This window comes from Hakea prostrata, chromosome 2 (genome assembly GCF_041222555.1).
Source record: "Hakea prostrata isolate BN-2017 chromosome 2, UWA_Hpros_2, whole genome shotgun sequence".
Taxonomy (NCBI): Eukaryota; Viridiplantae; Streptophyta; class Magnoliopsida; order Proteales; family Proteaceae; genus Hakea; species Hakea prostrata.
Genome location: NC_142601.1, coordinates 47,861,889 through 47,931,552, shown reverse-complemented (window position 1 = coordinate 47,931,552; position 69,664 = coordinate 47,861,889). Strand labels below are relative to the sequence as shown.

General features: G+C 37.4%; 5 protein-coding genes across 8 annotated transcripts; 4 read left to right on the top strand and 1 right to left on the bottom strand.

The window, feature by feature from the left end:
* The first annotated feature begins 9,738 nt into the window (after window positions 1-9,738).
* On the top strand, window positions 9,739-14,734 carry LOC149024568 (putative galactinol--sucrose galactosyltransferase 1). Its single transcript, XM_089144804.1, has 13 exons — window positions 9,739-10,271; window positions 10,373-10,629; window positions 10,721-10,811; window positions 11,704-11,752; window positions 11,852-11,943; window positions 12,029-12,136; window positions 12,220-12,354; window positions 12,477-12,887; window positions 12,999-13,140; window positions 13,227-13,294; window positions 13,384-13,518; window positions 13,608-13,825; window positions 13,955-14,734. Exons 1-13 carry the CDS (start codon window positions 10,081-10,083, stop codon window positions 14,329-14,331), a joined length of 2,274 nt encoding a protein of 757 aa, XP_089000930.1. The 5' UTR covers window positions 9,739-10,080; the 3' UTR covers window positions 14,332-14,734.
* Window positions 14,735-16,683: 1,949 nt separating this feature from the next.
* On the top strand, window positions 16,684-37,879 carry LOC149024567 (Pentatricopeptide repeat (PPR) superfamily protein). 4 transcript variants are annotated; one of them, XR_016171658.1, is made up of 14 exons: window positions 16,685-17,270; window positions 17,864-18,024; window positions 18,648-18,725; window positions 19,657-19,736; window positions 23,533-23,617; window positions 23,970-24,389; window positions 25,237-25,344; window positions 29,405-29,472; window positions 29,620-29,707; window positions 29,796-29,867; window positions 29,971-30,024; window positions 31,964-32,055; window positions 33,410-33,504; window positions 37,844-37,879. XR_016171658.1 is itself a non-coding variant. In XM_089144799.1 (13 exons), the coding sequence occupies exons 1-13, from the start codon at window positions 16,793-16,795 to the stop codon at window positions 32,606-32,608; spliced, it is 1,887 nt and encodes a 628-aa protein (XP_089000925.1). In that variant the 5' UTR covers window positions 16,684-16,792; the 3' UTR covers window positions 32,609-33,273. The 4 variants fall into 4 exon arrangements, 3 of the variants coding, with proteins under 3 accessions (XP_089000925.1, XP_089000926.1, XP_089000927.1); XM_089144799.1 differs by lacking the exons at window positions 33,410-33,504; window positions 37,844-37,879 and adding an exon at window positions 32,506-33,273 and having other exon boundaries at window positions 16,684-17,270; XM_089144800.1 differs by lacking the exons at window positions 33,410-33,504; window positions 37,844-37,879 and adding an exon at window positions 32,450-32,598.
* On the top strand, window positions 33,590-45,260 carry LOC149024566 (UDP-glucose 4-epimerase GEPI48-like). The gene is made up of 9 exons (XM_089144803.1): window positions 33,590-37,280; window positions 37,844-37,893; window positions 38,256-38,391; window positions 38,677-38,778; window positions 38,925-39,152; window positions 42,859-42,937; window positions 43,919-44,001; window positions 44,288-44,379; window positions 44,719-45,260. The coding sequence occupies exons 1-9, from the start codon at window positions 37,098-37,100 to the stop codon at window positions 44,810-44,812; spliced, it is 1,047 nt and encodes a 348-aa protein (XP_089000929.1). The 5' UTR covers window positions 33,590-37,097; the 3' UTR covers window positions 44,813-45,260.
* A 2,609-nt stretch (window positions 45,261-47,869) lies between these two features.
* On the top strand, window positions 47,870-55,782 carry COX15 (cytochrome c oxidase 15). The gene is made up of 7 exons (XM_089144802.1): window positions 47,870-48,300; window positions 49,392-49,690; window positions 52,662-52,887; window positions 52,968-53,213; window positions 53,313-53,423; window positions 55,003-55,134; window positions 55,292-55,782. Exons 1-7 carry the CDS (start codon window positions 48,112-48,114, stop codon window positions 55,460-55,462), a joined length of 1,374 nt encoding a protein of 457 aa, XP_089000928.1. The 5' UTR covers window positions 47,870-48,111; the 3' UTR covers window positions 55,463-55,782.
* A 3,684-nt stretch (window positions 55,783-59,466) lies between these two features.
* On the bottom strand, window positions 59,467-59,904 carry LOC149024564 (uncharacterized). The gene has a single exon (XM_089143494.1). It carries the CDS (start codon window positions 59,902-59,904, stop codon window positions 59,467-59,469), a length of 438 nt encoding a protein of 145 aa, XP_088999620.1.
* Between the last annotated feature and the right edge of the window lie 9,760 nt (window positions 59,905-69,664).

Below are 69,664 nucleotides of genomic sequence, written 5' to 3'. Positions count from 1 at the left end.
CCCATATAGAAATTTTCGCCCCTAATTTTTTGGTATTTTTACTCAATAATTTTGGTAATTTGATGCCTATCATAATCGTGCAAATATGTGGTAAATTTGAATTATTTCCTAAAAATTATTCCATTTAAATTATCTTACCTAGTCACATTTAATATGTTACCTTATGAGGCCTACAGGACATAATTGGAAGTTGGAACGATTATCAAATCACTCTGAAGATTCTTTTATAAGATCCATTAATAATTTAAATTGTTTCCATAAATTATTTCATGTATACACTCTTCCCTAATCACATTTGGCATGTTGACTTTGATAATTTAAATTATTTCTTAATAAATATTTCCATTTAAATCTTCTGCCTAGCCACATTTAATGTGTTTCCTTCTAAGGCCTAAGTCATTCGGACATAGTTTATACCAAAAAAAAAAAAAAAGTCATTCGGACATAGTTGAAAAGATTAACCGACGATTCTATTATAAAATATCTTCATAATGTAAATTGTTTCCATAAATTATTTCATGTATATATTCTCCCCTAACCACATTTGGCATGTTGATTTTGAGGACTAGATCACTAGAATATAGTTGGTAAGATTGCTCATTAATCTTGATGATTTTGCTATAAAAAGTTTTCCTATTTATAAGTTATTCTATGTAGATTTTCTTCTGAATTACATTTAACACATTAACTTTTGAGTCTTGAATCATTGTGATAAAATTGGTAAGATTGTGATACAATCGCGAGAGAAATCGCCTAAAAAGTGCAAGAAAAAATATAAAAATCACACACAAAACAAATTTAAAAAATAGAATTTTCCGAATTCTCGGCGATATCTGGTAAATATCGTTTCTCCCCCTGGTTTCGTTTCTCCAGGGGGCGAAACTAGCGTATTTCGCCGGAATTTCGTCACCGAAATTTCTTTCCATGCCTTGAAGGGCCCTTAACTTTTCCAAGAGGGTGTAGGATAGTTCTCTTATACACTATATAGGGTTATTGTAGGATAGTTCTCTTATACACTATATAGGGTTATTTTTTAGATTTATCTTTACACACACACACACACACATATATATATATATATATATATATATATATATATATTATATGTGACTCACACATACATATCTTTACACACACATATATATGTGACTCATTTTTTAGATTTACCTTTTCAGATCAGGAGTTTTTAATTAATGAAGTGCTACAAATCTAGGTTGAGAGCACTCGTTGGGATCTTACTTGGTCGGTTTTGAGTGAGATTTCTTCATATGTTAGTTTTTCTTATTCTCTCTGTTAGATTTGAGATCTTGGAGTTCCAACTTCCAATGGTTGTTCAAGATACCTGAACTTGTTGCAGGTATGGTTAATCTCCCGGCTTCCAGTTGTCCTCTGGGATTGAGAATTGAGTTGGGAAAAGTAGTAAAATTTTGCAAATTCATGCTACTACTGTATATGTCTCGATATCATCAGTGCCCGGTCTTACCCCCTCTCTCTCTCGATATCAAATTTGTAAATTTCTAAATCAGAAAAACCTAAAACCGAGCAAAATAAAATTAAAAAAATTAAAAAAATTAAAAAAAAAATTAAAGAAGAAAAAGTCACTTTTTTTGATCTTCGGATCGAACTAAAGTTCTTGGAGTACACACTGCAAACATTACATGACCTTGATGATTCCTTGCCAAGAAGGCCAGGCCCGCCTTGCTTTCCTCCTTGTGATATGCAATGTCACAGTTGAGCTTCACCATCCCTTGTGCTAGTAAGGCCCATTTAGCATATTGATGGGTAGCATATGACAAGTTTTTGGCTTGCTGGTTTGCATTGGGCCTTGTTGCCTCCTAGTTCTCTCTATGGGCTTGAGAAGCTCTTGAAGCTACTTCAATCAGTGAGAAGCTTTCCTTGTTAAAATATTCCCAATTTCTTACGATCCAGATGTGCCAACAGATAAAGAAACAATGAATCAGAAATTTACATGCTTCCATCTTCCCTTTGGGCACCACTTTAAGGAGGCTATCAATCCACTCATCTAGATGAAAGGGTCCAGTGTGAGATGGGCAGTAATTTAATCACTTGCAAACCAAACTGCTCAAGCAAATTGACATCCAAGTAGAAGGTGTCCTACATTTTGTCAGACTCCAATGTTGAATTGAGGGAACTCGGATCTGGTAAGGACGTAGGCTTAGAGAAACAGAGAGGAAGAGAGAGAGATGGAGAGAGAGAAGAGACTTAGAGAATAGATTAAACTTGTTCTCCTTTTCCCATTGCTTGGGTCCCATTATATTATGGTCTTCAGAGACCGTATTACAAAATTAGAGTCCTCCTGGATTACAAATTCTAGAGTCCCTTCTGGATACTCTTCATCACTATGTGATATAGTCGCTTACAAACTCTAGAGTCCCACCCTCTTCAACTATACTTACCTATATCCATGACATTGCCTACCCCTTATAAGAACCTTGTCCTCAAGGTTCAAATGCTGCACTTTATATGCCTTAGCCAACCTGCTCTCAAGATAGTAGCTTGTCTTGCTTCATGAGATAAAATATATGGTACCATTAACGGTGCTTGTCTGCGGCGGTTGTGGGTACCACGATTTAAATTCATGCCAAAAGCAAAGAATATGGAAAAATACTCTTTGGCTTGCAGGGCCCTTGTTTCCCAAAACCAAAAAACATTTTCTAGGCAGGTCGCAGGATTACTTCCCTCAAAAAACCCATGGGACAAATTCAACTCTTCAGCTCATAGTGCAAGCAACAAGACAGTTGGAGAATGGAATTAAATGGAATTACTAGGGCCCACTGTTGTGATTGCATCCTCTCGTTTTCAGCATAACCCCAAATTAAGCAAGCCTTCTTGAACTCGAGTTCGGCCAATGCCGTGCCCTTCCCCGTAACCCTCCGCCACAAGAGCCTTACTAGCCATTCCAAGAATGTTCTTACCCAGCAGTGTTGAGTCGGAGAGCAGTCATCCTAAGGTGAGAATGCAAGTAATTTTCCTGTGACTCAACTTCGTACAATTAGATAGGAAATGGCCCTTTTGATGGTGATCGATGACAAGACCAAGCAAAAAAAAAGGAAGGGCCCATTTAGCTATGACTTCCCCATTCAAGATGTTTCTGATTGTCCCATTTGAACTTTTCCACATCTGATTCAAGTTAAATTCCTTGACCTGAGCTTCATCTGGAGTTACAGTGCACGCTGGAATGCTACACTATACCTACGCGTGGCCGCAACGCTTTCAATTGTAGCCTCATCACTAGCCTCGCAGCTAAGCACTCCAAAGTCAAAATGCCTTAAATCTAACTTTAGAAAGAGAAAATTCCGCTTTTCCTTAATTGATTTCCACAATACTCGAGTCATCCCATCACCTGTACGCTCACATATGAAGAAGGAAGCTTGTAGCAGTACCAATCGGTGGTGTGACACAACTTCAGGCTCGATCTGATTCTCATGAACCATCGTGTCACTGAGCAACAACACTCGCAAGAGAACGATGTTGTGGCGTCGAGTGTAGTTTATATGTGGCGGAATGTTCTCTCCATGCGTTGCTGGTACACGGTGTGGCGCTAGCTTTGGGATAGACGGCTGATTACATGGTGCCTGAATTCCGGCATCATTTCGGTGATGACACGTGGTACTTTCCGCCGGCGACGAGAACAAAGTCCATACATCTGCCTCATGCACCTCTTGGAACAACGGCCTGGTCTTGAGACTGTAATAAGAAGATGAAAAGATGTAAGTCTTTTTACCGTAGTGTCCCTGCTCATAATACCTTTGCATCAAACATGTTAAGCCTAGGCCCATGAGACAATTTGAAGATTTTTCTATGCATTTGCAATGAATGGGCTTGACGTGGTCTGAGTGGGCCTCATTTGAATGTCTTAAAGCCCTATGCGGTGGTGCAATTCCTTGAGCCATCTGTCCAGTTCGGTCCCATCCAATAATAAACATCAACCCGAAACTGACCCGGTCCACCCCATGCCTCTTCCTTTCTTCTCCTGCGATCTGAAAATTTTCTGCTTTTTCTGGGGGAGTCCTAATCGCCATCGTCTCGCCTGAAGCGTTTCTTGATCTGATTGGCGATGCTATTGGAGCGTGGTGGAGCCTTTTATAGGTAAAGCATGCCTTGAAATCCCATCGCAGCTTCCTCCATTTGCGATGCTGCTTCCATCTTTCCCATCTCGCCTTCGCCCTTGGTCGCAGCCATGGAGGCTTCATGGAAGCTCTTGGCCTCCTCAACTTACGACGCCATGCCAGACGGTTGCCCTTGCCGTGGATCCTACTAAAACAAGCAATCGATCGGAATATCCGTTGGAAATCTAAATTGGCATACCCTTGATTGAAACTTCCTAGCATCGATCCCTTTACAGTGAAGCTGGCACAAGGATCATCTGCATTTCTTGACACAGGACTTCCGACGATGCCTCGATTTGGTTTATGATCATCCCAAACAAACCACCAAGCTTCCGATTTATTTATGTTAAATGTTGCGACTCTGTTCTTCAACACTTCAGATTGGGGATGCTTACCGTTATTAGGCGACACTGTTTGAATCTCCATTGTCAAACTGCTCCAACCACTATTCGAATCAACGCCAAATCCAGCTTCAGCTTTGCTTGAATCACTATTTTCTCCATCCGAATCGAAAGAAACCTTGTCAATTTGAGCTTTAGGTTGCTTAATTTCTTCCGTCAAGGAAACTGAGTTTATCTCAAGCGATGGTCGCTGGGTTGCGGTTGACAAAACCGAGGACATATCTTAATTAGCAGGGATTTTGAATGCTTGCATTACCTGTTCACTTAGTGCCTTCATCTGCGTTGCCAGTTGCGCCATCGTTTCTTTTAGTTGATCTATGTTTCCCTTTTGAACTTCCATTGAGGCTTGCAGGTTTGTGATAATCATTCCACGGTCAGAGTTGGTGAGGACGTAGGCTTCCATAGTGTTGAGTTGTTTCAGGTTTTCGTCCATTAAGTGCAAACGAGTTCCGTCAGCCATCCGGCAAGTCGGACCAATTGTCAGACTCCAATGTTGAATTGAGGGAACTCGGATCTGGTGAGGACGTAGGCTTAGAGAAACAGAGAGGAAGAGAGAGAAATGGAGAGAGAGAGAAGAGACTTAGAGAAGAAATTAAAATTGTTCTCCTTTTCCCATTGCTTGGGTCCCATTATATTATGGTCTTCAGAGACCGTATTACAAAGTTAGAGTCCTCCTGGATTACAAACTCTAGAGTCCCTTCTGGATACTCTTCATCACTATGTGATATAGTCGCTTACAAACTCTAGAGTCCCACCCTCTTCAACTATACTTACCTATATCCATGACACATTTTCTTCAACTACATAGCCCCTGATGCACAAAGAACTATCGGCACCTTCTTTTTCTTCAAACCTTCCCCTGTAGGTAAACCTTCAATGGTTGCACGCCATATAAAGTGTTTTATCTTGGGAACACAATGCGACTTCCAAATGGTTTTCCAAATTCTATCCTAAATTGAAGGCCATCTAGGGAAGTGGGAAGTTGAGGCATCCTGCTGGGAAGTGGATTCTTGATCATTGGAGAGAGCGTGATAAGCAGATTTAACTGTAAATTGCCCATTTTTGGACCCCTCCCCCAAATGAGCTTATCTTCTCCAAGGAATAAACTCAACAAGTTTCTTCTTATTTTTGTAGCAACTAAAGGACTGAAGTAAGTAGTAATTTTATCTTCCTTCCACTAACTTGCTACTTCATCGATCAAACTTGCTATCCAAATATCCTCGCATCCATCTGATTTTGGCTCATGTATCCATTCTCCCCTTTCATTCTTCAGCTAATTATCCTTTCATATATTAATTTTGTCAAATTTACCAATATGCCATGCCAGCTGCCTTTTCAATTTTTGTTTCCCTTCCATGATGCTTCTCCAAGTCCAACTGGGTTGGTGGCCAAGAGTAGCATCCAAAAAATCTAAATGGGGGAAATATATAGCTTTGGTGAAATGTGCCCAAAGAGAAGTAGAATTTTCCCAAAGCCTATGTGCTACCTTCATCAAAAGTGCTTGGTTTTGTCTTTGGGAGTCCCTAAAACCCAAACCCCTTTTTCCTTTGATAGGCACAATCTCTTCCTTCCCACCCAATGAATCTTTCTTTTTCCATCTTCTTCTCCCTAGAAAAAATTTCCTGACATCCTCTTCATTTCATCATGGATGGTTGAGAGGATTTTAAATGAGCACCTGCAAACTAGGAAAGTGCAAAGGCCACCGATTTTAGTAATACATCTTTGCCAGCATGTGACAATAACCTATACTTCTAACTTTCCAACTTGGCATAAGTCCAATCCTTAAGATATGAGAAAGACTTTATATTTGAGTTGCCAATTTTAGGGAGGAGGCCTAGATACTTTGTTGGCTTTTTCTTGTATGAAACCTTTAAGATATGGAGAACCACCTCTTGAACTTCTATGATGTGTTGGGGCTAAAGACAATACTAGATTTATCAAGTTTCACTAGTTGCCCAGCACTCTTGCAATAAACATCCAAAGTATGCTTAAAGTTATGGATGGCTTCAAGTTTTACCTCTTGAAATATAAGTATGTCATCAACAAATAAAAGATGAGATATTGTGGGAGCTCTATTCTTGACACTAATAACCCTAATTCTTCATGCTTCCTCTTCTCTTTTTATAATGGCAATCAGTCCTTATGCGCACAAAATAAAAATAGTTGAGGAGAGTGGATCTCCTTGGCAGATACCTATAGATGGATTGATATCCTTACTTACATTTCCATTCACAAGTAACTTGTAAGATACTGATGGAATGCAACTCATTATCACAGATGCCATTTTCTATCAAATCCAAGTTTAAGCAATACCTCCTTTATATAGGGCCATTTTAGTCTGTTATAGGCCTTCTTCATGTTTGATTCCAATCCCAATAGTTTTCCTTACCTTTCTTTGTTTTCTTGATGTAATGAAATATCTCATGTATCATAAAAATGTTGTCAAAGATGAGCCTTGATGGGATGAAACCAGATTGCATTGGGCTGATAATCTATGGCAATAAGTCTTGAAGCCGAGAAGCTATAATTTTAGAAGCAACTTTCACTGCAACGCCACCCAAACTAATGGGTCTATATACTTGTCAGCAAAATTAAGGTGGGGGATTTTGGGGATGAGACATAAGTAAGATACATTCAAAGTAGGATCCATATAGATGGCCTTAGTAAATTTTGCCCATAGCGACTGTGGTTCACTCCATAGTCGGTATGCTACTTTGGTGAGGAGAGCCTGATTTTGTCGCTGGCTATCCCTCATACCTAGACCTCCTGATTCTTTTGATAAACACATCCTCTTCCAGCTAATCCAATGTAATTTCTGATTTCCTTCATTTTTTCCCCAGTGGAAATTTGTTGAGTGTTGTTGCAGGGCTGTGTGAATATTCTTGGGAACCTTAAAGTGTGCAGCTGTAAATTGAGGGATTGCCGTCGCCACAGCTTTAAGGAGGACCTCTTTGCCTGCCAGGGGATAGGTATTTCATTTTCCAGCCTTCAAATTTGCGATGGATCTTTTCAGTGAGAAAACCGAAGGTAGATGCTTTGGAGTGGCCTATTTCCGGAGGTAGTCCAAGGTATTTTGTCGGTGCCTTCGTATATGAAATTTTGAGTATCCTGGAAAACCATCTTCTGAACTTCATTGGTGAATTTGGGCTGAAAATCAGGCTTGATTTGTTTGTATTGATGGCTAGGCCACTACCCTTGCAATATTGATGGCTAGGCCACTACCCTTGCAATAACTATGAAGAATAGATTTGAGATTTTGAACCATTTCGAGATTCAATTAAGAAAATATCAGAGTGTCATCTTGCAAATAGTAGATGAGATATAGGATGTGCTATGTTCTTAACTGAGATGCCACGTATTCTGCCTGCTTGTTCCTCTTGATAAATGAGTGCACTAAAGCCCTGAGCACACAAAATGAATAAAGCTGGGGAGAGTGGATCGCCCTGTCGTATGCTCTGGTTGGTATGATAGAATTACTAATATTGCCATTTATTACTAATTTATATGAGACAGAGATAACACAACTCATTACTAGCTTTATCCATGATGATTGGAAACCTAATTTCTTGAGAATTTCCTCCAGGTACAGCCATTCAACTCTATCGTAGGCCTTCTTCATATCTAGCTTCATTCCCAAAAATTTTGTCTTGCCCTTCTTTCTTTGTTTGATATAGTTGAATAATTCATGTGCCATGAAAATATTGTCTGAAATTTGTCTTGATGGAATAAAAGCTGATTGAAATGGGCTGATAATGTCTGGTAAGAACTCTTTCAATTTGTTCGCAACAATCTTTGATATGACTTTTGATACCATTCCACCAAGACTGATAGGCCTGAATTGTTCTGCTGCTTCTAGACTTGGCACTTTTGGTAAGAGACAAATATAGGAGACATTAAGATTTAGATCCATTGTACCTGTAGAGAAACACTCAAGAACACAGTTAGTCAAAGTTGGGCCAGTGGATTCCCATAAGTTTTGAAAGAAGATGGGAGGTAATCCATCGGGGCCAGGGGATTTCAGAGGGTGCATGGTAAACAAAGTTGACTTAATTTCTTCTGGAGAGGGTTGGCCACAAAGTTTAGAGTTCATATCATTTGTGACTGCTAGCTGAATGGCTTCAATAATTTTTGATATCTCCTCCAGGTCAATTGGTTCAGATGTGAAGCTATGGAAAAAATGGGATGTGAGAATGTTCTTAATTTCTGAGTTTGTTGTAGTCCATTCTCCAGATGAAGTTTTGAGTTTAAGAATCTTGTTCTTCTGTCTACTTTACAGGGTAGTAAGGTGAAAAAAAGCTGTATTACTGTCCCCTTCTCTTAACCATAAGATTCTAGATTTCTACAACTATAACTGTTCTTCTTTAGTCAATTCTTGGACTAATAATTCTGATATGACATTAACCTTGAATTGAGAGTAAGAAGCCGCAGGTAATTTTTGTTCATTTTTTAGATCTGCAGTGAGATTTTGGATGTTTTGTTGAATATTTTCAAAAACTTCCTTATTTCATTTGGTGAACTTCACTTGAGTGTCACTCATCTTTGTATCAATCTGGTAAATTAATCACTTCCTTGCTTTACCAAAAACAAAAATCGGTTCCTTGCATGATTTGGAGACGGCGTTTCTCATGCCATGGACGGCGGTCTTCGTATATTTAGTATCCCACGTGGCAGTAAGACAACGGTTCCCTTCAAACAGCGACTCAGTTCCACGTTGGATTTGAGCTGTAAATCCAATGATTCTGGTCAAATGACCCTACGTGTCGGCATCCACATCAGCCTAACGTGTTTCTGTGCCACGTCACACATACGTCTGATGGCGACTCTTCTCGAATTTCGTCCCCCCTGATAGCCTAGGCCGTCGTGCTCCAGATTAATGCACCACTTTTTTGGTAAAGTTCAGATGGAAAATTCACGGGCCAAACCAACCCAAGATATTTTTCGATCAGGAAAAGTCGTTCATATAAGACCGTATGTTTTAATTTCTCTGTTCCCTCACCAACAACGAATCCGAACCGCCCATCTGAAGGATAAAATCATAGGATTAGAAGTCAGGCAGTCCACAAGTCTTCAATCTCAATGGTTCGGATTCTTTTCGGTGCGATTGACTCGTAGTGAATGTCGTTAGTTAATGCATCAGTTGCTTCCCGCCAAGATTCCTTGTTAATGGCATTTAAAAAATTGATATTTTTTTCATATCTATGCTTCCCCGGTTTTCATGGGGTCCCGAGGATTCAAACCTGCAACTGTGCTCATGGGATTTCGTGCTTTTCGTCAAGTATATAAATTGTCTTCTTTCCACTTCAATTCCTTCACGGCTCCACCTTCCCCGTCGGTTGATCATTGCGATTTTAGTTTTGTTGTAGTACTGTAGTGTTGTATTTGCTGTTTCTTGAAACTCTTGGGTTTCGATTGATCTAAATTTAGTTACAAGAGGAGTTTATATTTATCTTCTCTGGTTCTTGGATTTTTCCTCACAATCCAGGTTGTTCTTCCTTAAAATTGTTTGCCTCCTGTAAATTGGAGTTGTTGCAGTAGTTTTGCCTTTGAAAATGACAGTTGGTGCTGGGATTTCTGTTGCCGATGGAAACTTGACGGTTCTTGGAAACCGAATTCTGACGGATGTGAAGGACAACATCATCTTAACGCCGGCCGATGGCAATGGTATGACAAATGGTGCTTTCATCGGTGTTATATCTGATAAGTGTGGTAGTCATCGCGTCTTTCCCGTGGGAAAGCTTTTGTAAGTGCAATTCTTCCTTGTATCTCCTGGTTGATTTGCACGGTTTATCCTTTTAGGTTTACAGAAAACTAAAATTTTACATTAATTCCAATAATTTACAGAGGATTGCGCTTCATGTGCGTTTTCCGTTTCAAGATGTGGTGGATGACACAGAGAATGGGTTCTTGGGGTAAAGATATCCCCTTCGAGACGCAGTTTTTGATTGTTGAAGGACAGGATGGATCCAATGTTGGTGAAACAGGAGAAGGTGGAGGTCAACCTGCTGTTTACACCGTTTTCTTGCCCATTCTTGAGGGAGCCTTCAGAGCAGTACTTCAAGGGAATGCAAACGATGAACTGGAGATCTGTTTGGAAAGTGGTAGGGGAAGATAACCTTTGGCTTTTAGTTGATACTATTCATGTGAGTTATCGTTGTCTGATGATGTTTTTTGGTTTATTCTTTACTGCAGGAGATCCTACTGTTGATGGATTCGAAGGGAGCCATTTGGTTTTCATAGCGGCCGGATCAGATCCGTTTGATGTTATCACAAATGCAGTAAAGTAAGAAATTTGATCCATCAACCTGCCCTAGTTGTGTGCGTGTGTGTGTTTCATTTTTTTTCCCCTTCTCCCTTGGCGTTTTGTTTGTTTCTCTGGGTTCAAGATTTCACCCTATGATGGGAAACGCATTCAGATTTCTAAAGAAACTGGTTTATTTGAACGCAAAATATTTTCAATTTTCATGTTCTTTCTGAAACTTCTTCAAGGAGTCTTTAAACTACTGGTTTTAAATATTGTTCTTCACCATGTACAACCCACTTGAGGAAACTATAGGCCAGATAAACGTAAAAGAAGGTTGATCTCCTCCTTGTCGGTTACACTGGGACTTAGATTTTGGGTTGTAGGATAATGGCTGTGCCTGACTGATGTAGCTTTGAGAACCAACTATTTCTGATCCTGCAAATCGGGTTAACATACAAGCATATTTCAAATGTTGTAATTGAAGATCCTGGTTGTTGGTAATTATAGATTGCAGCCGTTGATTCAGATTAATTGATGTCAGAGATGATTTTATTGTAACCCCTCTCTCCCCTGTATTGGTGAGCTACTGTTGCCCCTTCTATGCTATTCCATTGGAAGCATCCAGGTGCTATAATGGAATGGACTATAGATTGTTTTTGGGTGGCTAGCTTTGGGCTGTTATTGGTTGATCTAAACCATAGAAGAAATTTTGGTCAAAATTGTCGAAATTTCGATCGAAGTGCCTACACTTTTTAAAACCAAAATAAAATTCCAATTATTTCAGAAAAGTTACAGGTTTCGACCGAAAGTTTGGAGATTTCGACCATCTCGATCAAAATTGTGCCCATTTCAACATTTTTTCCTTGATCTAAGCAATGATTTCATGTTTCACCAACGGCCCTTGATTGATTTTGGTTCAACAATTCAACAGGACTGTTGAGAAGCACTTGCAGACTTTTTCACACCGTGAGAAGAAGAAGGTATTCATCTGACAATCCGATGGTTGATAGCTTAAAATCATTTCTGATGCATTGCTTATCAACATGGCTAAATTCCTTATGATGTTTTGCTTCGTTTAGTTGCCTGACATGCTCAACTGGTTTGGTTGGTGCACCTGGGATGCATTCTATACAGATGTCACTGCAGAGGGAGTGAAACAAGGATTACAAAGGTATCATTCTTCTCATATTGAATGCCTCTTGAAATTTACATGGTTCCAACAATAAAGAATAGTATTTAAGTGGCTATTCTTGCAGCTTGGAGAAAGGTGGAATTCCTCCAAGGTTTGTTATAATTGATGATGGTTGGCAATCGGTTGGCATGGATGCTACTGGGGTTTCATATTACAAACCAGATGCAGCAAAGTGAGCACTCAGACCAAACCCTTCTTTTCTCTGATTTGTAAGCTTTTTCCATTGCTAATTTCTGCGTTCCTGTTCTCTTTCAGCTTTGCCAACAGGTTAACTCATATAAAAGAAAACCACAAATTTCAGAAAAATGGTAAAGAAGGCCACAGAGAAGAGGATCCAGCAATGGGAATAGCCCATATCGTTACAGAGATCAAAGATTCACATGCTTTAAAGTAAGACTTTAGGGTTACTTCTTTACTCTCCCACTGTTATTTGAATCTATATGATTTCAGTGGCAACTAGTTTTCTAAAATCCTCCCCCCCCCTCTTTCCATAATTCCTTTCTCTTTCACAGATATGTTTATGTATGGCATGCGATAACGGGGTATTGGAGTGGTGTTAAGCCTGGTGCTGGGGAATTGGAACGCTATGAATCTAAGATGACATACCCAGTTGCGTCCCCAGGGGTTCGGTCCAATGAGCGTTGTGAGGTTGTGGATACCATTACAGTTAATGGTGTTGGCCTTGTGAACCCTGAGAAAGTTTACAACTTCTACAATGAACTCCACTCTTATCTTGCATCTGCTGGTATTGATGGGGTCAAAGTGGATGTTCAGAACATTCTTGAAATTCTAGGAGCTGGCCATGGTGGAAGAGTCAAACTTGCAAGAAAGTACCATCAGGCATTAGAGGCTTCAATTGCTAGAAACTTTCCGGATAATGGCATTATCTCTTGTATGAGTCACAACACAGATGGTTTGTACAGGTACTCTTTCAATCATGTTTTGTCTCTCTAGGTTTTGATTATCAAAACTCTATAAACAAAGTATAATCTAATTTCAACCTGAGAGCTAATCTTCTGTGTGTTGGAATTTAGCTCGAAGCGGGCAGCAGTTATACGAGCATCAGATGATTTCTGGCCCAGAGATCCAGCATCCCACACAATTCATATTGCATCTGTGGCTTACAATACTGTCTTTCTTGGAGAATTCATGCAGCCAGACTGGGATATGTTTCATGTAAGCTGCCAAAAATTCAATTTTTAGGTTTTTTCTTAGTCTAGCAAAAAATGGCAGATCCTAACCTACCCTGTATCATATTCCAGAGCCTTCATCCTATGGCAGAATACCATGGAGCAGCTCGTGCAGTAGGAGGGTGCGCAATTTATGTGAGGTGATAGTCTGTATGAGTGTTAATGTTAGGGTCATTGATGATTGACCATTATAGGATCATTTCTCATAATGGAAATCCATGATATGCAGTGACAAGCCTGGACAGCATGACTTCAACTTATTGAGGAAGCTTGTACTTCCAGATGGATCTATTTTGCGGGCAAGACTTCCAGGAAGGCCTACAAGGGATTGCTTGTTTTCAGATCCAGCCAGAGATGGAAATAGGTGAGACAAAAGTGCATTTTTCTTTCATGTCAGACATACATTGATAGTTGTTTTTATTGGTTTTACTAATTCATGTGTTGTTTCTTTAGTCTTCTGAAGATATGGAATCTCAACAATTTCTCTGGAGTCGTGGGGGTTTTCAACTGTCAGGGAGCAGGGTGGTGTAGGGTTGGAAAAACAAACATGATACATGATCAAAAACCAGCAACAATTACAGGGGTTGTCCGTTCAATGGATGTTGATTATCTTCCTAAGATTGCTGAGGAGGGATGGAATGGAGATACCATAATTTATTCTCATCTAGCTGGTATGTGCTTTCTGAACTTATAAAAGCCTCCATGAAACTTATTTTTCAGAGTGATGAACTACTATCTAGTCAAAGTAAGCCTTTTTCAGATCAATTGAAACAATGCAATTTGCTTTCTTTTAATTGCAGGAGTGCCAACTTTTCTCCCAAAGAGTGCATCTCTGCCGATCACACTGCATTCACGGGAATATGATGTCTTCACTGTGGTACCTGTCAAGAAGCTGTCTGGTGGAGCTTCTTTTGCTCCCATTGGCTTGGTTGAGATGTTTAATTCTGGAGGAGCCATTAAAGAGCTAAGATATGAATCTGAGAAAAGCTCAACGATTGATATGAAAGTTCGTGGTTGTGGCAAATTTGGTTCTTATTCATCAGCAAGGCCCAGGAGGATAACTGTTGACACAGAAGAAGTTGAATTCACATACGAGGAAACATCTGGTTTAGCAATCTTTGTTTTGAGAGTTCCAACTGAGGAACTATACCTGTGGAACATAACAATAGAACTATAACTAGCTAACACAATTCTTGTATGGAAAATCTGGGTTCCAGAGCACATGGCCGTGGTGTCTCTAAGGTGTCTCTAGGGAGTATAGCTGAGATGCAATGTAAACCTTGATTCTTGAGTCTTTGACTACCAGAATATGTAACATATACTGTGGGGTATGCCACAGTTATGAATGGATTCACTTTTACATTAGATTTTAATTAGAAAATCAACATGGACAGTGTTTGAGGGAAATGAAGAGGAAGAGGGTTTCTCCATAGTCGGGTATCAAAAGTAGTGGGAAAGTAAGGGTGTCAATTGGTACCCTTTTGGTATGGTATTAACTTTGAATACTGAAAATCAAAACTGTACCATACCGAATTTACATGGTATGGTACGGTACGGTTTTGATATGAAACCAGTGCGGGAAAACAGTTTAAACATGGTATATAGTGCGGTATAATTTCAATACCAAAGAACCCATGCCACCTTTATTATTGGTTTATTAAGATCTTATGCTCTAAAGAAAAGTCTTTATTGTCCAAAGTGACAATATATGTGCTTATGACCGTAGGATCATGAAAGATAATTCAATGTTTTTTACTTGTATCATCAAATATCTGATAAAAAAAAACATAATTCAAAATAAGATTTTTATTGGGTCACTGTAATCTTCAATACAATAGCTTGTAAGTCGAAGTGGAAGAGTGGTTTCACAGGTTTGGAGAATTGGAGTTTAGACACCAAGTACATCCAACATGTATTTTAAACGTCAAGGGACTAATTAGCTTACTTGACTTGAAACACTTATATGTAATTTGCATATTAACTTCAAAGTTGTAGATGATTTTCTTAGGGCTGTCTCATAGCATGAACTAGAGCTTTCAAATGGCCAAGTCCAGAATTCTAGACTGGCCAAGTCACGGCTTAGTCCAGGAAATTCTGAGGCTCTCTTCTAATTTGATGTATATAAGTTTTCGCTTTGTCCATAGATCTTGTAACTATCTTGCTGATTTCTTAGCCCGTGGCTCTAAGAAATTTCTGCTTAATCATATCTGGTGGCAGCCCCCACTTTGTTTTGTAAACACTAATTTCCTTTCCTCTGGCATTAGCCTAGAGAGTTTAATATAAGTTATTATTTGTTCAAAAAAAAAAAATTACTTGACTTGAAACACAAAGCAAATAATATTTATATAAACTTTAAATACTAGATGATTCTCTTATAGAGTAGTAAGGCAAAAACCAACTTTGCAAACAGCAACAATTCGATCAACTCAAATCTAACTTCTATTCATGCATGATGGGGTATACATTGGGGTTTAATTCAATCAACTCAAATTTAACTTCTATTCATGCATTATGGGATTAAGGCATTCTAATCTAAGTGTGAAATTACATATATATTACCTTTTTATATAGTACCATACCATTTTATGAAAATTTGGTACGATTTCTAGACATACCATGGTATGGTTCCATCAAACCGGTACCATACCAAATTTTGAGCGGTGCTATTTAAGACGGCGTAGATCTATACGGCTAAATGATTTCGGTACACAATTGACACCCTAAGGGGACAAAACATTAAAAAATAGTGCGGCTCTCGCACATTGATGCTAAGAAGCATGAAATCAATGCTATGCCCTCATAGAAGGCCAAAATTTATTGCTTGATGTTTCTGTGTACATTTATGTTTGTATTTGTCGACATAGGCATTGTCCCACTTTCTTATCAATAAATTTAGAGTAAATTGCACTGGCACCTCTAAGTGGAGGCTTTAAAGCAATGGCACCACTTTATGTTTAAAAAGCACAGAGACTCCAAAATTAGATTTTCGTTGGATATATTTGTCAAATTTATCATTGAAAACCATCATTGAAAACCTTTCAAACACTATTTATTATAGGAATATTTTTGAAAATAAATAATAATTTAATTATTTTCAGTGATAAATTTGACAAATATATCTAATCAAAATCTAATTTTGGGGTCTCTGTGATTTTTAACCATAAAATAGGGGTGCCATTGCTTTAAGGCCTCCATTTTGGGGTGCTAGGTGCAATTTGCTCATAAATTTAACCTTGATTGTGTCCTTTTATTGAAAAAAATATCCAAGAGCTAATCTGAAGTAACAGATGAAAATGTTGAGATTTAAAATTGGTTTTATCACTTAATAACAGCCATTCAATTTCACAAATGTTGAGATTTCCTCTTTTCTTTTTTCTTTTTTTATTTATTTATTTTTTATTCTGGGATTACAAATTTTAGATTCAATTTTTCAAATCAACCCTTTCTGTTCTATTATCCATTTCTCGCCAATCAGAAATAGCCAGCTAAGAATTTCAGTTTGTGTCTTGGCAACCGCTCGTTTCCAATCCTTAGTCGTCACTCGATTAAGCTTCAAAACCGGCAGCTCTTTGGGCAGTTGGGCTACTGAAAGTAGTAGCAGCTGCTGCTCTGGCACTGCTAGCCTACGAAGTAAAAAAATGACTCTGAACTTAGGTTCTTCAGTTGGGTTTTCCTCTCATCTCTTACCTCCCACTCCTCATTTATCCAAGATATCTGCAACATCGTCCACCAGCAGAAGTGCTTTCTTGATTCTCCTCTTTGGAAGATACAACAGTAATAGCTCGGTTTTCAATTTCAAGAACACGCTCTGTTATTCCTTCAATTCCACTTCTTCTGATTCGTTAGACCTCAGAGTACGCGCTTCGGTAGGTGAGAGAGCGGATGGGAATGCTGAGAAGTCTCTATCGGGACTGTTGGATGATGAGTTGTTGAGTAGAGTTTCAGTCGCGAAGGATGCAGACGAAGCCTTAGAGATGATCGCCCAGAAATCTAACAGAGATGGAGGCGTTGTCGAAACATCCGATTGCTGTTCGATTATAACCGCTGCGCTCGATCGCAACAACGCCGATTTGGCACTTTCCGTTTTTCACGCCATGCGTTCGAGCTTTGATCAACGTATCTATCTATCTTTGCTCCTATGGCTACTTTCAATCCATATGTTACTCTGGGAGCAGTTTCTTTCTTTTCCCTATGTAGGAATGCATCATTTTGATCTTTAAATGAACCATTTTCGATTCTAATGTTGATATTGGTGTTCTAAATGTTGTTTCTCACTAATCCAGCCCAAGTCTGCCCTGTCGGTTTCCTTCGTTGCCCTCAACTTCAACTCTTCTCATGGCCATCAGGGTTTACTGCTTAGTCCTCTTTGTACATGAGACCAAAACCACACCTTCTTCACATAACTTCTCTTCATCTTGCCACCTACTGGTGCCACATTATTGTTCCTTGGACCACGAGTGCTTGGTTTCATCCATGTGTACTTACCCATTATTAGTCTTGACCGCACTAGAAAGCAAGAGAACAAGATCTGTGCATTTTTTCCCCCCTTCACAACATTTGTTCCTTACTCTCTCTATCCATATGTTTCTCTTTCATTAGTTCTCCCTTGAATTTGTCTGGCTTTTCTTCTCCCTATCATGTGAGTTTTATTGCTTCTATGGTTATGCTATTGGATTCTAATTGCAAGGGATTCGTATAATCATGGACAGGTGCAAATGAAATGTATCTTGTTCAGAGATGGAAGTGGTCCAGGCCGGATGCGTACACTTGTGCATCTTTGGTTCGGGGCCTTGGAGCATTGTTGCGGGTTTCTGATGCTATCAAGACGCTATCAGATGTTTGCCGGGTCGGGGTTTCTTCTGGGGAGGAGGTAAGGCATGATTCTTTTCAACATCTTTTGGCTCAGAGCCACACGTATGGTTTATGCCTCAATAAGAGTTCATCGTGACCATTCCAAATCTATTTTGGGCTTAATTCTACTTCTGCCTTTACCAAAATCCTATTGCTTTTAGACTAACGAATGGATTTCCATCAGAAGACGAGTTAACCTGCCAAATGTATATGTAGTTAGATGCGTATCCAACAAACAATTGTGAGATTCATTTTTCCTTCTGGATCCCACAGGAACCTTTCTGTAAAATTACTCTATTAGATCAACTTATGCTATTCAAGCTTTGTCTTTTGAGATGCTGTGTGGCCCACCACTAGAAGATTCCCCTAAAATCCTCATGAAGACTTGGAGACTGAATATTCCTCTGTGCACAGTTGTAACTTACAATATCCTCATGCATTTCTCTCACCAAAGAGAAAGCACCATAATGGGACTTAGCCTTCCAATTTAGCACTCAGAATGAAACCTTGACCACCTCTGACTGAATCTTGAAGCTTCTTTGTTATGGTCCATGGTTCATACTGACTTTTATTAGGTCTTTCATCATTTTTGTCAATTAATATGTTTCTCTGTTTACATTTTTTCGGTGGTTGATTTTGCAGGTCCCTTTTGGGAAGGTTGTGAGATGTCCTAGATGTATGATAGCTATTGTTGTTGTTCAACCCCAAAATGGCATTCAGGTATTTCAATCAGAAAACTATCATTGTTGACCTGTCAGCTCAACTTAACTCACCCCAGCCTTACCCCAACTAGATGTGATCAGCTTAGTGGATCTTCTAAATCCACTGTACTCAAAAGATACCCAAGCTATGCTTGTATTTCTTCATTGTTTCTCCTGCATACATTCTAGCATTTGTTGCTTGTTTTAATTTTTTTAATATCAATCATTTTTGAAGTGTTCGAGATACCAGAAAACTGATACCATGACATGCTACGTGATGGTTGAGACATTTCAGGTGAAAATTTTGTAGGCATCTAAGAAAATACTGAACGGTTGGTCTTCTTGCTGAAAATGAATATGAGGCACCAGGCATGAAAAAACTTTGCTGTTTTCTATCCTATTTTCTTTTTTTGGGTGAGTTCAAATATGTTGTACTGGATTTCCAGTTACATAGTTTAGCCAGGACCAGAGAGAGGTTGAAAATGATGTCTCTCAGGGTTGCAATTGTTGACATAACCTCCCAACTAACCTGGTTGTTTCGGGGTTTTGTCTGCTAAAGCTGCCCCATTTAAATCTATGTTAGAAACTGATGAAGTCTGTCATAAGTGACCAACATAACCTAGCAGAGTAACTACTTAAAGCATCAAAACTGTGAGTTTTCCTGTGCTATTCTTTTTTCAAATTTCCTACAATTTTTTAAGGATTCATGTTTTCATATCTGTAACAATGTTTGCTTCTCCATGTGGGATTCTGAGTGACAATGTGGAGAAAACAATTACCTCTTCTTAAGAATTTTACTGTCCTTAGTTTTCTAGTAGCATGAGCTATTCATGAAGCCAATATTCTCTTCCCAAAATTTAACAAGACGCTACCCTTTATCGTGGCGAGAAAAACCAACATTTCTCTTGATACCTTTTCTAAAATCTAATTAATGCATATTTTTCGTGTAGATTGCATCCTGTTCCAAGTGCCGCTACCAGTATGAGCTTGTTTCTGGAAATATCATTAGTATTGAGTCAGAAGAAATCAGGTCATTTTCAATATCTGTTCTACTATCCATTCTATATGTCTCTTTGGTATTCAAGCAAGTTCCCCATTAACATTCTTGCATTTCTTTATATGCCCTCTCTCTCTCTCTTTGGCTTTCATTATGAGATTGTAAGATGCTCATTAAATGTTTTTTACCTGTTCATAATAAAATGGACAGGAACAGTACCTTTGGCACTTGTCCTGTTGGATGAAAGGCAAAAGTTCACTTGAGCTGCCTGCTTTGATTAGCTTAACAAAGTGGTTTTTCCTCATTATGCCAATGGAAAAAATAATGTCGAAATTATCCGTTGGACTGATAGCCCAAGGTTCAGGTTAGCCATCCATCGTGTAGTCGTTTGTAACCCCATGCATATCCATGCATGCTTACAATACTCTGATCACTATTTTGCACTCTTTTATCGTTATAAAGTTTCAAACCTCTTGGGATGTGGGAAAAATTCGGATTTTGGTACAATTTCAAACCCTGTCAAAACCAAAAAAAATTCGGCAGTCATCTGTTCTGACTCTTATCGAAGCCAAAATGTTTTGCCAATCAACTTTTCCATTTGGCAAAGTCTATTTCGCTGAAATTACATTTAAGGAAAGCACCTTAGTATGCCTAACCTTAATCAGCACCTTTTTGTGTTTATAACTCTTTCCTCGACCTAACAGTGTTAGTTTTGTAGATATATGGGATATTGATAAGCTTTTCAAAGTGGTCTATTTTGAAAAGTTTCACTTTTTCTTGAACTATACAGATCTTGTTACTGCTGCATTATTTGTTTCTGGTTATTAGGAGTTACACTATGTAATGCATAATAAATTGTTATCACTAGACATCTTCCATTTAGTATGATAACATCAATCACTCCCTCTATATTAAATAATTGCCCACTTTGAAAACATACACTTAAAAAAGAATGGTAATTCTTTACTGGTGTTGCTTAGCTACAATTTTAATTCCAAGTTTTTCCTCTTGAAATCAGGAAGAGAGTAGGAGACCTTTGCGACCTTGGGAAAGCTGAACATTTTCTGATACAAACCAAGACTACTAACCAAGGGATTTACCCAGACTTGTCGAATTAAGTACTAGGAGACCTGCACCCATGGGAGAGCTGAACATTTTTTGGGGAAAATTACAAGATTATCTATTTTTGGGTTTTCTTATATAAAAGTGTCTACCTTGGCTTGGAGTTTACAAAAACTGCCAATTTCCGCTTTAGGTTTGCAAAACTAGTTCAAACAGTGGTCTCATTTGCATTGACATTTTTGCCCTTAATTCCCACTGTCAACCCATTGACACAACCGCCATTGCATTGACTCAGCCACCACCACCACTCATGCCCCATCAATCTTGCAATTGGGATAGGAAGATAATCTTCCATGATGGAAGTAGAGGAATGAAATTTTCAAGTGAAATCACATATTGAAGATAACAAAATAAATCTTCGCCACGGAAGATTGCTTAAATTCACAAGAATGAAAATGAAGAAACAGGGGAAAGAGAACCCAAACATGAGAATTAGAGAAACCAGAAAACTGAGATCCACAAATCTCTGAGAACCAAAAATTAGATATTAGCAGGTTTTGGAGCAAAAATGGGCTATAGTGCAGACAAAAAGTGTGAAGCAAACTCAAGTTCTCGGTGAAGTTGGAGACAGAAAGAAAGAAGCTATTTGAGAGTTTCGGATTTGTTCTGCCAGTTCAGATGAAATACTCACCTTTTAAGAAAGAAAAACGGGAGTTTATTGCCGCCATGCCACTACTACCCGTCTGCTAGAATTTCCCCATGCAGCAACACCAGTCGTTGCTACTTAGGGCAGGATAAGCTCTATTGGCTGGTGAGATTATTGGGATGAAGTTGGAGGTTTGCATCTGTTGTTTAAAGTTCAATTCGTGAAGAACGCGGTTTTGAAGACTGAAGATTGGACTTTCTTCATTGTTGTTGATCTTGGAATCGCCGACGGCAATTGGATAAGGGTGTAGTGAAGGTGGGGCACTGTTTTGGTTAAATTTGTGGTACCCAAACTCAACCTGGCCAGTTTTGTTAACCTAAACATTGGATGTCTAGTTTGGTAAACCAAAATTGGATATACAAATCTTGTAATTTTCCCTTTTGTGTTTTATCATGCCTTGTAAAGTGTAAACGTGCAATGGGATTTGTAGCAGCTTGATGTCAAGAATGCAGTCCTTCATGGAGAGCTTGAGGAGGAAGTCTATATGGAGATTGCTCTAGATTTCTCTCATCTGAAAAAATTAATGGAAAACACATACACTTAATGGACTGAGAAGTCTCCTCAAGCTTAGTTTGGTAGATTTCACAAGGGCATGATTTGAGTTGGATACAAACAAATCAATGCTAAATTGCTAATCACACTCTGTTTATCAGACGGTCTGCTGATAAACTATTTTGTGTGGATGGTGTTGTAGTAATAAGAAGTGATGGTGGAGACATCTCTTGTTTAAAGAGCTTCTTAAAATGTGAGTTTGAAATAAAGGATCAAGGAAAATGTAGGTCCTCCATTGGGATTGAGGGTGTTGTAGTAATAAGAAGTGATGGTAGAGACATCTCTTGTTTAAAGAGCTTCTTAAAATGTGAGTTTGAAATAAAGGATCAAGGAAAATGTAGGTCCACCATTGGGATTGAGGTTGCTTTTTCTTTAAAAGGCATCTTTATCTTTCAAAGGTAGCCTAACCTCAATCTTTTATCTGAGACCGGTTTGTTGGGCTGTCCATCCTTGTGATTCACCTATGGTGGCTATTACTCTACTAAAGGATAAAGATGATGAACCGGTTGATAAGGGCCGTTATCGAAGATTAATGAAAAAGTTGATCCACCTCTCACGTGCTAGACTAGCATTGTGTTTGTTGTAAATTTGGTCAGTTAATGCATGATATCCATTCCACTCATATGGCAGATATGCATTGCGTTCTTCACCATTTGAATTTAGCCCTAAAAGGAAGTCTCTGTTGCCAAATCGTTGCTTCCCTACTGAAGCCTACGCTGTTGCTGACTCGGTGAATTTCCGATCAAAAATCTATTTTAGGATATTGTTTTCTTGTCGGAGGTATCCTTGTGGCTTGACAAGCAAGAATAAAAAATGCTGCAGTGAGGTCTACTATTTAAGTGGAGCTTCGAGCTACAGCACAAGGCATTTGTAGTTTTTTTCGGATGAATAAGGCATTTGTGAGTTACTGAGGATTCAAAGCTTACCCAAGGTATTGTTGGCTCTGTTCATCTCCCTGATGTTTGTATTGTGAAAACAAAGCCATGTTTAATGTCGCCAACAACCAAATGTAGCATGACTGAACCAACCATGTGGAGATTGATAGACATTCCATCAAGTACAAGTAGTGGACATTTGTACACCTGTTGGGAAGATAGGTGATCAGTTGGCTGATGTTAATGATGGGGAATTGATTGCATCCTATTCTGTGCACGTAAGGCATGTGTAATATATGCGAGCCAAGGTGTAGTGTTTGCGTTATGTGGTCTGCAGCAGCAGTTTAGGGTTTTCTCCTTGTAGCTTGACCTCATTGTTGGAATCAAGCTATGAAGGAGGCCATATTGTAATTTTGTCTTCCAATCTTTATTATAACTAAGCTTGGTGATCTTATTAGATACTCAAGCATTAACACTCATGGCTTTAAGAACTTGCATTACATTGTATTATATGATATAAAATGTGAGAATCTCATATATGCTGTTTTTGTGCCTCCCATCATTTGATGTAATTTACAAATGGTGTTGATCCTGGGATTCACTTTTTCTAAGGATCTCCTCCTGCCGAACGCAGCATGGATGTTCCACCATGGGAAAGGGGACTGAGGTTCCTGAGAGTAATGAAGCAAAAAACTCCTGCTGCTGTCCATTCTATTGTGGTACATACTTCGATTCTTAGTATTTTAGATGGCTTCATTTATTCCTCCCTTTTCTTCCTTCCCCCCCCCCTTTTTTTTGATATGTATAATGCTTTTGCCTTTTTTCTTTTTCTCCCCCCCCCCTTCAAAAACAGTTCTTCCTACAATGCTCAATTCTGTTGTTATGATATTTCATTACCTATCAGTTATCAGCTTATTGGATACATCTTTTGTATATTTTGTCTCCATCTTATATCATGCATTTGATCTATTTATTTGAGATTGGAAAATGGCTCTGTTAGTTGTACATTGAACACTTTTTAGGCAGAAAGGGGCATAAGTTAATCCAGTCTCTACTCTCTTCACTTTTTAGGTCCAGACTCCCACTGGTACTGCTTGTACACACAGGTTTGCCACTGAAACAGTTGAGCTTCCTGCACAAGAGGGGGAAAGAGTAACCATTTCTCTGGCTGCTCCATCATATGTTTATATGAGGGTGGGTCCACTGCAACTCAGCCCAAAAGCTCCTGAATTTAAACCAGGAGAGCCCATTTCTCTAACAAACCACAAAAATGGACGGGAGTTCCAGTTGCTAAGAGCCCCTGCAAGGAGTGGAAGTTTTTCTTTGTATAACCCCTCCACTCTCTTCCCAATTATTGCTTTGCTGGCTACTGGAGATGCTGCCTCTGGAATAATAGACCCCAATTTGCCTCAATACATTACTGCTGCTGCCATTGCATCTTTTGCTCTTACAGCTACCATCAATGCTGTAGTGTTGCCACAATTGAGTCAGGTATGTTGGTAATCTTCTTTCAGAATTGATCACACACAAAGGGACCATTAACAGGTTAGGGGTGGCAGTGAGAGAATTTTTGTGTAATTCTGCTCCCACATTGTCTATTTCCTACATTTCAGACCTCCCCTGACTCCTATGGTCTCAAGATGAAAACCCTACACTGAAGTTACAAAAGGCTAAACCAACTTCCACCCTCACCCTATCCTGTTGTAAATATGGTAAGGTGGAGGCAGGGTCCAACAAGTGCATTTAGCTGTTTTACTCCTACCCCCTTTTGACAGGTATGGTGCAGGCTGGATTTGGTCTTGGTGACAAATTGCCTCAGATTTTACCATCTATGAGAAGTAGCACCTTCAAAAATCAACAAATAAGATGTATTTAATCTAGCAGTCTTTAAGCCACCCGAATAGCCCTCTCAACCTATTGATGCTGGGTTATCCTACATAGATATCATAAGTTCATATGTCAAATTCGCATGGTCATGGATCACTTCCGTAGTTCTTATCTCTGTCTACCTTAAAAAAAAATTTGTTGATGGGTTATGGCTGTTGCAGGGTGAACTTTGGATGATTTAGGTCATCTAGTTGTGTTGATGGTCGAAACTCATACAATCCAGCTTCCATTATCATTACTCTGATATATAATTCCATTTAATTGGTACTTAAAATAACTAGGTTGGAGTTTTCTTTGTCTTATAAATCTCCCATGTTTCATATTGGTTTGTTTTACGACCCAGAGAGTAATATGAACATAATAGTTATGTATGGGAATGAATTGCTTGGAAACATGATCATGCAAAAATAATGTTCTTGTGATGCTTATCTCTTCTTTATCATGTTTCCAGCTCCCTGAGAGGACTGTGGATGCAGTTGCTATCAAGCAAAAGCTTTTATCTCAATATGATGTACTTCAGGTCCGGATTAAGGATCTTAAAGAAGCTGCAGAAAAAGAGGTAATAAGTAAATGCACGGAAAATTTGCTAATACATGCATAAATAGTTTATATGCTAAATAGTTTCTAAATTTTGGTCTTGTATATTTATTTGTGGACCTTGCGCTCATCAAAGTCCTATGATATTTGTAAACAGTAGCCATTTTTAAACCTTATAAATCACTTGTCTTTGACTTGGTATGTTTGTTTAATCATCAGTAACAATGTCTTGCTTTAACCATTCATAACAATTTGTGTATGGAAATTGCATCAAGTTAAAACAAATAAACTTGTTGGTGAATAGCCTGACCTAAAGGTGGAGGCACAAGCTAAAACTGTCTTACCAACATTTATTTATGTTGGTTGGTTCAGTTCTCTAGTGGTTTGTTTTGGTTTATTTATGTAATTTATTATTTCTTGTTGCCCAAGTAAGGGTACATATGTAATAGTGTATTTTTGCTTCATTATAAATAAGAGGGCTTGGAATCACATTGATCAATTAAACCATTCTACCATAATAAATTCTTGCAACATGGTATCAGAGCCAAAAGTCGATTAGGAAAAGAAAAAAAAAAGAAGAAAAAAGAATAAGAAAGAAGGGAAAAGGAAGATTGAGTCACTCTCTCGCCTCTCGTCACTCCTACACCACCCCACTCCACCACCATCATTGTGACTTGCACTGTCGCCTCCATCACCTCCATTGAACTTGCAGCTATCACCTCCATCACCTCCATTGAACCTGCAAACTATCGTTGTGATCTTTGCTCCATCACCTCCATCGCACCTGCAACTATCCCCATTCCAACACCCATTGTTGTTACGTTTTTTCTTTTTTCCTCCACGCCACCTCATCATTCCAGCCCCCATTGCTGGGGTTTTTTTCTTTTTCTTTCTGAATCACAAGAGCCTTGCGACCTGAAAAACAGAAAAAAATATCGCCTGCTTTGTTTGTTCTTTTTTTCATCTTCTTCTTCTGCCATGCTCTCTTCTATCTCTCTCTGTATTTTTTTCTTCTACAGCAGTGACCTCTGGTTTTTTCCTTTGAACCAGCGACCGGAATTTTCCCGAAAAGAAGAAAAATGTTATTCCTTATCCTATGACTTCCTAGTATTTTTCGGTGGTTAGGCTATTCAATTCTGCAACGTTTAAGTTCTTTCGAAGAAGTGAAGACTGAAGAACAGCCGGAAGGTTTTCAAAAATAATTATGGCAACCAACAATTTATTTATTTTTGATAAATAAGCTTGGAATTAGATAGGAAAAGATTACAGAATAGCAGCCCTCTAGAACCCTCTTGGATTAGCTTTATAAGCTCTGCAGGTAGCTCCTCCAGTGTCCATGTTAGCTGGTCAGTGGTCACTCTCACAAATGCCATGTAGTCTGCTGGATGGTTTAGCTCTCTGCAAACATGTTTGAACTCTTTTCATGTAACAAATTTGCTTGTTGCCAATTTTTTCTGACTTCTTACTTTGTTCTTTCTGAGGCCCTTGAATATTCCCGTTTATTATGTCAATAGGTAGCTGAGTCAGATCTACATTCATGAATCCCCTCTTGATGCATAATGTCAACCCTTTTAGGATTGTTTGTAGGTCCATAGTGAGAACCAATAATTCATCTCCCTTTCCAGTAGGATCAACCGAAGCATCCCTATCACTCCCCTGTATGCTGCAACTGAATCTATTAATTCTCCATCACAATGTAATGCCACCATTAGCAAGGTGGTTTGCTTCATGAGCAGGCTCTAGGTATATTGCTTCTCCAAGCAATATGGACAGCTCATTTTTCAGCTATATACAGTTTTTGCATTCTCCTTCCTGTTATATTCCTGTTATGACCAATCCTCTACACTTGGTCTCCACATCCCCAACGATGGCTACTACCTTCTGATCCTTGGTTCAAATTTTGTCTTTAAACATCCTATAGTTTCTCTTGGTCCATAGAGGTTGAACAGTTCAAAAAAGAAGCTAGTTTCCCTATTACACCAAGGTTGTCTATCTGTCTCTAGGTGGTATCTTATGCATAATGCTGCTTCTTACTCAATAGCCTGAAACAAATATTATAATCTAGATAGTTTCATGGCAAGTGATCAATTATGTTATAGCTTAATCAAGAAATGAAAATTTAAAATCCATTTTATAGAGATTTTTAGGTACAAATGAAGTTCCCTACTTCTTGTTGAAGTGGCTTCAACTTTATTAGAAGAAACACACACACACCACCCCCACCCCCACCCCCAAAAAAAAAATCTTCCGCACCCAACTTGGTTGGGAGGACTTTTTTTTCTTTTCTTCCAGTCTTTACTTGTTTTGGATGCTTTGACATTTAAGGTTCCAAGGAATTTCTTTCTTCTAAAGAAATGGATTTGAAAATTTATTGCGGATAAGCTTTTCATCCCCCCCCCCCACCCCTTTTATTTTATTTTTAATTTTTTTTGGAAGGGGTGGGGGGTTTGGGGATGTGTTGGCAAGGTTTGTTGGCTTTTTTTCTTTTGGGTGGGTGGGGGGGGGGGGGAACCTTTCTGTTGGGTAATCCATTTTGTTACTAGATTTTTCTATTGTTGTTATCGTTGTATTTAACCATGGTTCAAGAACTTGCTTTTGACACCCATCTTGCTAGGCCAAAAATGTGAGATCTCGCTCGAGATGGCAAGATCTGGGAATTTTTAATGGCAAACTCGAGAGAACTCGAGGGCCCATCTTGGGAGGTTTTAAGGTTTAGGTTGGGCTCAAACTCAATAGTTAGCCTAATGTAGGCCTTTTGAACACACTAATGGCCTTAGATTTGTGAGAACACAACCCTAAGTATGAGTCCTAAGTCGACCCTAAGTTTGAAACCAAAATGCTGCAGAATTGAACATGCAAGGTTATACAACATGAAATATAAAACCTTTAAGACATATAAATGAAAATCAAGTGTGTCAAATACATCAAATAACTTAAAATATCAGAATTCCATCCATACAAGTACGATACAAGTATACAACATCACATTCTCGACGCTCGAGAGTACAATAATACAAACATCATAAGTTCATAATAAAATTGTTGGGTATGCTCATGCTTCAAATTCTGTTGTTGATGACCTTCCCCTCAAGATTTCCTTTGCAATTTAGGTTTGGGCCCATGAATAGTTGTTGTCGTCTTGGTTGAAGAACTCCTTCAAATGGCCTTGTTTGATCTTCCTCTCTTGATGTAGATGTGCTAAACCTTGCTACAGACCAAGATCCAGTGTCAATCCAACAAAAAATAGGCAAAATTTGAGGTTTGGAAGGTCTCAGTAAGTTGGGAGGCAAGAGAGAGCAAAGACAGGTCGAGAGATGACATGTAAAGTGGCTGACTAGATTGAGATCTCGGGAGAGATCTACGACAAATGAGATCTCGCCAGACTCTCAAAATAGTGAGATCTCGGCGAGATCACAAACCATTTATTTAACTATATCTACACCCCTAATAAAAATGAACGTTGGAGTCATAAATTCAATATAGACTTAATTTTCTCATGCAAACCAATTTTTGAATAGTGGTGTTCTTTGAGTGTTGATTTTCATGCCTGTAATCAATTTGAACGCATTCAAGGGAACCCACCTATGATATATTAATCAATGCGTGAGCTGGTAGCATCAGAATATTGCTATCAAATCTTTGAACATCTAGACTGTTTTAAGAAGTTTTCTGGTGATATAACAAGTGTTGTGGTTACAACCATCTGGTTAACTGTCAGGCCAGACTGAGTGGGACATTACTAAACATTTCTGCCCTAATTCCAGGTTGTATGATTATCTCATATTATATTTATGGATTGCTGACTTTGGGCTGCCAGGTTAAATCAAAGGTTTGATAAGAGAATATGACTTAATTCAAAGGTTAGGAGCATCTCTAGCCATGCTCAAGGAACCTTGAAAAAACATTTGCAAGATTGCACAACAATATGCCCCTATTTATGAGCAATGAAAGAGGACCCAAATATTATTATCCTTTTTCCATGGAGGAGGAATACCTAATCGTGCATGATATTTGTAGTAAAAAAAAATGATTGGTTTCCTCTTTTTAAAAAACAATGAAAACTCGTCTTGTTTCCTGTCTAGGTGTGGATGTTGGCTCGAATGTGCCAGTTGGAGAATAAAATTTTAGCCGTTGGAGAGCCTTCATATCGGTGAAATACTTGAACATTCTAAATTTCATGTTTGTCGTCGTAATCATATGGAGAAAATTTTCCATAAAATAAAATCAGGTTTTAGGCATAAGGGAAAATGTACAATTTTGATGTTCTCTCAATGAAAATGTTACTGGTTTTTCTTAGTGCTCGGAGAAGCAGAGTAAAAAAGGTTCGTGAAAGTTTGGAGAATTCCCTCATGGCACGAATTGAGCTGATTGACAGCTATGCAAAAGTAAGTTCATGGGAAAAAAGACCTCTTAATTCTCATAATTGACCTTTCAAAAATTTAGAAAGATGATGGTGAGATTTTTTTTTGTTAGATTTCTTCAATGATTGAAATTGAGGTGGAAATGGACTCAGATGTTCTTGCTGCTGAAGCAGTGAGCAATGCGGTGTGTACAACTAGATTGTGAATCAGCTCCTCAACCTGATCTAGCAGTTTTTCTTTTGACTGATGTCAGTCATGCTTATTAACACCCAGAATTCTTCTTACAGGAGAGTATTGCAGAACAGATACAGCAAATAATGGAGTTAGAAAATCTTGAAGAGGTATGCTCTTGTTACTTGAAGTCATTGTCTATAGACTGTTGAATGGACTTTTGTCTGGCACAGATTGCCGAGTAGGTAAAGCTTACTTTATTCAAAAATTAGAAAAAAAAAGTCATATCCTTCAATTAGACTTTAAACTTTTTTTTGTTGAAACTATTTGTTGTCCTTAGGTTATCATGTAAACTAGTTGCCATTGAAGTACAAGTGAATAGAAATTAGAAAATGGCACTTCTTTCCAGTTTACATTTGGTTGTGTGGAAAGCAATTGGTTTTTGGAAATACTATTGTCACATCCCTAGAGAGGAGCACTTCCATTTTCATTGGATAAAACTTTCTGTCTAGTTTAGATGAAGAAGCACTCTCAGACATTTTAAAAGCTATTAGTATCTTCGTATTTTGGCTACCTAAGAGGCCATAATATTTTGATTCCCTTGACAAAACATTCCTCTCTTTTGAGCAGCCAGACAGTACACCCCATTTTAGTTGCTTCTGTTGTGGTGCTTTTTGGAGCCAGCAGGGAAAGTTTACCCACAAAAAATAGAGATATGGTTAGAATATCTTCAACAACCATCCTTTGACTAGTGGTCGTAATTGATGTCCAAGTTTTAGTCAATTTTCAGGAGAGTTATATTTGGGGCCGATTTGCCTGAGGCTTGGATTTCACTTCACAACTTCTCATTTGCTTTGGCTAAGCTTTCTTATGTAGCCTGCTTGAGGGATTCAAACAAGTGCGAAGCTGCAGGATCTTAGTAAAACAGAACTACAAAAGGGAAATTTGGGTATAGGTTGTCAGGGTTTTAGGGCTACAGTCTAGAGGCCCTAATGATAGTCAGACTTAAATTTCAGCCTAGTTTGAGGGTTCCCACAAAAAGAGTTGAGGGAGAGTAGGACTCTAGGGTCAAAAGGGCTAGAGAAGGATTTTAGGGTATAATTTGGATTGAGTGGTGTTAACCTGTGGGAGGAGGGTTCCTAGGTAGGAGACTGAATTCTGAATACCAATGGCCCATGAGATCTGCAGTTGCAGGTTGTATTGTTTTGGAAGGTTCAATGGAGGTTTTGGGGCTGTTCTTATGGTTGGTTGCAGCCTTGCAGGTTTTGCAATGAGCAACAGGTAGTGATCAATGGGGTGTCTCCTTGAGTCAAAAGAACATCAAAGCTATGGAAGAGAAAGGGATGGGGGTAATTTGCCCTGTACCAACGTCGCTGGATTGGCTGTGCTTTAGTGGAGGAGGTGTATGACAGGCTGAATTCTCAACCTAAAGGCAATTGGACTTGAAACACCAACAGACCTTGATAGGCTTGGCAGTTGAAACATCAGAGTCAGGTTCTCATAAAGAAAGACAACAGCCAAGGGCTGAAAATTGCACAAACTTTGAACTGTCTTCTTACCGTTGCATTGTGGGTGTAAATAAGCTTACATTTAGTCATAATGGGTTTAGGACTTAAACTAGACTCTGCATAGGAGTTTGTAACTCAAATCTATAAATGCTCAACAGCCTATAACCAATTCCTTGTGAAACTCAGAAAACTAACAACTCCTAACAGGACTCAAAACAACTACATACACTCCTAAAAGGACTAAGCAACTTCACAACTTCTAGGACTCAATCAGCCAAATCTTGGGCTGTTTACAACAATTAAAATAGTGACATTAAAAATGAATGAGGGGACTAACATGGCCTGATTTAAAATAATTGAGGGACTACCATGTCCTTGACTTAAATTGGCTGTATTTACATGTCTGCCACTGAAATTGCACTAGCTGAAAAATTAAACACCAAGATAAAAGATAAGAACTAAAGAGTCGAACTGCTGCCGAGTGGCCAAGGGGATTCACCTTGGCTTCTAAGAGATGAGTGCCAAATTTAATAGCTCTAGTTAGCCGCTGGATCTGCATCACTTTCAGTTCTGGTACTCAAAAGGTCATTTATTCATGCAGAGATGGAGAATTCAAGCTGAGGCAAATGATGAAGCAGAGAGGCTTCTCAGTTCTCAACCAGTGCCAGTGGAACAGATCGAGGACATATTGTGGTAATTTTCTTGGCTCAGATTTATATAAACACACATCCAAATCTTTCAGTGGCTATCTGATGGTTTATGACCATGGTTTAAGCAAAATCAGCTTCTGTGGATATGGATTCTATTCCAATTTGGATTCCTATCCAGCCATAACCCGCCTTAAAAAACCAATACATATTGCCTGGATCTGACAATCTGGTACCATAACCCGCCTTAAAAAACCAATACATATTGCCTGGATCTGACAATCCAGTACCATAACCCACCTTTAAAAACCAATACATATTGCCTGGATCTGACAATCCGGTCTTGATTCTTCAAAGAATTGTGTATGACAACTCATTCAACACATCTGATGGTTATGTACCAACCCTTGCACTTTTGCTTCCTCAATAGATAATGACAGGTGACAGTCTGTGACACTTCAAATTCTGCCATACCTGGTGTTGAATTTTCTCATAGGATATTCCATGGGAAAGGCTTGGGGATCAGAATGCAGTTTACTTATTGGTGCACTGGCCAGACTCCCGAGCTAGTATGCAATCTCCGTGTTGTATTGTCTTAATCATAGTGAGATGGTAGTCAATATTTACTTGTAAATGATATTATTCATCAATGATCAGCCTCCTTCAGGCACTTTTTGTGAACAAACAGCAACCATATGAATTGAGTTGCCCAACAACCCCCCCCCCCCCCCAAAAAAAAAAAAAAAAGGCGAACAGAGGCTGAACAGAAATTATGAATTAAAGTTCTTACTCTCCACTCAGTGTTTACGGATTCAGTTTGTGCTCATATTGTAGATATTTTTATGGAGTGGTGTTAGGCAATTCAGAGTGCATGGCCAGTGGAACTGGGTCTTCATTATGAACTGGTTCTTTCTATATGCAATTGGATCTATGTTCAAATTTCTACATTTTGTTGTTGGCTTCCTTTTTTTTCTTTTTTTCTTTTTTGTCCTTCCTTTTGGCTCCAGCAGAAGTGGGTCTAGATGGTCGAACTCCATTGTGGTCTGATGCACTCAATGATTCATATGATTGATATCCCTCTGAAAGAATTTGAAAACCATCTCATGCACATTTATCCATCATGGTGAATTGTCAATGGGGCGTATTAGATAGCTGCCCTTCCACCAGCAATGTCTGGCAGTGATCAGTGGGTGTCATGGACTGAACTCTCAACTGAGGTCAAGCTTCACAATTCACAACTTCAATTTCTGATGAACAATTAGATCCCCCCCCCCCCCCCCCAACACACAGACACACACAGAGTTAGGTTAGTAAGATAATTTGCAAAGTTACTTCTCTGCTTTAAGTGGCCAAATATAGTAAGATAGTTAAGATCAGTTTGAGCTGCTCTAATTATGCAGGAATGTTACTAGGAATCCCTGAATGAGGAGGTCATTTGGTGCCAAGAGAAGTTGCACGAGCATTGCTTGAGATTTTTCTGTCCTCACCTCTCAGTGTCAGATATCTTTAACCTCTCTTTTGGTTTCATTTTCATTTTTGAATTTTATCTATTTAATAACATGATCATCAATGAAAATCTTTTTTTTTTTTTTTTTTTTGATCAAAAATCAAAGTCAATTTTTACAAAAACATTTAAGTCGTTTGGCGCCCATTAGTCATTAAATATGGAATGAAAATGCATTTGGCAGCCATGGAGAGATTATTATTATTATTTAGGTAAATTGGCAACCATGTAGAGTGTAAATAGGATTCAGGTGGGGAGGGAGGGTGAAGGGTTTCTTCCTTTATTCATTTTCTATCTTAATAACCTCAAACATCAGTCAAACCGTAACAAAGGTGAAACTTAATTCTTGTTGAGTTTTACTAGGGAGAAGCTGCAGAGATTCAGAAACAAAAACCAAGGGAAGAGCAAGACCTAAAACTGATATTTCTAACCCTGTACAAGAAGAATTAAGCATGCAAAAATAAAGGATTTTATATTCTATAAAAATAAATAAAAAGAACAAAAACCGAACCAGAAGAAAAGAAGAAAAAAAAAACAAATCTTTTCTAGTGAAATTTTATAGAAATCAGATTAAATTAGTTACCAGGGAGGGTGAAGGGATTCTTTTGTTCACCCATTTTCTATCTCAATAACTTCAAACCGCAACAATAGTGAAACTAATTTTTGTTGAGTTTTATTAGGGAGAAACCAAAGAGCGAAAAAACAAAAACCAAGGGTAAGACAAACTTAAAACTGATTTTCTAACCCTGTACAATTCTAATTGAAGTATCCAAATATAAAGGATTCTATATACTATTATTAACAATGGTTTAACGCAGAAAATACAAAGAAGTAACAGAAACCGGACAGAAGAAGAAGAAGAAAAAACAAATCTTTCTATGAAACTAAAATAATACAGTGGGGAAACTGCATCGTTTGTTAGTTTCTACTACATTTAGAAATGGTTAGAACTGTTCTAGTGGTTGAAACCAACACCTCTTAGTGAAGAAGTTGTACGTTCAAACTCTCGCCGAGGCATATTAATATCCCGATCCCCCAGCTTAATAAAGCCCTTTGTACCAAAAAAAGAAAAAAAAATAGTTAGAGGTAAAGACAGGGTGAATGGCGGATTTTAAGTATAAACTCCATCTTCAATACCGATTCATCAATCTCTTTCTTTCCTCCTCCCCTATTCCTTCTGTTGTGGGTCTTGTTCTTTAAATTAACATAAAATGATTGAAGCATTTTGCTGTCCATCACACTCTTTCCTCTTCAAATCTCTCCCAACTACATCGATGCCTTAATCTCGTTACTCGTATGATTGATGAAAGAAAGAAATGGAAGAAGTTACTTCTCTAAAACACAACCAAATTATAATTTTACCACTCACTTTTGGACTGATATTTCGTTCATTTCTGATTTTCTTGTGAATGTGTGATATGTGTCCTAATATCACATCAAAAGGTTGACGTCCATTTATAAGTTACATCAAATTTTTTTTTTTTACTTGATTACAATTCTTTAATATGACTTGTAAATAAATTTTAATTTTTTTATGTAATGTTAGACATATGTCACGCATCCACAAGAAAATTGATGATTTATTTTCTGAAACTGGATAAAATTCCCCTCACTTCTAGGGTTTAGGAGCATGTGTAGATTAACCTATAAACAGCTAAAATTATTTTCGGTGAAAAATCAAATGCAGCTCTTGACCTCTTTTTTACTTTTTGTGTTTTCCATTAAAAAGTATATAGAAACAAGTTTCATGAATGAAACCAAATGCATCCAAAAACATTTTTAGATATAAATAAAAATTAGAAAAATGGAAATCATACTAAAAAAGAACCTTACGACCTGTTTGAATTTATTTGAAGAAAACAACAGTTGACCTCATTCAAATCCCAGCCTTAGTCTATGATTATTTTTTATTCTTTTTTGGTATATAGGATATTTTTTTTCCCGATAATAAAATAATGGAGTCAAGGACTCAAAAGAGAAATTAAAAGGAAGCAACATCACAATCCGCCTGAAGGATCTCCTTCAACCCGTGGGGAACATTCTAAAAGAATATCTAAGAGCACTCAAAATCGAGTGGAAACTTAGACATCCAATTAGCAGCATGTCTAATATAATACACATCGCGTACTCACCATCTTATGCAGCAAAACACCAATTCGTTCAACTAAACGACCAAACCTCCCACGATCCACACAACATGGATCCAAAAGCTCTATTGCTTTCTAAGAATCTAACTCCAATTGTGGTGGCAGGAGATGACTACTCACCGCCAACTCCAAACCTTGGCAAATGGCTTCAAGTTCTGCTTCAAGGACACAACTTGATTGAACCCTTTTAACAAAACCATCAATAAAACGACTCGCAGAATTGCGAAATAAACCACCAATGCGAACATCCGCACCCCTACGTAGAAAGGCAACATCCACGTTCCCTTTAATCCAACCACCAAGAGGAAACCTCTACCTCAAAGACACTTCAGAGCCTACCGACTGCTTGAAATGACCACAGGAAGCCCAGGCATCTATCACCAATTTTCCATATTCTAAAGCTAACTGTCTTCCATTATGAGGTCGCATAAAATCACACTCATGCACATCACAATGGTTGTGAAGCTTTTAGTGTTTATTTTTCTTGTTAATAATCTGTCTCATCTTTGTCCTATTAACAAGCCATAATCTCCTCTTTCTATTAGCTGGCTCGATACTCTTTCTCTCAATCAATATATTATTAAATAATTAATTATTAAAAAAATTATTTCCTTTTGTAAAAAAATAATAATATCTAGTTGTGCCAAACATGTTATTCTTGTGTCCTTAACATGTGGTTGACCATATTTATAATCATTTATAAGAATCGGTGACAAGGTATAAGTGTATGAATATTACAAAACATACATGCTCATGTGAAGTTCATGCCTTCATGGCTGTATTTTTTGTTTTTTTTCATTTTTCGAAAAAAATTAATACAAAAAACTATTTTTAAAGGAGAGAAAATTAAAAGTAACCCACTTAGATTTACATATTGTTTCGTAACAAAGGTTTTTTTTCGAATATATAACGTTAAACCACGTTTCTAGTTGGCAATAAAATTCAGATGGTGTAAAAGTAATACTAAGCAAATCTAGGGGTATGGATGTAATTTGACATTGGAAGGTTCACGTCATGTTGATTGAGGAACGGTGTGACATCGGCATCTTCAGTAATAACTACCCAAATCTTGGAGGTTAGAACTTAATAGTGGAGGGAGAACTGGAGATGAGTTGGAGTCATGGAGACATGGAGTATTATTGCAAGAATTCTGACACGTATGGTTGTAGCCGTCTGCGCTTGTTAGATAGATCCACGCTCTGTTTCTAATTTAGAAAACCGTCAGAACGGGAAATCTACTTCAAAATTTTTAAGAAATTCTCCTTCCTTCTCTCCTCTTCGCTTCTGTAATCGACTCGTCGTTGCTCTTGCGAACTTGCCTTCTAAAGGATTCCTCTCGTTTCCTTTCCATTCTCTTCCATTCCACGGATCTTGGGTCTTTTGGGTCTATGATTTTCGCTGTTGGGAACTTCGTGTCACATTTTTGATTTGTCGGCCATGGTGAAAAACATTTTAGTCACAGGTGGTGCGGGGTACATCGGCAGTCATACTGTTCTTCAACTCTTGCTTTGTGGGTTCAGGGCCACCATTGTCGATAATCTCGATAATGCCTCTGAGATCGCCGTTAATAGAGTTAGAGAACTCGCCGGTGAATTTGGAAAGAATCTCATCTTTTACAAGGTACGGAACAAATTCAATAACCTGCTGTGTTAATAAAAAAATAAAAAAATACTTCGTGGGATTTCTGGTTTGTGTTCAGCGTTTCAGGTATTTTGCTGGTTTCAGAGGATATTTGATCCACCATTGTGGTTTTAGTTCTATAGCTTTTGATACATTTGAATTCAACCATATCTTCTCGTCTTTTGCCTCGCCTCTTTTTCTGTGGGCCTAGACCACATTGTCTCCTTATGTACAGTTTTGAAGTTTTTATAAGATGGGCATGCTAAATTATGATAAATCTCTTTATATTTAAGTTATGGAACAACGGAATTGGAAGTTATAGAAGGAGCTTCGCTGTTTGGATGAGACCCGCCCTTGAATTCTCATAGTACCTCTTGTGGCTGCAAGTCCTTCCAGTTTCATATCATTATGCTTTGGGGCTTACCGGGTTATTCTTATTACCAATTCAAAGACCCACCTGTTTTTAACCTTTATCTTAAGTGGATTTGTCTGCAACTACTAATTCATCTCACTTGCATCCGTCATGCAATGCTTTAAATTACTAATATTCTGCTTCTTCCCAGACTGACCTACGGGACAGACCGGCACTGGAGAAAATTTTTGCTTCAACAAAGTAAGTCGCCCTATTTCTGAAACAGATTTTTTTCTTCTCTCTCTCTTGATCGTTGATTGCTGTTCAGTTGTTTCAATTAGTCATTTTCCCATGTAGCTTCATCTATATATCCCACTTGAAGGATTTTAACTCTCAGAGGCTGCATTTGTGTCCTTGATACAGAGTCAATATGCATTCAGTGAAGTTCTATTGAGCAGCTTTCATCTTTATTTTTGAAGATGCAAAGATTGTTGTAAAGAAGACTAGTTGTGTTCAGTCCTGCATATTTTCTTTAGAGAATGTGAAAAGTCTTGCGTTATGATTTATATTAATATTTTCATTACCTAATAATTTCATCTAGTTTTCTTCCACTGATGCTGTAGATTTGATGCTGTTATTCACTTTGCTGGGTTGAAAGCTGTTGGTGAGAGTGTCGAGAAGCCATTGCTTTACTATAATAACAACATTATTGGCACAATTACTCTTTTAGAAGTCATGGGTGCACATGGGTGCAAAAAGGTAGGGCTTGTTATTGAAATCAAGTTTTGGAAAGCTTCTGCCATAAACCCAGACTTTTAGGCATGGGGAACACAAATATACATATACAACTTTCATCTGAATCTTGTGTTGACTGCTGGCTCAATGAATCTTTGCACTTCAATCAGCACGATCCCCCTCCCCCCCTCTTTTTTCACAGTATCGACACTTGAGTAGAATACCTTCTGCCTTTGATGCTTAATGTCCAAATTATGGTCTTGTTCTTTCAATCAGCATCTAATCTTAGACATTCTTAAAATATGTCAGTTTGTTTTCTCATCATCTGCTACCGTGTATGGATGGCCGAAGGAAGTTCCATGTACAGAAGATTCTCCCATATCAGCAACCAATCCATATGGCCGAACCAAGGCATGTATTCAGGAACTTTTCTATAGTGCTTGTAGGACTTAAAAAGAGTCTTTAAGTGAGGCCTATATGTGCATGATGAAGAGAGGAGTGAAAAGTGCATCTGGTATCTGTCTCATTTCTGTATCTTCTATGTTTGATTTTCGCAGCTTTACACTGAAGAAATATGCAGGGATATCCATCGTGCAGACTCTGAATGGAAAGTCATATTACTTAGATATTTCAATCCAGTTGGAGCTCATCCTAGTGGATGTATTGGTGAAGATCCCCATGGAATCCCGAATAATCTTATGCCTTTTGTACAGCAAGTTGCTGTGGGCAGAAGATCTGAACTGACCGTATTTGGAAATGACTACAAAACGGTGGATGGTACTGGGGTATGTTTATCATATTGAGGTTACTATTTTATTTGATCTATCAGATAAAAGTATCTTATTTTATTTCCTTGAATTAATTTCATACAACTTTCTGGGATACAAAAAGGGTTAAAATCTGCATTCCCATGTGCATGCACCTTAGGTGGTTCAGTATAAATTCTCTGGTTCTCAGTAAGTGGATATGCACAACTTCTACAGAATGAAGAAACAGCAAACCCTGGGCAGAAACATTGGCATTGTCTGTTCTGGAGTGAATATTAAGCTAGGGTTGAGTAGGAGGTGTTACTTCTGCACTGATATTCAGTAGTACTCTAATCATGTCTGATGGCAGTAGAAAGTATGGGACTATTTTTCGTTCTACTGCTAGCAACTGTTGAATCTTTATGGTAATGAAAACCCTAAAAGATGAGCAATACAGACAGTTAATTCATAAACTTCAAGATGTTGATTGGACGGGAATCAAATAAGTCAGTAAAAATTATACAGGAAAGCTGCATCCTAAATCATGCACAAAACTTCAGAGGCTCAGTACACCCCTTAAACATGCGAATTTGAAAACTTGTGGTCTGATTAATAAATTATTGGATGGTCTGTAGATAGAGCTGTTTTGCGGGTAAGATCCATTTAGCCAACCCCTTTAGTTAGGATAGGGCTGAATTTTTTTTGTTCTTGCATTGGATACCCTGTAGAGCAATGGTGACCCTCACAGAAAAGGAATTGTGGCTTCTGTAATTCCATCTGAGTCAAAAGTTATGCTTCTCAGAAGTTTGACAAATTAGTACTTTCAACCTAATCAGGTAGGCTTTTGCTGGTCCAACTGGTCCAGAAATTCTGTAGAAAATTTTAAACTTGAATATCTCATCCTTATAAAGTTGTTTCTTTGGGACTTAGGACATATGGTGTAGGTTCCACCTTGGAGGTATTAAATGCACATTGAAGACTGGAGGAGGTTCATTCAAAGAAGTTACTTTCTTGTAAGCCAGAAATTGACTTTCAAGTTTTAGCAGAGTAATATTTAAGGCATAGACTAAGAAAGTATATGACAACATAAAACTCGGTTGCTGCTTTAACTGCACCAGGCCAGGGGTAATTGTTAAGAGGTTGATGTGCCTGGAGTTCTTCAATCAGGCCATTGTAGCTGCTGAAAATTCATTCAAAAATCTGTCACATTCTTACAGTTGAATGATTTTTCACAAAACTCATATGTGCTGGAGATAATTTTTCTCTTGAGAGAAACTTTCCTACAGATCATTTCAAACACCTTTTGCAGTTGCTTGAAACATACCATTGACAAGGGGCGGGGCTTGGCACAATGGTTGGTGGACCGCAGTTGTAGCCCCGAGTTCAAGGCATCAAAACAGCCTCCCAACAAAAAATTTTGGGGTAAGATTCTGTTGGAAAACTGCCCCTCAGACCCTGCTTGTGCAGAAGAAGCCTATGGCACCAGATTTGCCCTTTTTACTGAAACATAACATTGACAACAGTGGTAGAATGGAGACTATTCCACAATCATATCTTGAGAGTGGATCACGCATCCATTCTTCATATGTAGCGAGCGTGCGACATCTTTTGGATCAGTAAAAGGGGAAACATTAGTAAGATTTCATCTTTCCCTGGCACAAACATAGACTAAGATAGCCCGAGAGGTAAAATGCAATTTGAACTTTGAAAGTCTGAACTTAATCTTGGTGATCTGAATGTGGACATTGCCTGTAGAAGTCTTAGACTCAACATTACACAAACTGGTAGAATTGGAATTTTAAGTTTTAAAGGGAAAAATTGGAAAAGAACCAACGAAATAAAAGAGGATCTCGAGTTAGCGCTAGCATTAACTCAAGAATGGAAAGTTTCTTTGCACAGTTCAATTCTGAGTAGATTTCTGGAGTTCTGAAGATTGAGTTGTAATCATACATGGCTCTATAAACAAAATTTGAACTGCTGGAGGTTCACAGAGAAACAAGTGACCTCCTAGGCTGTTCTCAGATTCTCTTCTTCTTATACCTCTTGCCTTCTCTGTGTTTCCTTCTCTACCTTTTGTGCTATCTGATTCACATGGTATCAGAGCCGGAGATCCTCAAATCTCTTTCTGTTCAAAGCTACTGTGGTTCAGAGAATACCTTCAACTCTTGGAGGAGATATTGCTGCAGGTTTGAAGGGATTTTGGATCTCCATTGCAGGGGCAACAGCACCTGATGCTGTAACTTTCTGGTTTGAAGATTCGATGAGATAAAAAGCTTCAAACCTTGTTTTGGTCAATTAACTTCAATTTTGTTCAAGTAATTGGATTGACTCAATGTGTGAGTGATCAGTCTATGTTCTTTTGATTTTCTAGTACCAGAAGAATATTTTTTGTGGTTTATGTCGATGGTGCTGCTATTACAGGAGTCGACTCTCTGGGCATTGAGAAGTTGAAGGCACACTTGTGCCAACAATTTTCAGACCCAAGTATTTCTTGGGCGTGGAGTTGCTTGGTCAAGGAGAGGGATTTCCCCTTGAACATATGTACTTGATTTACTCTGAAACTACAATCTAAACCACTAAATACCCCCATGAATCCTACTTTGAAGCTTTTGTTTGACAATAGAATAATTCTTGTTGATACTAAAAGAAATTGATGGTTGGTTGGTAAGTTTAATCATTTTGACTGTGATTTGACCATACATTGCCTTTTATGTCAATGTAGTGAGACAATATTTGTCAGCTCCTGAGACAATTCATTGTGATGTTGTCATACGAATTTTGAGATATCTAAGAAACTAATATATGTGGTTTTCTGTATAAAGATCATCTTCTTTGGATGAATGTAGGGTTTTATGAATGCAGCTTGGGCTAGATCACAGGTTGAGACGAGGTCAACTATAGGGTATTGTACATTTATAGGAAGTCTTGTGTCATGGAAAAGTAAGAAGCAAACAATGGTAGCCAGGCCCAGTGCAATTTAAAGTATTGAGCCATGGCACATGTCACTTATGAGGTGATATGGGTAAGACAATTCTTGGATGAGCCCATACACATCAAATCCTATGTTTTATGAGCACAAAAAGTAAATTGAAGTTGATTCTTTTTTTTCTTTTTTTCATGAGCAGCTCCATCAAGGACTTATTTCCCTAGCCATGTTCATATAGGACAACAACTAACAAAGAGTGGAAAGGAATAAGCTGTGAGAGGTGATTATATTTGTAATAAGCTAGGGATGATCAATATCTACGTTCTAGCTTGAGGGAGAGTGTTAGAGTAAGGCTAGAAGAGCAAAACGGGACAGGAAGTAACTTTTGGGAGTAGCAACATGACAAGGGTCATGTTATTTATTGTCTGGTCCTTTTTTTCCTTTCTGGAATCTAACTCCCTCTACCCATGTCTCTGTTTGTATGATATGGCCTTCACAATTCATGTGAATTGTCTCCTGGCTTCTTCTCCTTCCCCTTCTCTGTTTCAGTCTCTAATTGACATCCTGCAACCATATGAAGTGAATGAAGTTGGATTTTCATCTGTTTTATGGCCTCTTTTGTTGCTTAATTTGCTCTCTTTTAATCTTTTCCATCTTTTTATGCCCTTTCCTTTTTTGTTGTACATGTGGTATAGATATTTATACACCATAAGCTTAGTTTTTAGTTTTTACTGCATAATTCATATGTTTCTGTCTTCTGTTCTTTCTCTGTTCCTGTTTTCCATATAAAATACACCTTTTGATGCTCCTCCTTTTCAGGTACGTGATTATATTCATGTCGTTGACTTGTCAGATGGACATATTGCTGCCTTGAGAAAGCTATTTGATTCCAACATAGGTATGTGCATTTCTGTCTCTCTATCTGACCATATACTGCCCATCAAGGGTGCAAATATGAAGCACCAATACAGCTAACTATTTTTGTAACATGATCATTTAAAAATGTTTATGTAGCCTAAAATAGGGTTCCATGAAGTTTCATGCTTAATTTGGCCTAAAGCTCACGAAACTTGGCAGAAAATACCAAATTATGGCATGATCTCGGTATTTTGGATATTTTAGTCTGACTGAAATAACAGCAGGTATTCAACCTTGGTTCTGAAACCACAAAAATGGTTCTCCTCCTTTGCATGATTGTGCTCACCATTCTGATGTCATCAAGTGTAAACCACTGTTCTGTTATTATCATATGATATAGTCGCACATGAGTTGACTATTAAAGATATTTTAAATTTTTATGGGTCAAAACAGCAAAGTTTCAGGATCCGTGGCCATTGAGGGATTTTGTTAAGCTTGCTACTTAATGTTGATTGCATTTTCTTTTACTATGCTTGTGAATCGGGATCAGCTCACATATAAATATATGGAGTCTAATATTTCTTAAGCAATCTACAACTTATTCTGAACTAGGATAATAAGCCCTTTAGCTTGGTCTTACTTTTGACAAGCAATGGAAGAAGAGATTAGCTTACTTCTTGTTGGGTGTGAAGTATTGCCAGAAAACCGTCTGTCAGGGAAAGACAGGATAAAGACATTGTAAACAAAAGAGGAAACTGAAAACAAAATCAAAAGAAGAAATGCTCAAGTAAAACTAAAATTGGAAACTTTGGAACTGCATTGGATAAACTTTCAATGCTTACGCTTCCACCACATTCTAGTCATTAAGTCATTGTAAGACATAATATCATCTGTAAAATCATTGTAGACATAAGAAGATAGTCTGTAAAATCTTTGTAAGGCATAACATCATTTGCCTTTTTTGAACTAAAAATTGAAAGTCAAGACTGGCCTTGCCTCATGGAGACTGCTAATGTTTCAGGTTGTGAAGTCTATAATTTAGGAACTGGAAAGGGAACGTCTGTGTTGGAGATGGTTGCTGCATTTGAGAAGGCTTCCGGAAAGGTACCCAGTAAATATAGTTTCACCTTATCTATTATAAAAAGAGAAGAATTTATTTCTTCCTATTCAAAACTTACTTTTTTTTTTCCAGGGTTGGGTCTCTCCATCCAAATAAGCAGAACGTTCTCTCTTGTTTGAATTTTATTTTTCTCCCACTGGTGGATTAGTTTTCACAATTCTTTTGACTTACTTTCAGGCTTTAATTTTTCTCCTACTGATGGATTAGCATATTTATCATGGTCTTGCATGCTTTTTGTTGGTCTGACATGTAATCCTTTTCCCATTTCAGAAAATCCCACTGGTTATGTCCAAGCGACGACCTGGCGACATTGATATTGTTTATGCATCTATGGAGAAGGCAAAGCGTGAGCTAAACTGGAAGTAAGTCTAAAGATGCAAAGCCGATATTGAAAAAAATTTCGTCAAGAATTCATTTGTGTTGGATACTGAACATATACTTTTGAAGAAGTTGGACATCTGGTGTTTGGGTTCGTCTCCCTGTAAAAAACAGTCCAAACTCACATTCAAACTGACTAGAGGGTTTTGCCCATTCTAGTTTATGCTATATTATGATTTGGCCTGTTGAGTGGAGTTCCAGTAATTTGTAGGCCACATGAACATGTTTCTATGCTCAATTATGCACCTGGATTCTTTTTACCTGATGTAGAATGCTTCTTTTTCTAATCTCACCGTCTTTCTTTTCAATAATATCACTTGCAGACCAAAGTATGGGATTGATGAGATGTGTCAAGATCAGTGGAAATGGGCCAGCGAAAACCCATATGGCTATTCAACTTCAGAGTCTGCTATTTGATCGGCATATGGTTATGCACCTCTATGTTGAACTCATCGGTACATAATGGTAGCTTAACAGTGCCCAGATATTGTAGCAATCCTACCTTTAGTCTGACCTATTTATTGTTTAGTTCTTTCCCTCCCTTTTAACCCATCACTGTATCTGTGGTTTATCAGATATTTATGATACCAGCTTAATTTAAATCCTTATGTTGGAATAATGTAGTGATGAGCTATTCAATCTTAAATGTAATCATCTTATTATTTAGGAGCCTAGGGAAAGTTCAGATGAAGATTTTGTAAGCTGCATCTTGTGTTTATTCTCCACCTACAACAACCTCTTAGGGGTGTAAACAAATCAAATTTGGGTCGGATTGTAGCAATACCATATATTTATATACTATTATATTCAGATAATATCTTATATGTTTTTAGACAGTTTGGATGGTACTCAGCATTTTTTTTATATTACAGATTCTCCTAAATGAGTATGAATGCAGGTTGATAGAAGTTTTTCTGACATTTTTACCATTTTAGTAGTCAGGGGTAGGTTTGAAATTTAAGAGTTCAGTAAAAAAATATTTTCTTCTTCCTAGTCTTTGATTAATAGAAAAACATTCACATATTTTTAGTTAAAATTTTATTAAAAATAAGAAAACAAATCCAACAAAGTAATTTAATCAGATAATTAATGAGTTGGATGGTAATCAAACAGAAGGAATACCCCCAAATGGATATGAATACAAATCCAAAAGCAGATTTCTTCTTCTTGTGTTGGTCATTTCTGACTATCCGCATTGGGAAAACACTTTGTCCATCCCTATTTACCCATGGCCAGTTCACCCATTACAAGTTTTCCTGTTCCTATCAAGCTTTGTTAAAAAAAGACTACTACTCTGCCTTATAGATAATGGGTCTCTTCCCCTGCCTCAGTTGTCTCTATCGATCTCAAAAGCCTCTCTGGTATATATAGACAAGAGCTTATCTGTGAATGAATCCATTTACTTACTATATTCCTCTCCTTCTCCCCTAGTCTGGTCTCCTTCTTTGTATCGGTCTTTGTTGCAGAGCTTAGGTCGAAAGGAGCTTTGGGAAAGTCCCCAACTGGTCTTATTGTGCTCCAACTGGTGACTAAATATGACGACAACGGCGATGTTCTAGGAAGCATGGTTATAAGTTCCGGTATGAATACTTACGGCAACTAATCAGTCCATACAGTAGATACCATGTTTTTAATAATTTTGCTCAATAACTCGTGCACGACAATTGTACTTTACATGTTTTAATAGACAATCCTACTTTACATGTTTTAATATGACTAATTTGAATATGCATGGGAGTAAAAATATTTGGGAAGAGGAATCAATAACAAATTGATTTTTTGTAATTAATTCAAAATTTGTGTGCCTCCATAAACAAAACAACCTTCGATACAAAAAGTAATAGGCAAAAACTTAATTTAAAACCATTTTTCATTCTTTTGGATCTCTAAACCTAAGATAAATGAGAAAAATACATAAAAAGTATTTGCCATCTAACTCATTAAAACAAAAAAACATTGTTTAAAGCAAGAAAACACAAAAATCATTTGTTACATAATGACAACTCTTTAAATCTACAAAATATTTTCATTACCAATAAAAAAAAATCTAATTATCTATGTCCAATGGTGCTTGTATCTTAGAATCATATGTGAAATAAGTATCGAAGATAATGAGCAGCCGACTCAAGTACCACTGTACACTGAAGTATCAATATCATGAGAATAAAATGGTCCGATTTCTACATCTAAGACGTATATTATGTGGCTTTCATATGCAACTTAAGGGTTAAATTTGATCTTGATGTCTAAATCTATCTACTTTATCTTGAAGTTTTGATTATTTATGTTAGAATGATTCTTGTGAAGTAAACACTAAAAAAATGTTATGAAGAAGGTGTTTATGGTATAAAATTAAAATTCAAAAAACTTTATAAACAATTTATGAAAAGTAAGTTACTTATTGACATTGACAACAATTGAGGATGAACAAGTTGTGGGCCATGACTCTTGAGTGTTATGATTGTTAGCAATTACTAGTGGACTAATGTGTCTAATGAAGATATAATTTTGAGATGTTTACAAAGTGGGATGTCAGTATTTTAAAGCTTCCATTTTAGAGTGTGAGTGTAATTTGCTCAAAAATCAAATGATAACAAGAGAAAAAATAGTTAGATATGTTCACTTTTGCCGATAAGGCGATGTATATCTTTTTAAAAGTAACAAAATTGATACCTAGTCTAATATGTACAACAAAAACCAAAAACCATGCTTGTCAGAATGCGATTACTGTTGGCAGGTTTTAGTTCGTAAAACTAAAACCCTTGTAGTTCCCGCTCGAGCAATAAAAACTCTTAAACCCTAGTCATTCTTCTTCAAGCAATCGTACAATGATTGTTGGATCATATATTTAATTACATATTGAACATTCTGAAGAATCAAGATTTGTCACCGGAGTGCTCTGATTTGCATCAATCTGAGAAGACAAAATGAGAGAAAGGATTTGGGAGTCAGGTATATAAGGGACCAATTTTGTAAATTTTCTTAAAATGTAAAAATAAAAATTGATGTTACAAGTAAATCTCTTTCATTTAACTCTCAATCGTTCGATCATCTTTTTTATTACATGGCACGATCAAGATCATCTACAACAACCAGCAGCGGTTGCTGCAAATAAAAATTTCCTCTTAACAGCAAAATACAAACCCTAGAAATTGAAAAGAGTCTAAAAGGAGTATCTTCAAAAAAGTAATTTGTCCAGGGAGATTTCTTATAAATTTAAAAAAAATTAAGTAAAGTTTGGTAAAAAACCAAAATTTATATTTTACTTCATTCTATGGACAAAATGGTAATTTTAATTTTTAAATTAACAAAAAAATTAAATTAATATTTGAAAAAGAATAAAAAAATAGACAGTTTGATATATTTTTCAAATAAATGGACATTCAAAAGTAGTACGATTTGAAAACAACTTTTTGAAAGTAACTGATACCCGATCCGACACGTATAACAACAGAAACCATGCCTGTCCACAATGCAAATACTGCTGGCGGGTTTCAGTCCGTAAAACTAAAACCCTGGTGGTTCCCGCTCGGACATTCAGAAACTCTTAAAAGAAAACCCCATTCTTCAAGCAATCGTTGAAGACTTGAAGATTCTTGGATCACATATTTACATCGCCCGGAGCTAGAAAGCGACAAGATCCCATTTTCCTTGTATAATTGTACGGTTTGCTCACAATCAGAAGGGAGGCAGGGAGGGAGGGAGATTAGACGACCATGTTCCGGGCCAGATCGATTTTACTTTACGGGAGGAAGAAAATTTTAAGTTCGTTCTCTCGGACCAAAGATTCTTATAGCGTTGTTTCAAGGGAATCGGTTTTGCCCTACATTTCATTCGCTTCTCGTTCCCATGCTACTCAATCAGGCTTTAGAAGCTTGTTCGATGGTTCCATATGCACACCTAAGGTTCGATTTCATTTTTCTCAATTCGTTTTCAAAATCTATTTGGGTTTCATCTCGACCAAATGGGGGTGGGAATCACTTATTGTATCAGGCTGGGACTCGATGGCAAGGTAATTTTGTAGATGCACTGTTCATGATGCTAATGTTGATGCTGCTTCTTATTTTTGAATGTTAGGATAATGCTTGTTTGCACTAATTGTTTCAAATGACATTCAAGGGATCGTTGTATCTCTTTAGCTCGCCTACTATATGTTCTAACACGGTGGCAATTAATTTCATCGTTTGAAATCGTCTTCAGATATGCAAATTTGTTGACAAAGAAGGGACTTTTCTTAGTCATAGGTGTTTGCGGGGTGCCGCCTTGGCTGGCTTTATAAATTATTTGCACTTCTGCCAACTGACGTAGCCCTAGATTGAAGGTGTGCAGCATCTTCCAGGATATGAATTCAAAAGGTTAGAAGAAGGATTTGGATTAGAATAGTAGGGCGAGCTTTTGGGAAAGAAAAGAGAAGTAGAGAATAAATCAGAATTGGAAAAGTAATCCCGTATGCACTACCAAACAGCAACAGTTCTCTTATTAAAAAAAAGTCATATTCATTGATCAATTAATCAAGTCATGTCTAATTGGTGGGGGATACATTATATATATAGTAACCTTCTAGAGTTCCTAATTTGGCTCATTAAAGGACTCCTAGTCACTCTAAAAGACTCAATATAGTAACCAAACTCAAAACAGGATTCTGTCTAGCTATGAAGTGTTCTAATTTAAGTCAAACACTGACTTAAATATTGAAATAAACTACTCATCTCATGTACTGGCATTGTCCGCACTTTATGGGCTTATATTAGGCCCCTTATATTAGTGAACCCAAAAAATAAGAAGCCTAATGCATGTAGAACCCACCGATGAACCAAAATAAAGCATTGTAATGCCAAGATCATCCATCTGGATATTCTTAACTGCATCACCAACATTGGAGCTTATTTATGTGATTTGATGTCATTGTTGATTGAATGGCTGTGTTTCGCTTATACTATTGTTTAAATAATCACAGGAAAACATCTGAAAAATATCATTTGTTGATGTTTTCCAGGGATATCATCGTCTATTTTCAAGAAATATGACAACGAGTACATCAATCTTATCAGCGAACAAGGAGGGACTGAAACTGCTAGTTACTGCTGGACCTCATGCCCAGAAAATAATTGGGATATGGCTGTTTGGTTCTGCTGCTTGGGTGTTTAGCATGGTGGTACTTGGAGGCATTACACGACTTACCCGATCTGGTCTGTCCATGACCGACTGGAAATTTACTGGTGGCCTGCCACCTCTATCAGAGGAAGAATGGTTAATTGAGTTTGAGAAGTATAAACAGTCTCCTGAGTATAAACGGTTAGTATAAAAACAATGTTCTTTCAGCTTAGGATTAATAGAACCTACGGATATAACTTTAGATATTTTTTTGTCAATTAAAGAAAGTAAAATTAAGCATCAATTCTTCACACTATACTTTCCAAGGCACTGCTTAAGTGACAAGGCGGTTCTTGAATGCTTAGGCCACTGGACTCCGTATTGGTTATGGTGCTAGAACTAGGAAATGAGAAATTATGGGAAACAAAAAGCAAAAGGAGGTAAATGAGAAGAAAACACAAGGAGAATCATACAATTAGAAGAAAATTGGATAGGAAAGGTAGAGTAGGAACTGCGATTACTGCTGGAGAGGCTGCAGAGGCAGCCTTCCCCCTACTGTCACTGCCATTGATGTGGATAAATCACAGAACTGGACTTATTTGTTTTGAAACAATGCATGAATTGAGTTATATATATGTTCAGCCTTTAATCCAGTTGGTGTAATAGGACACTTTGGTGGCCTAAAACATGAGAAGGTTTGAGTATATGATATTTTAATAACTTAAGTTGTGGGGTCTAACTGGAGTCCTATTCGTTTATATTCAGTACTTGTTGATGTGTTTTAGTTGGGCTGGATTAAATCTCAATGGGTCCAACTATTTTTCAGGTTGTTATCCTTATTATAGTATCCTTGGTCAAGACCAGTCCTAAGGTAGGCTATCGGCTGTAGGTTTAGCTTAGGTTAAGTCATGTTTTGAGTCTCTTAGTTAAGGAAAATTTTATTGATGCCCCTCAAGGTATCATCGAGTTTATATAGACATACAGTTTTTTCCAATCAGGCTAATAGCGTCATTTCACACGCATATTCAAAGATAAGTAGCACCTTGATAATGGCATTATGATATTATCGCTTTCAATTTATTTTCAGAAAACCCTTCTACACCCCAGTCTTGAAAGCCTTTTGACATAAGAAAAAGGACAATTAAAAGATGTATATGGAGGTGCCACCCACAGTGTTCCTTTATATGATCTCATAAGGGGCTACAGCTTCTGCACTCAAAAGTGTGATGAATAGAAGTGGACTTTTACGCCTTTAGTTGTGCAGTGAGAATGCTCTTGATTGGGGTAAGTAATTCAGTAGGACCATCCTGCAAATCAGGCATTGGTTCCTGAGAATAGATTTTCTACTTTTATTTCTTTTCTTTTCTGTTTGAGTTTCACTTCCTTTTTAACAAGCATAAACTTTCAATAATCTGATTCTCTCGTTAATCTGCTTCAGGCCTCTAAAGGATTCTCTCATGACCTTAAATGTGTTATGTCTACGTTAGATTAAGTTCATATTTTGCAGATTTGATCTAGTGCTGTCAATGGTTCAACCAGCTTCGGAACAGGATATATTAAGGCTGGTTGGTTTGTAGGTTAATGGATTGCTCAAGGGATTAGGTTTTATCTGAGGGAGTTAGATCTGGGCAGTGGGGAGATAAAAGAGGTTAAGCAAACAGATCTTTAGCAGGGCTGTCCTTTCTGACAATTTGAGTTGCAGCTGAGAATCAAGGTTTTTAATGGGTTTTATGAAGATGTTTTTTAGAGATCAACCAGCAAGTCAGATGGGGCTAAGAGAGGGATCAAGTGTTGCTATAGTGAGGGGGCTTAGGTGGTCTAAAATTCGAATATAGATGATGGCCAGATATGGCAGGGGAGAGAAAAGGCTGGGGTGTTGGAGATGAAATTAGGAAGTCAAGTAAAATAGGCTCAGATCTGTCACAGCAGTTAGGCAACAGAAGCAGTGAGTCACAGTCGGAGTAGAATGATCTTTAAGGCCTTGGAAGCTGTAAGAGAATGAAGGAGAGCAACAAGAAGTGACCTCCTGGGCTTCCCACCATAAGCAGTCCACTAGATCAGACACTAGTCCTACTCCTACCTCTATGGATCAAACAGTAGGTAAATCTACTGAACAGAAGTAAAATAGTTTGAGAGCAAAATCGTGAATCAGTACTGTACCTGCTTGTCCTATTGGGTTTGTTTTTATAGACTTCATTAAATAAAATAGTAAGTACTTGAAATTTGAAACTCTAAGCTTTGGCCCTTTACAAAACACAACAGTTTCTAAACTGATGTGGCCTACTAATTGTTGACGAGTCACTAATTGTGAAAATAGAAAGTGAGACTACATACTTGGCTCACACAAGTTGACCTTAACTTAAAAGTATACCAATTGAACCAACCACTCATTGGTTCTTTGCATGATCCACAAATTAAAAATAAAACCACCCATGTAGACCTTAGGCTACTCTTGGTTAAGCCTACTCAAAGTCTTCTTCTTCCTTGTATGTACTCTTGGATTTTGCATCACCAAATGGGTTTCATTTGTTAAATCATACTTTTAAGAAGGTATTTTTCAATTTCACACACTTTCCCCTCATACTCACAACTAAGTAAGTTAAACTACCCATGGACCCTGGTCCTTGCCTTCCAAACCGGCTCTGATAGAGGTCATATACTTGATACAGGGGCTAAGCTATTATGTCTTTGCCATCACTTTCCTTTGGTCCTTATAAGTCTACCCTGATTCTTTGGTTTCTTCGGCTTCAGTAAAAGCCTCTTCCGTACTGGAGCATCCAAAGGCATCTGTTGCACATGGACATGCCCAACCAGAAACAAGAAAATAATAATAGTAACTGAAATAAACTAAGGATCAGTAATCCTGTGTATGATGGTTCAGATTATCCTTGTCTGATACTTATCCAGCGATAGCCTTCTAGACAATATGGTACCAGGTTTCAGAACACTGATGATTCACACTTCAAGTAGGATGAGTGTCTCACATTGAGCAAGATCACAAAGATTGTTTTCAATGCTAAGATGCCTTATTAAACTGCATAATGTCGATTATGTCACTTATGTACTTCACCATATATTTTTTATGTGCATTTTCAGATTTTTATTTCCGTTTGTATTGGAATGAAATTTCCATTCATGTTGGTGATACCCCTCGTCATTTGAGAACTTGCAGAGTAAACAGGGGGATGAGTGTTGAAGATTTTAAATTCATATACTGGTTGGAATATGCACACCGGATGTGGGGAAGAGCTCTTGGTGTCATGTTTGCTCTTCCATTTTCATATTTTCTTTATAAGGGATGGATTACGCCCCGTCTTGGAAAGAAACTTTCTGCTCTCTTTATTTTTGGTGCTGCACAGGGTCTAATTGGCTGGTGGATGGTGAAGAGTGGTCTAGAGGTGTGACGCTCTTTGTGTTTGCTTTTGTCTAATTATTTACTATTGATCCTAAAATTCACAAATTTCTTCTGTTATTCCAGGAACCTGCATCTGAGTATGTAGAGCCCAGAGTAAGCCCTTACCGTCTTGCTGCTCATCTTACATCAGCATTTGCTATATATGCTGGCCTTCTGTGGACTGCCTTGTCTGTTGTAATGCCTGAACCTCCTGCTGAGTCAATAGCCTGGGTTCACGGGGCAGCCAAAGTTAAGAAACTTGCCATTCCTGTAGGCTTCCTTGTTGGCATTACTGCAATTTCAGGAGCTTTTGTTGCTGGAAATGATGCGGTATGAAAGCTTCCTCATTCATATCTTGCTTATTTGTCCTGTTAGCATCTGGAATTTTACAGGTTCTGATGCAATGGTTGATCTCATGCTTAACTGCAGGGACGTGCTTATAATACATTTCCAATGATGGGTGATACTTGGATTCCAGATGATATTTTTAGCATGGAGCCATTCCTCCGCAACTTCTTTGAGAATACATCACTGGTCCAGGTATAATTTCCATGCCAAATTATTTGACTCTTCAGGTCTTCCAGCTTGATTTAATGGTTGTATTTTGTCACTGGACCATATGGGCTGCAACAAAGTTTCTATCCATCAAGGCCAGGTTCTTTTGAAACAGTACTGGCACGTGGCTGCAGGAAAAATATCTAGCTGATCCTCAGGTCATCCTTGTGCTCTTAGTCATGAAAAGTTCCCTCATATCATAATGCAGTGTGGTGAGATTTTCAAAATAAGGAAACAAAAATGAACCTAAACCCTTTTTTCATTTTAGAAATAAAGAGTATTTGGGGGCTAATAATTGTATAGTCAGACTATATATGTGTGTGTGTCAGATTATTAAGTGAAATATAGATACAGCAAATTGATAGGGTTCTCAAATTTTGAACAGTTGAGGTCTGCTACATCAGCTTCTACATGGCATAAACTTCCGACCGTGCAGGGTATAAAATATATGTAGCCATGAAAGAGATTATTTGGTTATATACATTTCACATTGCAGTTTCCTTATCAATTGCTATATGGGCCTTTGAATGAGGTCTGTGGAACAATGGTGAATCACCAACATTGCTTAGTTGAGTACTCTGGTTTTGTATTTCTTTTCTCTTTCTTTTTTTCCCCTTATTTTTTATTATTCTTGACATGATGGGAGAATTGGCTTTTTGGAAGGAGGAATTTAAGGTTCTTGAGTTGATTATCCTTCCCCTTCCAAATTCCTTACAAAGTCCTTCAAAATAAAAGGTGAACTTTTGCTTATAGTTTCTATGGAAAGTTGATTGAGCTTGCTTCCATGTTGTCATCATGAGACTATTTGCTTTGGCAATTCGTTCCTATAAAGACAGGAAGTAGTTTTGAGTGGAAGTGCCTCTTTGGCTCTTCTTTGTTTAGAGTGAGTCTGCCCGGAGGTATGACTGGTATAGGACCATGGAGGAACTCTTCATCTTGTTAGGAGAGGTTGGGTCTCCTTGCTCATAGAATTCTCTTTCCTGTAGAGGATGAGAGCTTGTTAACACTTTTCAATGAATTAGCCAAGTCTGGGTCGGCTTATTTCATTTGTGGTTTGTATTCTTGTGCTTTGGCTTTTGGGATCTGATTTTTGTAGCTGTAGTAGCATCTTCCTCTGGGCCCTCACTAACACCATCATGCCACTCCCCCCTGCAAACAAAAAAGAGCCCCACAAAAAGCTATTTAAAAAAAAAAAAAAAAAAAGAAGACAATAAATACATATAAAGAGCTCGGGCTATCTTTTGGTGCATCACAAGAAAAGTTTGGAGTAGTAACTATTAAACAATGTGGGTTGTGCAAATCTTGTTCTGTTTCTTATATATATATCTGAAGTTAACATGCAAAAAAAAGGGGAAGAAACTAGTTAGGCTGTTTAGATTCATAGTCGGTGTGTCTTTCATGTGATTGAGAATATGGATAAGGATTGATTTGTTCTATATTTTTGTAACATCTGGCCTGTATCATGCCTGGGAAATGGCATTTTTCTGTCCTTGCCAGATATGGTGTGAGTGGTTTAGAGAGTTTCCCTTGGTGAAAATTCTGATCCAATCTTCTTATCTTACAGCTTAATCACCGAATCCTTGCCACTGCCACATTGGTGTCAATTGGCAGCATGTGGTGGGTCACAAGGAGGCTTGATATTCATCCTGCAATACGATCTTTAATCGGGAGCACCATGGGCATGGCAGTCTTGCAGGTAAAACCCTGTGCTTCTGTGATATTCCATGTTTAAATTGATTTTCTTCACTTCAGAACAAGTGAGCAACTCTGCAATTCTTCCCTTCAGAATCAAGTGAGTGACTCTGCAAGTACCTTAGGAAAAAAGAACTCAAAACTATTGTTCATTGTTACAGGTCACGCTGGGAATATCAACACTTCTCACCTATGTTCCAGTTTCTCTCGGCTCTGCACATCAAGCCGGGGCATTGACTTTATTGACATTAGTGATTCTTCTAAACCATACGTTGAGGAGGCCATCCATGACACTTATCAAATCCTTGACTTCTGCTGCAAAGATGGCCTAACATTATTCGACCAAAATTTTGTATTTTAAAGGTGAATAATGCCTGCAACAGTGTATGAAACAGCATTCTTGGAGTTCCAGGACTAAAATGTTTTGCTATTGATGTATAAAGATTCATCCCCCGCCAGATGAATCTGGGGGAGTTAGGATTTTGGGGATTGCTGTTTGGTTTAGAGGGTTGTTCCAGGGCGTTGGCAGATAATGAATGCTACATTGGTTATTTGTACTTGTAAGATTCATGATCCCAGGTTGGAAGAATTTCTAGCCCCCAACTACACACAAACACAATGAAAGATCTTTGTTTTCACCTCAAGCTACGCTCCATGTGAACTGCTTTCTTTCATTTCTAGCGGATGTTTTTGCAAGGACGAAGTCAATTAAGTGGTAAAACTTCATTGCCTTTCGATTGTTCATGCAACTGCTAAGCATTTCTTTCATTTCGCCAAATGGAACTGGCCTGGGAATCCACCCTCTGAAACTTTCAGTCATCACCCAATGCAATGATAGGTACCAAAATTAAAATCCATAATTATATTGGCTCTCGTCTACACAGATGAAGAGTCACAACAAACAACCATCAAGATGAATCAAGGCACGGTTGGGATTAGCTAACCACATTACCACTGGTTACAGTATCAGTTGATTTACAGAACACTATATAACCAATCCAATTCAAACCAGAATCCAATACATCTATCTATATTGAATGCAGTGAAACCTCTTGGACTGACGAACAAATCCCATTCAGAACAGACAAGTAACAATCACGGCTAGATTAAATCACCATATTCCCTAGTCAATAAATTGTCTTGGACTCTTCTTCTCATAATAAAGAAGAAAAAGCAAAAGTTCTGCTCATCATACCCAAAGATAACTCCAAAACTTAATCAAAAGCACTAAAGATAGTCATCCATAAAATAAAGCAATGCGGATAAGAACGAATCCATTGAACCCTGAACACAACTCTGCCCAATTTTGAATTAGTTCCAATTGCAAGGATCCATGATGTGCATGGCAATAATGCCTTTGGATAATGGTATAGAGATCATTCTCATATTATTTTTGAAAACCTGTTCACCACCCTATCTTTCAAAACTTTTGGGAATAAAACGGAAGGACAAACGAAATTATGAGCAAATACAACAAATCACCTACATGCCGGCCGCCGAGTTGAGGGCCCCCCAGCATTGGGAACAAAAGAACGAGGGGGGCGGCCCTTGGCACCGATCCTGCACTGCACTCTTCCTCCTCCCGCACTCACCGTTCCCCTCGCCTCCCGCGGGGTTTTCCTGCTTTCATGGGTCCTGCCTCTGTGGTTTGGATCAGGTTTCTCTCATTCAATTGTTACTTAATTCTTTTGATCTACTACCAGTTGTGCTTGGTAAGATATTGGGAGGGATGAGGTATTGGTGGGAGTGGGACATTTCCACAAACAGTTACACCCTCAAATCAATCCTGTACTAGAATCTAGGATGTTGAGATACTACGGTAACTTGGACCTTGTAGGTTTCTTTCAGTGTTTGGGACCATTCATGAGTTAGTGTTCACATCAGACAGTAGTATGTGGTAACAGCTTGAACAGTAACCGTGTGAACAGTGGTTTGTTCATAAAAATAGATCAAATCATTCATGTCATATATATGTGTATATAGAAGGGCCTGCTCTCAGCCACCATTTGGCTTTCTTCTCTCCTCTTGCATAGTTTGTTAGTTTTTTTTATCAAGTCAAGGTTTTTTTTTTTTTTTTTACATCTCCTGCTGATTGGTTCCTTGTTCTATGGTGTGCCATGTGCAGACACCTACCACTGCTCCTGATTATGTGTAAGCTTCCTGCTACAATGAATTGAGTGCTTTATTTTTTTCTCTTGATGGTGATTTTTCGATTTTCAATATGGGAAATAAGATCGATAATTAGCCTAAGAATCAATTTTTCCTTAGATAGCAAACCAGTCGTGATAGAATAGACTAGTAATTTTATAATATTAAACTTGAAAATTTCAGAATATTTAATTAGTAGAAGTCTATTTTTAAATTATGATAAATTGAAAGCATTTTCGTTGTTCTAAAATTTCCAAAATAAAGAGTTCGACTATTACATTTATCAAATAAAACATTTCATCACTAATTATATAATTCTTTAAAGATAAAATAAAAACATCTTCTATGTTCTTAACAAATAATATATGAGTGATGTTCATTAACAAGATGAGCTTTCTCTGTATCACGACCCAATTCCTCAAGGTCATGCCCTACACATTCACCATTTGAAGAAAAATATTGGGTAAGTTTTGAAAAACTTAGCAAGATTAAAACCAACAAGATATCAACATGTTTGTAATAACGTATCGAAATAATACAAGAAATACAATCAGATGCAATAAATAATGCAATAATGTTAATGCACAAAATTTTTATGTCCAATGCCGTTACATGGTCTGCACATGTTATAAAGCCTTGACATGCGTATTGCTCCAAAATTTGGGATTCAACACATCATACTCCATGTTGTTACATAGTCTGCACGCATTATACAGCCTTGATATGAGTTGATTCCTCCAATGTTATCATGTGTTTTTCCAACAGGAATGGATGAAGGTTGACTCATGCCGTTACGTGGCCTACGCGCATTATACAACCCTATCAACCAATCAAATTCTCTGTCAGACCATGATAAATGGAAAAATTCATGTCTTCTTTTTCTTATAATGCAATATGCAATGCAATGTTAAATATTGATATTTATATAAATTTATAAACGTTCGATAATCATAGCAAAGCATAATATGCAAGAGGAGATAAAATTCAATTTATACTTAGAAACACAACGATTCAAATTTAGCAATCAAGATTTAGATGATATACCATGCTTCAAATGTAAACAAGATCTTTAATGCAATCTAGATCAAGATAAAATATAGGGTTTCAAACTTGTCGATGTAATATAGGGTCCTCACTAGAAATATAAATTAAATGAAAGACAACAACTCAAACATGTAAATATAGTTTGAAATTATCACTTGCAATTTAGATCAAATAAAATACAAAAAATCAAACATGTAGATATAGTGTGGGATTTACAATATGGATTAAATGATACAACGATTCAAATTAGTAGATATACTTGAAGGATTCTCACTTGCAACATAAAAAATCATATATACAATGGTTCAAACTAGTAGATATATATGAAGGATTCTCACTTGCAATACAGATCAAGATGAAATACAATATTTCAAACTGTAGATAATATGAAGGATTATCACTTGCCTTTCTAAGGGATTTGTAATTAAAATATAGAATTAGCCAACACTTCATCAGCCAAAAACAACTACTAAACTCTCTCTCAATGCTACCCCTCATAAGATCACTTCTATTTATACTAAAAAAATTAAGATGTAACAAATGCAATAATAAATGAAACAATATTAATGTTTAAGTTTTAGTAATACTAATATATATTAAAGTATTTTAATGATGTTATTATTATAATAAGTATTTAGTTAACCTTTTCATAGTTTATTATTTTGATAATAATGGATTAAAATTTGTTTTTTGTTTGTTTTCTTTCCCTCTTTCTCTTATTAGGTGAAGTTTTGTTTCAATTAAGAAAATCAATATAATTTATTAATGGTTTTAAATTCATTATACTAATATATTATAATCACTTAACAAATTTCATAATTATTAACCTAATATATTAATTAAGTGTAAGTATAATAGTAAATTTTTTTTTCTTTTTTTAGTTCTTATTCTTTTTAATTTAATTCATAAATTTTCTTAGAAACTAGCAATAATAATTTAAATCATATTATATTATATGGAACATAAAATATTATTATATAATATAGTTAGGGCTATAATATAAGGTAAATGAAAAAAATACCCTTAGTAAAATCTAGGGGTATTACACAATCCCCCCTCCTTAAAAAAATTCCGTCCGCAAAATTATAGGGTAGAGAAGAGATAATAATAAACTAATTCACTTATATCTACTAGAAGTGTTAAGTCATTTACTTTGCCTTAAAGCCATCACTAAGTCATATGTCTCCACTGCTTGGATTGATAAAGAGGTAGGATATTTAGTTCGTACATCCTCCTCTAATTCCCATGATAACTCAGAAATCCCATAGTTATTCCAAAGAACTTTTGCATATGGAATGGTTTGACGTTGCAACACTTGTTCCCCACAATCCAAGATTTGCAGTGGCACCTCTTCATAAGTCAAGTTCGCATCCAATTGGAGTGTCTCATAGATCAAAATGTGGGTTGGATCAACAACATACTTCCTAACTAGTGAGACATGAAAAACTTCATGAACACCCGATAATGTTGGTGGAAGTGCAAGCTGATATACCACAGGTCCAACCTTTTTCAATATCTCAAAGGATCCAATAAACCTTGGGCTCAATTCTCCCTTCTTCCCAAATTTGATTACACCTTTCATTGGCGTGATTTTTAGAAACACCTTATCACCAACTGCAAATTCCAAGTTTTTGCGTCGGGTGGCAGCATAACTCTTTTGTCAGTATTGAGCTCCTTTTATTCTTTTCTGAATCAAACCAATCTTTTCTTTTGTTTCATTTATCAAATCAGGTCCATATAGTCTCCTCTCTAGGGGCGGACCTATGAAGGGGCCGAGGGGGGCCATGCCCCACCCAAATTTTTAAAATTTTTATATAAATTCTTTTAATTCCCTTGTTTTTTCCATTTTTTTCTCTTCCTCCCCCCCCCCCCCCCCCTTTAAGGTGAATAATGGGCCATTGTCTTCCTAATTAAAATAATCACAACCTATACTCCCCCTATCTCTCTTTCCCTTTTTTTTCTTCTTTGCCCTTAAAGGAAATTTTTGAAAAAACATCTTATTAGGTATTCAAAAATCAAAATGTCATTCATAATTAGAAAGTAACTCTTCAATTCCTATTTATTCTCTTCTATATCCTCTCTCCTCTTTTCTTCTTATTTATTCTCTTCGCTTTCTATAAGCGTGGGTTAAGAAAATTTGGAAAAAAAAAAATCTACTCCACAATTAGGTACTCTTTCTCAATTTATTTATCGTTTCTCTTTTTCTCATTTTTTTATTCTTTTTATTTGATTTTATATTCTATGTTTCTTTATTTTTGTTGTTTGATTTTGAATTGTGAATAAAATATCTATAGTTAGTAGATAACTAATTGCCATTGGTTTGTATCTCTTACCTAAATAAAATTTGGTTTACATCTCCTACCAAAGAAAATATTGGCTTGCATCTAACTTTTTAGGGTTGAAGTCATGTGTATATATTTTTTCTATATTGTTGCTTTAATTTTACCTATATTTTGTCGGAAAAAAATATATTATTATCAATAATTTAACTTTTCTTTTTCAAATATGTGTGGGCCCCACAAAATATATGTGGGTCTATTCTTTAATATAATAAAATAATTTAGAGGTGAGACCTCAAATGAATCTTATAAGAGACCCACGGGGGGGGTGGGCCGGGCCATTTTACCTATATTTTGTGAAAAAAATATATTATTATCAATAATTTACCTTTTCTTTTTCAAATATGTGTGGGCCTCACAAAATATATGTGGGTCTATTCTTTAATATAATAAAATAATTTAGAGTTGAGACCTCAAATGAATCTTATAAGGGCCCACATAATATGTGTGACAAAAAAGCATTAGTGCTTCCCTAACGGGAAGGTTAACTGCTTTCGTTCTTCGGCCCCTCCAATATTTCATCTTGGGTCCGCCCCTGCTCCTCTCCCTCACATCATCCCAAATAATGAGAACGACACCTCCTGCCATAGAGTGGCTCATACGGAGCCATTCCAATAGTTGCTTGGAAGCTATTATTGTAAGCAAATTCTACTAGAGAAAGGTACTTCTCCCACCTCCCTCTTAGATCAAGTATGCATGCCCTCAACATGGCTTCAATTATCTAGTTTACCATCTCTATTTGCCCATCTGTATGGGGTTGAAAAGTTGTACTAAAATTCAACTTGGTTCCCATCGCTTCTTGAATGCCCCTACATAATCTAGAGGTAAATCGGGAATCTCTATCTGATATGGTTGTTAGAGATACACCGTGAAATCGTACGATTTGGTCCACATACATTTGAGCCATACGCTCAACAGGATATGTCATAAAATAGGCTAGAAAGTGAGCTGATTTTGTTAGTCGATCAACCACTACCCAAATGGCGTCATGACCCTTTGATGTTTCAGATAATCCAGTTATGAAATCCATGCTGATTGAGTCTTATTTCCATTGTGGAATGTCTAATAGTTGAAGTAACCTAGATAGTCGTTGGTGCTCCACCTTCACTTGCTGACAAGTTAGACATTTCTCGACAAATCTAGCAATATCGCTCTTCATTTTCTCCCACCAATATTGTTCCTTCAAGTCCTGGCACATTTTTGTGCTTCTGGGGTGAATGGAATATGGAGCATTGTGGGCTTCTTGAAGAATCAATTCTTTCAAATCCTCTTGTGTTGGTACACAAAGTCTAGTATAGAATCGGATAGTCCCATCATCTACAATGTTGAACCATGATTGTTTCCCTTCTTGGATTGCCTTGTGGACACCAAGCCAAAACTCATTATTTTGTGGAGCTTACTTGATTCATCCTAATAATGTAGATTGAAGGGTCAAGCTAGCTATTACAACAGGTGGGTCATTAAAAACCAATTCCAATACCAACGCTTCTATGTCCTTTTGCAGCTCTACTTGTTTGGTTAGAATTGCCACAGATAGCCCTTGAGTCTTCCTACTAAGTGCATCGGCGACAATATTAGCTTTGCCAGGGTGATATAAAATATCACAATCATAATCTTTAATTAATTCAACCATCGACGTTGTCTCATATTCAACTCCTTTTGAGTGAAGAAGTACTTTATAATGGATTTGTAATTAAAATATAGAAATTAGCCGACACTTTGTCAACAAAAAACAACTACTAGACTCTCTCTCTCTCTCTCTCTCTCTCTCTCTTGAAATCCTCCCCCTCATAAGATCAAGTGCCACCTCTATTTACACTAAAAAATGAGATATAACAAATGCAATAATAAATGAAACAATAATAATGTTTAAGTTATAGTAATACTAATATATATTGAAGTATTTTAATGATGTTAATATTATAATAAGTATTTAATTAACCTTCTTATAGTTTATTATTTTGATAATAACGGATTTATTTTTTTATTTTTTTTGGAAGCTGAGGTTCATCTGGGCCAGCTTGCCCGCACCTTGATTACATCCTCAGGGGGGAGACACTGTCTGCAAGGATCGAACCCATGACCTCTCTACAAGAAGTATGGATCTCTATTCTCTACCACTCTGAGAACCAAAATTTGTTTTTGGTTTGCTTTCTTTCCCTCTTTCTCTTATTAGATGAAGTTTTGTTTCAATTAAGAATATCAATATAATTTATTAATGGTTTTAAATTCATTATACTAATATATTATAATTACTTAACAGATTTCATAATTATTAACTTAATAAATTTAATTAAGTGTAAGTATAATGGTAAATTACTTTATTCTTTATTTTTTTTTTTTTAATTATTCTTCTTTTTAATTTAATTCATAAATTTTCTTAGAAACTAGCAATAATAATGCTAATAATAATTTAAATCACATTATATTAAATGGAACATAAAATATTACTATATATATATTAGGGCTATAATAAGATAAATGACAAAAATACCCTTAGTAAAATCTAGGGGTATTAAATTTTTTCAGTGATATGAAGATCAAGGTCTCTCTTCAGTGTTGGTTCTTGCTCTCGCAAAGTCCATAAAGAATTCCTGGGTTTTGAACTTGAAATTTACATTTGGCTTTTTTACATTCTAGGTTGTTGCTATTGAGTTCATGTCTAAGGTGACGTTCTTCTGTTACTGCTAATATTCTTGCATCTTCTTCCTATAGTTGCTAGCCTTCCTTTTTTTTTTTTTATCGGTGATGTCACCCAAAACCCTAATGATACTAGTTTTTCCTTGCTTTTTCTTATCGCTTTGTTATTCACTAGTTGCTTTGAGTTTGAGGATCTTTTATTGCCAATTTGAGCTTTCAGTCATGGTGCAGATTTTACTTTATCCTCCAAAGTTTCCACAACCCTCGATGGTGGAGCTGCCTCATTACTGTGTTGGTATTTCTACGGGAAACATCCTCTGCTGTGTACAACAGTGCACTTTTGTACTAAATGGTTTTGCACTTTTGTACTTTTGTCCCCCCCATTTTGGGTTGCTGAATTGAAAGTTTTTCTACTATGGTAATCGTTACTGCTGGACATTTGTGGATTGTCCTTTGATCTCTTCCTTATGAATTGGGGCCATTCTCTCAAATCCTGAAATCCAAGAGAATACCAATGTCAATTATTCACTGGACAAAAAGATGTGCATGGTGTTGGGTCCGGCCCATGGCCCATTGAAATATGTGGGGCCCATGTGTTTTAAATGAATCAAAAGCAATAGGGTTTTCTTTTAAAAAACCAATTGTTGCCTCATAACTAACCGCATAAGAGGAAAGAGAAAGAAAAAGCAAAAAGAGGAGAGAGAAAGTAGAATAGTGAGAAAGAAAAGAAAGTGAGTTTTTCTGGTTTTTTCGGCGAATCTGACGGTGATATGTTGCCGGAATGAAGTGAGATTTGAAGGGAATGGTCGTGGCACCTAGTTCTTCATATCTAACGGTTAGAATATCATTCTACCACAGTTCTCGAGAAGCCTCTCTGGTGACTTTTCTCCATTTATTTGATGATGTGCTTGTGACTTTGAGTTTCTCTAGTGTCTAGAGATGGGATGTTGATTGTATACCCATTGTTATTATCATTTAATGATAGTGGAAGTTTTGGGTGGACTCCGATAACGGTCCCGTGGTTTTTTCCCTTGCGGGTTTTTCCACGTTAAAAATTCATGTGTGTCTATTGTGGCTTGTGTGTTGAATGCTTAATCCATTACAACTGTGTTTGTTTCTTTAATTTACACTAGCATATTGTTTAGCCCCATCAAAGTGGTATCAGAGTTTGGTCAATAGCTGTGTAAGTTAAAATGAAAAGTACCTCAAGTACTATGATTAAGCTTAATGGATCAAATTGGTTGATTTGGAAGCCTATGATGGAAGATCTATTATTTTGTAGAGATTTGTATGAACCTGTTGAAGATGATATTAATCAACCATCAGAGATGTCTGAAGTCTGAGTGGATCAAATTAAATAGGAAAACTATTGGCACGATCCGACAGTGGTTGGACATTAGTGTTTTCCATCATGTTGCAAATGCAACATCAGCGGAAGAACTTTGGAAAATGTTAGCGAGTCTCTATAAAAGGAAAACAGCTGGGAATAAAGCTTTTCTGATGAGAAAGCTTGTTAACATGAAGTTGAAGAAAATTACTTCAGTTACTGAGCACTTGAATGAATATCAAAGCATTGTGAATCAGTTGAACACAATGAGGTTGAAGCTTGAAAATGAGTTACAAGCTTTATTATTATTGAGTTCCTTACCAGATTCTTGGGAGACTTTGGTTGTATCAGTTAGCAATTCTGCTCCAGATGGTAAACTATCATTGAGCATGGTTACTAGTGCATTATTGAATGAAGAGACAAGAAGGAAGTCCATGGGTTTAAATGATGCACAAGCACTTGTCACAGAGAACAGAGGGAGGAGTAAAGACAAGTTCAACAAAGGTCATGATAAAGCTAAGAGTCGTGGTAAATCAAAAGATAGATCAAAATCTAGAGAAAAAATTCAAGTGTTACCATTGTGGCAAAGAGGGGCATATGAAAAGAAATTGTAGAATTTGGAAAAGAGAGTAGTCAGAAGAAAGATGATGATAATAACACCGCCTCTATAGCATCTGATGATGCTTTAGTTCTTCTTCCTTTTGGTGAGGATCAGTGTTTGCATGTGTCAGATCACCAAGTTGAGTGGATTATTGATACAAGAGCTTCTTATCATGCTACTTCTATTAGGGAGTCTTTTCACTAAATACAAAGCAGGAGACTTTGGAACTGTGAAGATGGGGAACACTAGTGCTTACAATATTGTGGGTATTGGTGATGTTTGTATAGTGACAAACATGGGCTACACACTCACTTTAAAAGATGTACAGCATGTTCCTGATTTGTGTCTCAATTTGATCTCGGGGATTGCCTTAGATAGAAAAGGATTTGAGAGTACCTTCAGTAATGAAAAATGGAAGCTCACCAAGGGGTCATTGGTGGTTGCTAGACGAGATGTCTGTTGCTCTTTGTACAAGACAAGAGTGAAAATATGTGAAGGTGCATTAAATGCAGCACATGATGATTCCTTACCTGATCTATGGCATAGGAGACTGGGTCATATGAGTGACAAGGGGCTGCAGGTTCTGGGAAAAAAGTCATTGATTCATCTTGCCAAAGGTATGTTTTTAAATCCTTGTGATTATTGTTTATTTGGTAAACAACATAGAGTTTCATTTCAAAAGCATCATGGTAGGAAGTCAAATTTATTAGAATTAGTACATTCTGATATTTGTGGTCCATGTGGGTTCGGACCATTTGCCAATATTAGTCAACACTGAGGGTGGATACACACCAAGACCAAGGCCGTTTCGGTTTGAATTAATGTGGCTTAAGCACTCATCATGCAAATCAATAGCACAACATGCTTGGTCATTTCATAACCAGGGATCAGCAGCAAAACGACTACAGCTTAAGCAAGAAGACTGTAAAGATGTTTTCAAGAGATGGAATGTCACTAAATTTGGAAATGTTCATAAAAATATCAAGTGCCTTACAAAGGAATTGGAATACCTCATTGATCTCTCTGTCTCTCAGTACTCTCAAGATAAAGTCAATAAAACCCATGCAAAGTTGGTGAACGGGTTACAGATCGAGGAGGATTTCTGGAAACAAAAATCTAGAATCCAATGGTTAAACTCAAGTGATCTCAATACTGCTTTCTTTCATGCCACAACAATCCAAAGAAGAAGGACCAATAAAATCCTAAAAATCAAGGAAGTTGATGGTTCTTGGTCAAAAAGCTTGCAGGAAGTTAAAGATGAATTCCTAAATTTTTTTGAAGATCTGAACAGAGATGAGGGAGTGGATGAAGGAGCATTGCAAATGATATTAAACAGTACCACCCCTACAGTTACGGAGGAAGATAATCATGCACTATGTAAAACACCTGTTTGTGAAATTTAAAAGATACCGCAAGCGCCCAGTATCGTGTAGCTAACGGGTCGATCTCAAGGAGATATGCCACTTAGAATTCAACTTCTTAATAGTAATGCGAGAGTGGAATGATTTAATTTTTGTTAACTAATTAACTAAACGATCATAATCCATACATCTAATGCAATCCAATTGAAACAAAAAATAAATTAAACACAATCAATGCATAAATAAAAGACAGGAAAAAAATGCGAACAATAAAAATAAAAGGAAAAGGGAAGTGATCCAAGTGTCAGCTCTGGATTGAGGGAAAGGGAGTATAATAATAATGACTTTGACCGTGGACCCTTTGCCGTAGCTTTACAGTCCACCGATTTGGGGAACGGATATTAAAGAAAAAAAAATAATGTATAAAGTAAATAACAAATCAATAAACAAAGCAATAAAATGAGCTTTAACCAAAGAGAGGCACGACTGTAGGCATCTCTGATCAAGCATCCAGGGGAAGGGAGAACAATAAATAAATGCTGAAAGTAAATCCTAAATTAAGAATATGGAGGGGTAGATAGAAGTGGGAATGGAGGGAGGAGAGAATATTAATAAAGAAGGTTACTTACTTGCGAATTGAACAAACAATTCGAATCTCAACCAACCGTAACAACCAGATCTAGATCTAGAATGATCTAAATCTACAATTGCTAGACCCAGAGAAAAATAAATCTAAAAACTTGAAACTTGAACTTGAATTGCATTACATAAAAAAAAATTAAACCTAAACATTCAATCTAGAAATTAAAATCTTACAAATGCAAGCAAATAAAACTAAAGAAAGCCTAAATAAACCAAAGAGAAAAGAAAATGTGCTTCTTCTAAGCTCTAGAACATGTTCTCCTTTGATGGAGTATCCTCTCATTTTATAGAGTTTACATGAGATATGAATCTTGACAGAATTTGAATCAAACTCAAGGTTTATATCTGACTCAGCCAATTAGGGTTTTGATGTAGTAATCATGCTGATTTAGAGAGATCAGATGCAAAATTCCACCGTTGGATTTGAGGTTTAAGTAGTCATGAAGCTCTCCTCCAAAAATCAGCACAATCGGACATCGGATGACCGTTCGATGAAGGGTTTGATCGAAACTAGACAGAGTCATTTAAAAACGGGATTTTTCCTCTTTTTCTTTCTGAATATAATTTTTTTTCCTCTTTTTCTTTCTTTAATTAAATCCAAGATAAGAAATAAGATATTGATGTATGCAAGGACTCTTTTCCATTTGGATTCTCTCAATAATATCTCTGTAGATTTGATTTAAAATCTCACCCGTAGATCAGATTTGCCTTCTTTATCTCTTCAATATTTCGGAGTTGGCCCATAATCACACATCTCTAGCCCATCATGCTCCAGATCAGGCCCATTTTCGCATTTGAGAATTTGAATGAACTTCTTAACGTGTAAAATAGCATGATTCAAGCCCAAAACTCCAAAATTGCAAACTGAAAGCCAAAACAAAAACAACATAAAAATCCGACTCCCCGGACTGTTGCCCTCGCTGTCCCCCTGGGCCCGGTTGGGCCCCGGGCCCCCTGCCCCGTGCCCTATCTCATAGATTCCTAGATGAAAATATGCAAATTCACATGTGGCTGGCTCAATGGAACTCTACACAGAGTGGGAGAAAGGAGGAACATAAGAAGAATCTAAACTTAATTGCTTTCTTATGTTGGAGCATCTAGATAAGTAGAAATGAATATGTCTTCAATGGAATCATGGGAGATCCTGTTATGGTTATCAATGCAGCAATGAAAAAGTTAAATGAATTTTGGAGAGCAAACTCCCCTCCTCAACACCAACGGGCAGATTCAAGTCCTCCAATTCTGAGTCTATCTTATCCTCCTCAATCAAGTTTTATTCCTATTCAAATGGATGCAACTTTCAGGAGTGGTGAAGTGAAGGGTGGGATAGGCTTCTTTGCAACAAACCATTTGGGAATTTGTATCTTTGTAGTCTCAAATAGGGTGGATATGTCTTCGGCGCTGGTTGGAGAGGCGGAAGCGGTTTGTAAAGCAATTTTGTTCGTTGCAGCTAGAGGCTTCCATCAATTAGAAGTTTGGAGTGATTGTTAAGCAGTGATTTGATGCCAACAACAAGTCGTTTACCATCCACCTCTTAAAATCCTACCTGTGATTCAAGATATAAAGTTCATATCAACACCCTCGGTTTCTGTATCTGTTTCTTATCTTCCAAAGTCAAGCAATGTATTGGCTCATTCCTTGGCCCAAAAGGGTCAATCTGTTGGGCACTAAACTGTTTGGCCCGTTGATTCTCCTTGGCTAGCTAGTCTGTTGGCTAGTGAAGCCTCGGCTTTGTAGCCTTCCTATTTGAATAAAGTCAATCAATGAGTCCTCCTTAAGATTTACTTTATCAATATTTACAATGAAGAGGAAGCATTTATGATTTACTTTATCAATATTTACAATCAATGAGTCCTCCTTATGTGATCAAAAGAAAAAAAAAGTGAAGAGAGTAGAATCCTCCACCCATTATGGCAGAAGATCCGGACTCAAGCCACTAAATTGTGAATTGCCTGAATGCTCAATTATTGATTTGGAACAATTGATTCTGTGTTACAAATGATGTTACTTGCCAAATGGGGTCATATGTTTCTGGATGGAGATTTCAGCTACCGACAGGATAAAGCCATAAGTAAACTTGGGTTTACCGTTAATCTCATAAATAAAGTAAGCAAACTTATTCTGAGGGTGCTTTTGTAAATTCAGAAATATATTTCTTTTACAGTTTTACTTTTACCCTAGTGTCCACATCGACAACGGAACCCCAGTCACCGTCAGTCACAGTGCTGTGTCTTGGGTGGCGTGGCTTTTCTGTTGTTGTGTTGAGAGTTGAGAGTGAGTGTCACTTTCTCGTGACTCCCGCTCGTTGCTGATGTCTCTATCAGTCAATGGTCATAAGCTGTCCATAGTCGGATCATTTTTATTAAAAACAAAATATTTCACTTCCATCCTCATCTCATGGATTGCAATTTGCAATCCCTCTTAATACCTTG

What these genes read in the sequence shown, in the direction of transcription:
- LOC149024564 (XM_089143494.1), bottom strand. Translation starts at nt 59,904, where the DNA reads ATGAAAGGTGTAATCAAATTTGGGAAGAAGGGAGAATTGAGCCCAAGG.
- LOC149024568 (XM_089144804.1), top strand. Translation starts at nt 10,081, where the DNA reads ATGACAGTTGGTGCTGGGATTTCTGTTGCCGATGGAAACTTGACGGTT. An exon ending in TTTCCCGTGGGAAAGCTTTT is followed by an intron (nt 10,272 to 10,372) that starts GTAAGTGCAATT and finishes AATAATTTACAG; the next exon opens with AGGATTGCGCTTCATGTGCG. An exon ending in GTGAAACAAGGATTACAAAG is followed by an intron (nt 11,944 to 12,028) that starts GTATCATTCTTC and finishes CTATTCTTGCAG; the next exon opens with CTTGGAGAAAGGTGGAATTC.
- LOC149024567 (XM_089144799.1), top strand. Translation starts at nt 16,793, where the DNA reads ATGACTCTGAACTTAGGTTCTTCAGTTGGGTTTTCCTCTCATCTCTTA. An exon ending in GGGTTTCTTCTGGGGAGGAG is followed by an intron (nt 18,025 to 18,647) that starts GTAAGGCATGAT and finishes TTGATTTTGCAG; the next exon opens with GTCCCTTTTGGGAAGGTTGT. An exon ending in AACCCCAAAATGGCATTCAG is followed by an intron (nt 18,726 to 19,656) that starts GTATTTCAATCA and finishes TTTTTCGTGTAG; the next exon opens with ATTGCATCCTGTTCCAAGTG.
- LOC149024566 (XM_089144803.1), top strand. Translation starts at nt 37,098, where the DNA reads ATGGTGAAAAACATTTTAGTCACAGGTGGTGCGGGGTACATCGGCAGT. An exon ending in GCTATTTGATTCCAACATAG is followed by an intron (nt 42,938 to 43,918) that starts GTATGTGCATTT and finishes CTAATGTTTCAG; the next exon opens with GTTGTGAAGTCTATAATTTA. An exon ending in TTGAGAAGGCTTCCGGAAAG is followed by an intron (nt 44,002 to 44,287) that starts GTACCCAGTAAA and finishes TTCCCATTTCAG; the next exon opens with AAAATCCCACTGGTTATGTC.
- COX15 (XM_089144802.1), top strand. Translation starts at nt 48,112, where the DNA reads ATGTTCCGGGCCAGATCGATTTTACTTTACGGGAGGAAGAAAATTTTA. An exon ending in AGAATACATCACTGGTCCAG is followed by an intron (nt 53,424 to 55,002) that starts GTATAATTTCCA and finishes CTTATCTTACAG; the next exon opens with CTTAATCACCGAATCCTTGC. An exon ending in TGGGCATGGCAGTCTTGCAG is followed by an intron (nt 55,135 to 55,291) that starts GTAAAACCCTGT and finishes TCATTGTTACAG; the next exon opens with GTCACGCTGGGAATATCAAC.